Source organism: Budorcas taxicolor, chromosome 10, assembly GCF_023091745.1.
Source record: "Budorcas taxicolor isolate Tak-1 chromosome 10, Takin1.1, whole genome shotgun sequence".
Taxonomy (NCBI): domain Eukaryota; kingdom Metazoa; phylum Chordata; class Mammalia; order Artiodactyla; family Bovidae; genus Budorcas; species Budorcas taxicolor.
In genome coordinates, this window is record NC_068919.1 from 48,925,877 (window position 1) to 48,997,965 (window position 72,089).

The 72,089-nt window shown below is 40.3% G+C and overlaps 3 protein-coding genes across 4 annotated transcripts in view; 2 read left to right on the forward strand and 1 right to left on the reverse strand.

The window, feature by feature from the left end:
* Positions 1-5,993, forward strand: part of BNIP2 (BCL2 interacting protein 2) — a 20,112-nt gene extending 14,119 nt beyond the window's left edge. For both annotated transcript variants that reach the window (XM_052646761.1, XM_052646760.1), the window contains exons 6-11: positions 11-113; positions 717-848; positions 2,241-2,327; positions 2,440-2,538; positions 3,272-3,307; positions 5,812-5,993. In XM_052646761.1, the coding sequence (XP_052502721.1) occupies positions 11-113; positions 717-848; positions 2,241-2,327; positions 2,440-2,538; positions 3,272-3,307; positions 5,812-5,863 (509 nt within the window). In that variant the 3' untranslated portion in view covers positions 5,864-5,993. The remainder of the gene's footprint in view (positions 1-10; positions 114-716; positions 849-2,240; positions 2,328-2,439; positions 2,539-3,271; positions 3,308-5,811) is intronic.
* A 5,809-nt stretch (positions 5,994-11,802) lies between these two features.
* On the forward strand, positions 11,803-43,994 carry GTF2A2 (general transcription factor IIA subunit 2). Its single transcript, XM_052646494.1, has 5 exons — positions 11,803-11,922; positions 37,057-37,177; positions 37,783-37,887; positions 41,187-41,313; positions 43,703-43,994. The coding sequence occupies exons 2-5, from the start codon at positions 37,106-37,108 to the stop codon at positions 43,726-43,728; spliced, it is 330 nt and encodes a 109-aa protein (XP_052502454.1). The 5' UTR covers positions 11,803-11,922; positions 37,057-37,105; the 3' UTR covers positions 43,729-43,994.
* A 19,542-nt stretch (positions 43,995-63,536) lies between these two features.
* GCNT3 (glucosaminyl (N-acetyl) transferase 3, mucin type) lies at positions 63,537-64,859 on the reverse strand. Its single transcript, XM_052646492.1, has one exon. It carries the CDS (start codon positions 64,857-64,859, stop codon positions 63,537-63,539), a length of 1,323 nt encoding a protein of 440 aa, XP_052502452.1.
* Between the last annotated feature and the right edge of the window lie 7,230 nt (positions 64,860-72,089).

Below are 72,089 nucleotides of genomic sequence, written 5' to 3' on the forward strand. Positions count from 1 at the left end.
TCTTTTTCAGGGTATTATGGAGATGGATTAAATGCCATTGTTGTGTTTGCTGTCTGTTTTATGCCTGAAAGTGGTCAACCTAATTATAGATACCTGATGGACAATCTCTTTAAGTAAGTAGATCATCACAATATTTGGAAAGAATTGAGTAAATCTTATCTCTAGTTTAAGAAAGTGCACTTTATTTAGCTAGGTAAAAATTGTAAATATCCTTAAGTCTTGTTATTTGGTTATTCTGGTTCCTTAAGTCTTGTTATTTGGCATTCTGAAACTATTCCAACTCAACAGAAGAATTGTCATGTTAAAACTGGAAGGTATATTACAGATTATTTGTTCCAACTTCTTTATTTTACATTTGAGGACACATTAAGTGCTTTTGTGGGAGATTTCAAACATATACATAGGTAGAGAGAAGTATATATTAAATCTTTGTCTAACTATCACCCACTTCCACAATTATCAGTTTATACATTATTCCCATAAATACTTCCCTCATGATATAATTTTGAAGCAAATCGCTGCAAGTATTTATCACCTATAAACATTTCAGTGTGTATTTCTAAAAGAAAGAAGTTTTTTTTTTTTTCTTTAAATGACAATAATACTAATAGAGTTTTGAATTTTTGCTTTCAGTGAAGGAGAGGGAAGGGAATTGTGTTATTTGGATAAACCTGGTTTGGTTCTGCATAGCAGTGTTTAAGACTTTATTTTTATAGGTATGTTATTGGCACTTTGGAGCTGTTAGTAGCAGAAAACTACATGATAGTTTATTTAAATGGTGCAACAACTCGAAGGAAAATGCCCAGTCTGGGATGGCTCAGGAAATGCTATCAACAAATTGACAGAAGGTATTGTAAATACAAGTTAAAAGCTAGTCTGAATAAATTTTATAATGTCCTTATTAGTTTAACATTTATTTTCTGTTACCACTTACAGGTACCATGTATCTACTTCACAAATTACATTTACTAATTTCATAGCAAGTTTCTATTTTCAGACTTATAAAATTGCTCTGTATTTCTCTTTTTTACCACATCAGACACTCTCCTATAATTTATATTTTGGGAAAGGATGGGGAATTCAGTACATTTCCTATTTTATTACATTCTGCATTTTGCTTCATTTATAGTGCTTAGTTGAAGAAGGAAATGGCAACCCACTCCAGTTTCTTGCCTGGAAAATTCCATGGACAGAGGAGCCTGGTGGGCTACAGTCCATGGGGTCGCAAAGAATCGACCATGACTGAGCATATATATAGTGCTTACTGTATTTTGTTAATTTTGTTATTTATGACGCTTATTTATCTGTAATCTTTCTTTGGAGTGAGCTCTAGAATTGTATTCTTCTGAGAGTCATCCATGCTAATAGAAGGAATTTTGATTCTCTCTTTGGTTTGATTTGACCACAGCTAATTCAGAGTAGTTTAATCAACTCAGGTTTATGAATAGGTTTCTCTTCATACATGAACATGACATTGGCTGGTTCGTGTAATTTTTTAATGTTTAGTGATTATGATAAGTGTAAACTATAACAATAAAACAGCAGTTTTTATTTCATCATTTTAAGTTGTCTAGGATAATGCATTTAACTTTTAATCCGAATTTTAGACTTGGTGTTGGTGGTGGTGGTTTAGTCACTAAGTCGTGTCAGACTCTTGTGATCCCATGGGCTATAGCCCACACCAGGCTCCTTTGTCCATGAGATTCTCCAGGCAAGAATACTGGGGTGGGTTGCCATTTCCTTCTCCATTTAGACTCCATAAGAATACATTAGATCTGATTCATGTTGCCTGTTCCCTAGGTGATTTCCCCTCTTATCTTTCTGCCTGCCCAGTGCCTTTCATGTTGTTGAAGAAATCAGTAACAGTTTCCCCTCCATTCCTGAGAAATGAAGAGCTTATTTTGTATTCATCATTGACCTCTACCCCTGATTGGCAGAGTCCTGAAGACAAGTTGTATACTAGGAGACATTTAATAACAGGCTACACTGTGAAAATAAATACAAATGAAGTAGAATTCATTTCATGGCAGTGGGAAGGGCCATTTCAATTTAAGAGTGCTTTTTGTTTTATTTATCTTTTGTTGTCTTTAGTAATATATCTTAATGACAGCTCTTGAATGAGGGTTTTTTTTTTTTCAGTTTTTTGTATAGACTTGTACAAACTTATTGATGACTTAGCTTTTCTTCTAGCATTAGAATTTGTAGAGCTTTTTCAATTTTTTTTTTTTTTTTAACTCCAGGTTACGGAAAAACCTAAAATCTCTAATCATTGTACATCCCTCTTGGTTTATAAGAACACTTCTGGCTATTACAAGACCATTTATTAGGTAATTTTCTGAGAGCCATTAACTAAAAAAATCTACAAACTCTTTGTATGAATGTTTTGTCAATTCTGTTGGTCAAAAATATTAAGGTATTTATCTTTATTTTTTTCTATAGCTCAAAATTCAGCCAAAAAATTAGATACGTCTTTAATTTGGCAGAACTAGCAGAGCTTGTCCCCATGGAATATGTTGGAATACCAGAATGCATAAAACAGTATGTTGTGTTTTATTTATTTCATTGTATTTGGATCTTTATATTTTGATATACAAGAGGTAAATATTTTGGTACCTATTCTTTCTCCCTTCATAGATTATAAATATTTTGTAACTGCTCTTTTTTTTTATAATGAAGAAAAGGGGGAAGAAGACACTTTTGAACACCTTCCTTTTAAGTCACCATTTTCTTTAGGCTATCAGCTGAAGTAGGAGAAATTGTTTCTGGTTTGGTTCATTTATAATTTTAAAGACTAGTGGCAGTCTAAGAGATGATTCTTGATTGGTCAGTACTAAAGCACATTCTCCACACCTGAACATGCTGCTCTTCAAGTTTAAGTAAGCTCCTTATGGCATCAAATAATCATATTACTAGGGAAATAAAATATATCAGCCTAATCTTGATACTTTTCAGTGGCTGTAATTTGTTCTGTTTACCAAATTTACTTACGTAACTTCTAGAAGGGCTTAGCAGAAGGCTGTTAACATAAATACTTGGGTATCACAGTGCTATAATATAGAAAAATGTTTCTTTGTTCTAATAATCTGAGGTTTTAGTTTGTTGAATATATCAACGCCATGTTTCTTACGTCAGTTCTGACTTTCTATATAGTGTATTAAATATTTTTGCGTTTGCCTACAAACTTGAGTTTGTTGTTAGAGCCTTTATTTTTTTTAGTTTTTGTTCATCTTCATAACATGTATATTTACTAAAATAACTCTTCCCCACCAAGGTATGAAGAAGAAAAGTTAAAAAAGAAAAAGAAAAGGTATATGCACACCTTGACTGGGTTGCATCTAGACTAGTCCATTTGCATTGCACAGACTAACTCTTCCTTATGGGTTGGTTAGCTTGTAGACAAAGATAACAGCATTTGTAAATATGAATATACCCCAGGGCCCAGATATGCCGTGAATCCAAAGTTCCTGCTGCTGAGTGTGGCTTGGATTCTCTACTACGTAGGAAATAAAGACCAGTTAGAAAATAAAGGCCACTTAATAATGCCAGTTAGAAAATGAAGACCACGTCTCCTTCCTCCTCTTGGTATAAATAACAGATCCTGAGAATGCTCTTTGAAAAGCCAATTACTTATAATACCTTACCAATTTGTGCTTTTGAAATATTTATGTTCTTTTTTAATATATCAGATTTCCCCCCTGGGGTTGATAATTATATTTACAATGCAGATATTCTTTGGCTAACCAACATTGATTTCCTTGTATGCTTAAACAATGGCCTGCTAACTAGTCAAATTCTCCATGTGATAAAATACCTAAAAGTTCAGTGTACCATTTGATAGTTAAACACTCTGCTTTCCATCTTTAATTTTGAATACTTCCGCTTTGAGCATAACAGACTGTCATCTGTTAATATGTTAGCATAGAAGATGAAAGGCAAGGGTATAAATTAGTATTGTTTTACATAGTAATTTAGAAAAGTACAGGATTTAGATCTGACTTGTTAATGGATTTTTAAAATATTGACAATTAAATCAGCAAAACAGATTCATACAATCTTTCATAAGAGTTAAGGCGGGAGATTTATTTATTGTTTGGACCACTGTGAGGAATTAAAGCTGAAATATTCATAACTTCATATTTAACTTCAAACACATTTTGGCTCTGTTGATGAGCAAGAATTCAGTTGACCACATGATCGAATCATAGCTTTACATTTCTATATGACACTTTTCAGCTAAACATTTTAAGATAGAGATAAGAACAATGATATTAGATCTTGCTCATTTCTCACTCCTCTCAAGGCATTGGTGTGCACTTGCCAGACAACTGGCTGAAATATAGTCTGTAATTATAAAATATTTTGAAGCCAGCTGCTTTGTAGATTTCAAAATGAATTGCCTTTGTGGATGAAATCTGCTGTGTTGTATCTTTTTACAAAATTCTTAGTTAAGTAACTTAGGCACCAGAAAAAAAGTGGAATTGTACTTTTTATTTAAATGTATTGTTTAAAACTTACAAATATTATTTTTATCTTGATTTTTTTTAAACTTTTGTTTTATTTAACCTTAAATAGAATCATTACACATATCTTTCAGGCACTTCTTAGTTTTTGTAGAAAGTTTCTTTAGCCTTGAAAAATAATCCTTGTCAGCTTGAAAATGACATTCAAGTTAAAAATAGAAGGGCATGTTTTTAATATCAAATTAACAGAAGCTACCTGTGGGGAACTTACTCAAGGTAAAATCTCTATCATGAGTACTAGTGATAGGAAGATTCAGAGCTGAGTGTGCTTACATATAGCAGTTTTAGATGTTGGTTTCAAACAACTCAGTGTAGACAGATAGATGTTGACTGTTAAAATGTTTGAACAGAGTTTTAAAATAAAGCAATTATGAAATTAGTTCATACTGATATTTCAGATGTTGAAAAGATTTATGTATATATTGCATGCCTTATCAAGAATATGTACCTTTCAAATTTTTGATACCAGTATAACTAATATTTTTAAATGTTGTTAATCTGGCTTTACCACAGGCCAAGGCTTTGATCATAGTAATGGAAACAAGTGTGAAAAGTATCTTCATATATCATACCAAGATGTTTTAAACTCCATCAGTGATTCAAAGTACTACAAATAAAAATATACAAATATTATATTATAAATTGTTGTACATTATCTGTGAAGGGTTGTCTGTAAGTTTCTTGTGATTAATTACATAACTCTCCTAATTTTTAATCTATATCTAGATATTTCTGATGATTAAATTCTGTGACTTCTTATTATCAAGATAAATGAAAAGCATTCAAATTCTTAGTGTACCAGTAAAATTCTGGAGAATAATTATGGCATCCATAAATATGTACTTTCATCACTGAAATTACAAATTGATCAGTTGGTGGCAGTTGTAGCATTTAAATATATCAGTTAACAAAATAGTTTTTGACAAATTATTTTTCCTGCCACTCAGATCACTTAGCTCCCTGCCCCCACCATGTTACAGTTCAGCATCTTAATATGCCTGCTGTAACTTGAACTTCTAATAAAATTTATGTGCATTTGTATATGAAGTATCTTATACTCTTTAGAAAAAAAAACAGCAGCAGCAGTCACATTCTTGCCAGTCCTCTTGCCTTTAGAAGTTATCTTTTCCTGGTTGGGAGAATGTTTGGTAACCTTTTTACTATGTCTGCTTCTTTGCAAAGCTTTGTTTTTAACAGAATAATAATCTATGGTAAAATCAGTCATTATTTTTAAAAAGAAAATTGATCATTTACTGATAACTTATTATCTGTATTATTTTTCATTAAACAGAGTTGATCAAGAGCTTAATGGAAAACAAGATGAACCGAAAAATGAACAGTAAGTTTGGCATCTAGTCCAAACACAACTGAAGAATGTGCTGATGAAGCAGTGCTTTTTTGCATTTATAATGCATTTATTGGTCCTGATTTTTATGTAACCTGTTACAGAATTGACTTGACTTTTTCTTAATGGACTTTTGTATAAGGGACTGTTCACTGCTGTATTGGTTTGTAGATCTCTTGAATTTAGTTCTTTACTAGCTAATTATATTGTAATCATTTTATATTTTATATTGCTTATTATAGCAGAGAACCACACTTTATATAAAGCAGTTTTTGCATTTGTTTGTTAAATGATGCATTTTCTTCAGTAAAATATTTATATGTCTAAATGGAAAAAGGAAAGAGATAATATATATTTTTATGTTTTTGAGCAATATTTTTTAATGTATACCTTTCTTGTGGACAAATATGCAGGTAAATAAGACCATGATTTTTTAAAGTGCATGTTAGAAGTTTTGTTTTTGTAAATGGTTAAATATACTTCCTGGGTCACTTAGAAAATATGCTCATAAGGTGAGGGACAGTTAAAATGGTTTTCATGAATATTCAAAGGTCATGTACATAATCTAAGTAGATTAGTACAATTCTGAACATTTTTCTCACTTAACATTTATTGTTTCTTAATTCAGACACAAATACAAGTATATTGCACACTTTTTTTTTTAAGACAAATCAAAAAGCCATTTCTAGAATTGGAGAATTTAAAGAGGTTAAGAATTGGGGTTTGTGTGTATATATGTATATTTTGGACATTTTATCTTCTGGCCAAAAGTCAAAACTTCATAAAAAGGTTTGTTCACTAATGTGAAATAAGCTGTGTTTCCAGGATATCACTCTTATGAATTTGTGTGAGTGCAGTGTAGTAGAGAATGTGATGAGTTACTCATTGTCACTTCTCTTTAGAAAACAGGGCTGCTTTTTTAACTGCTTTCAATGTGGGCACTTTACCAAAATACTTTCCTTTCAGGTGTTTGACCTAGTTAGATGTAGTGTGTTTTCACATTTTCTGTTAAATTGTGTTGACAGTACTGTAAACTAAGTTATTTTGTAAGTCTTAGAGCATCATCATACTGTGGTGTTATGGATGACTCATTTGGTGTAAGCATATAAACTCCTTGTTTAATTTGGTAAGTACCTTGACTCTACATTGAAATTGTGCTTATGCCCCCAGGTAGAACTTAATTACTCACAGAATCATCCAAAAGCAATAGATTGCTCTAATATACTTGTGGGACTCATATATTTGGTGAACTCAGTACTTTTCCTAATTTAAGGGTCGTACCATGCTCCAGCCCTTCATAAGGTAATTTATATGAAAAGAGTAGTGAAATTGAGATGAATGAGAGCTAAACCTTCAAGCTCTAGTCTATCCTAGATTGGCTTTTATCATTACTGTTTTCACTATAAACTTTTCTATTACAGAAGAGAATTTCCTTTACTCTTTGTCCTTCCCACTCATAAACTTGACATGCTAACCCAAGTCCTATTTTGGGAGAGGCTGGAGGATTCCCAGGATGAGACTCTTCCCTCAGCAGCGTTCTGACTTGACTTGGATCCAGCAGCTGTAGGCAGATCCTGAACTATTGTCATTACAGTGACTAAAACCAAAACCATATTGCTTGCTCAGATCTTAGAAATACTTTGTGTTGCAAATGCAAACTAACAATTTAGGCATTCCTTCTGAATTTATTACATGAGAATTATGAATAAAAGATCATACTGAATTTATTTGTGATTAGAGTGTATATTTGTAGAGTGCTTTAAGTGATTTTTTTTCATCTGAAAAGTAGTTTCAAACTGAGCTGAGCTTTTTAATATGTGACTTTCCTCCCCACTTAGTACCCAGTTCTTCAGTTTCAACCTGTTACTGTTTATTGACTTTTGCTTTCACAAGCATTGTTCCTGACTATAGATACAACTTGTTGCAAAAGTGGTGCATATTCCTAAGTTGTTGTTGTTTTTGAAGTAGAGGTAGCCTATCTTTTATTAGAACATTAAAATTCAGAGGGAATGTGATATAAGCAAAGGGGTGTGCTATCAATCACTAGATTTAAAAGAATACCTGTTCTAACATATACCTTAATGGAATCTGGTCCAGGGACATGCCCCATAATGTTTCATAACTATGAAACTGAAGATCATAACAAGTAGGCTAGAGGAAAAGTATTTATTAAATTTGTTATTTATAAATAGTAATGTGACTGGGTGACATTAGTAGCTATGTGACATTTTCCCTGTATCATTCAATTTTAATTTTCCCTTACTGATTAAATAGATAGAATTGTGTTATTTTATCTTTCTGCTGGGATCATGGATTTAACTTGTTTAATTTGATGCTTCTGTCACTATTTCTTGTTGTGTTTGAGTTCGGAGTGTCTCTTTTTGTAGTCAGAAGTTTCTCATCAAGTAATTTGTGTTTCTTCTTGGACATATTCCTTATTAGCACCAAGAGTAGTCAATATATTGATCCCACAATTTAAGCTTAATAGTCTTTTTAACTGGGTTTGGGGAGATATGTAAAGAAATATGATTCTAAGTAGGGCCTAGGGATAAAATCAGTTGTTATCTAAGATGCCACTGAATGTGTCCTTGTTAAGGGAAGTACTATATATGGCAGCTGTTGGTACCATTTTTCGTATCAAGCAGGAATTTACAGAATATTGCAGGCTACATACAGAATACATGAATAAGGAGACTGGAGTGAAAGGTGCAAAGGCTAGTAATACCTCCAATGAGAATACATATTTCCTTCTGCTTTCTTTGTCTCTTCATACAGAAGCAAGTTCAAATAGGGAATGTTGGCAATTACAATGCTCAGGTTAAAATGTAGGGTTATGGGATATGTTACTTTTGACATTTCATGGCTGGTAAACAGTTAATGTATTGTTCCAAAATGGACATCGTTATTTAGTAACTATACTGAATATTGAAATTTGCTGATTGACAGGTTTATATAGGTAGCTAGACTGTCTTTCAGCTGCAATTCCAGAACTTAAAAAGGTAAGGAATCCGCTTTTTTGATAAGCCTTCTTGTAAATGACTCTGTTACTCTGGCTGTTGTCATGTGAGTGCTCAGGGAATTTGAAAGTGTTTGAATTAATACAGAAGTGGCTTTTTAGATTTCTTCAGTTGACAGATAAATTAGCATTAGGATTATCAAGTAGAACAGTCCAGTTTCCTAATGAGATTGGAAAGGTTGTATATAAGGTGACAGTAGTTTCATCCTTTGCCCCATGTTATATGTGGAGAATTGCTAACAGTGCTCAATCAGGAGGAGGAGGAGGAGATAGACTGAAAATAGATAGATATGGCTACCCCATTCTGTTTTTTCATGCCTTATGTTTTTTCTTATCCTGTATAGACATTGGAGAAATGGATCACAGATCTCAGAAGGGTGGGATACCTAGAAGAACTAAAGCACTTAAAAGTTAGACCAAGTACTCTGTTGGGAATAGGGATTGTGAAATTTGAGTTGCTGGCAGAAAGTTAAGGACTTAGACTTGCATGCTTGCATGAGGTCAGCTGGGTAAGAGAAGTGGGAGATGGTTAGTGTTGTAATAGTAAAGAATTACGTAGGGAGCCTTTCACCCTTCTCTTCCTACCCCAAGAATGAGTAAATTAGACTCAGATCAGTGGTGAGTCCTAGTAGTGTAACTTTCCTTGGAAGTTGTAAATGGCAATTGAAACTAATGTGTTGACCGGCAAGGAGTGACACTAAAATTTGAAGAGAACTGTTACTTTGCTGCAGCTATATATGGTAGATCTACCTAATTTCTTATGATTTGAGAACTACTTTAAAAATGCTATGGAAAGTCTACATAAAGCACTTAATACATCATACAACAGAAGAAAATCAAAGGTTTAGTGCTTTCATGTTACTAAAGAATTATTATCTCTTTGAGATAGCTAGTTCTGTTTTATAAGACATTCTGCAAGAGGTTAAAACATTGGCATTTTGAAATTTTGATACATTTTCACATTGAGTTTAGGGAGGGAGGAGCCTGGTAGGCTGCAGTCCATGGGGTTGCTAAGTCAGACATGACTGAGCTATTTAACTTTCACTTTTCACTTTCATGCATTGGAGAAGGAAATGGCAACCCACTCCAGTGTTCTTGCCTGGAGGATCCCAGGGATCGGGGAGCCTGATGTGCCGCCATCTATGGGGTCGCACAGAATCAAACACGACTGAAGTGATTTAGCAGCAGCAGCAGCAAGGAGGAACTTGGAAAGTAATGTTAATTAGCTACTCCACTGCACTTTTTATATTTGAATTTTCTAAAATTATGCCCCTTAAACAGTTTTATTTACGTAAACTAGCTAGTAAATATTTGTGATGTTCAGGGCACTGACTTGCACAGACCTTGGGGCACATGGAACACAATTCAGAATTCGTTAGACACTAACGCACTTTGATATGTGTATTTCAAGAATTCAAACTTTTTTTTTACTATAAGTTCACATGCTGTCATTTAGACACAGTTAACGTACTGTGATCATTTTACCACTATTCACATAATGTTGTGTATCCTGGTGCTCTCCTTTTACAGTGAGAGAGATTTCACTTCTAAAAACTGTGTGTGCAAGATGTTGATGTGGTTGGTCCCTGTAAGAAATACTAGGGTTGGTCTTGATTTATTGATACTAAGATGTAATATTTTCTTTGACTTGTTAGGAATAACTTGTGTCCTGATTTGTTGCACATCATATTTTTGCAACATTAATGAATTTAAATAAATTAATTGTAAAGTTTGTTTTTGACTCATTTTATCACATTTTTCTGTCTCCCATTTCACTACAGAATTTTTACAAAGTTTAAGCTTTTCAAATAGTTTTAGATCTTTACTCTTGTTTCTGTAGTTTGGGTGCTGCTTCCTATTCAGAGGGGTAAAGAATTCATCCTACTTTAATTTTAAACATTATCTTAACGATAATCACACTTTGTATTTCATGGTTTGGAATTAGTTCAGTCATGGGGAATCCACCAATGAAATCAGTTCACTAAGTGGCTGAAAACATAGCATAAATAATAACCTGTTTACTCTGTGAACCTGCTCAGAGGTTCCAGATGGTAGCACTTGTTTTGCATTTACTCTAATCACTGTTCAGCTGCTTAACGGCAAACAGCTGTGCACGTTCCAGCTTCCTTTGTTCCACAGTTACGATACCACTTGAGATAACACAATGCGAATACATATTTAAGTATTTGTCTTGTATTAGGCACTGGCACCCCACTCCAGTACTCTTGCCTGGAAAATCCCATGGACGGAAGAGCCTGGTAGGCTGCAGTCCATGGGGTCGCTAAGAGTCGGACATGACTGAGCAACTTCATTTTCACTTTTCACTTTCGTGCATTGGAGAAGGAAATGGCAACCCACTCCAGTGTTCTTGCCTGGAGAATCCCAGGGACGGGGGAGCCTGGTGGGCTGCCGTCTCTGGGGTCGCACAGAATCGGATACGACTGAAGCGACTTACCAGCAGCAGCAGCAAGCACAAGTTTTAAATACACATTCTTCCAAATCAAAATACTATATGGTTCACAAACCAAGCGCTTGCTGGGTTAAGTTAATTGCCGCACTGTTCTGAATCAAATTCTTGCTATAAACTTAAGAGTTTGTCTTCAGTTTACAGGGTCTTCAACAGTATTACGCTAAACACGCTGCAGGCATAAAATGTGACTGCCTTAGATTTTCTAATAGTGTGTCTAATAGTGAAGAACAACCTATAAAGTTATAATTCTTATTCATTATGTAGTGAACCTGGTGAGTTACTCGGAATCTAAGTAGGTTGAGCGGTGTAAGCTTGAAAATTGCGGCTCCACGCTCCTCTCTCCGCACCCCCGCCTTCTCAGGCGTGAGTGGGTGGCGGGAGCGGGAAGGGGCGGGGCTTCTCGGCCCACCCCTGTGTTGTCACTTCCAGGTTCTGCGAGCGCTTCCGGGTCGCCGGCCGACTGCGATCTCTGCTGCGGCGGGAGAGGTGGTCGGGAAAGTAGGTACCTTTGGCTGACCTACTGGCTGCGCCACTTCTATCCGCTCCGAGGCGGGAAGCGCCTATTCCCCAGGTACTGGGTGAACCGGCCCGCACTCCCTGCCACTCTCCAGACCAGGCGTTACGTCGATTGGGTTTCTGGGAGGGCATTTTCGGCTTGGCCCGTTACCAATTTCGATGCCTAAATGGTCCCGCGGCGCTCCCGGGATGGGAAGGAAAGGGAGGCGGCCAAGAGACTTGTTGTCCACCGGGTGTCAAGTAAACAGTCCAGGGAACACGGGGGTTTGGGAGAAAGGTCCTCAGCCTAGCACCGTATTTTTAGCCAGGTGAATGTCTTAAAGCCTACAAGGGTGAGTTCCCCACCCCACCCCCACCCGCAATATCGAGGGGTCGCTTTCTTTAAATGTCTCATTCTTGTGTCTTCGGTCACTTGAAGCCTGCTTTCAAACCTCTTGTGAATTCGTACTAGAACGAATTTAAACCGGATGGTTTGCTCAAGAAAAACTAGGACTGTCCGGTTACTTCCGAACGTGGCGCCTTCTACTTTTCTACACTGCAAAACGGAGTAGTACTAAAATTCTATGGCTCAAACTACATCTAGAAAAATTTAATATCTCACAAGCAATTTGGGGGAATCTAAGACTGTTAAAGCAAGTAATTTTAACAAATATTTAAATAACTTTGTAAAAGTATTTTTTGAGGCATAATAGGCATATAAATACATGAGTTTCAGGTGTGCAACATGATTCGATGCTTGTACATATTGCAAAAGGATCAACCCAGTAAGTCTAGTTAGCATCCGTCACCATGGTTGCAAAAAAAGTTTTTTTATGAAGAATTAAGGTCTGTCTTAGTAACTTTCAAATATGCAATACAATATTATTAACTCTAGTCATCATGCTGTACCTTATATCCCTGCGATGTATTTTATAATTTATAATTAAATTTTATTAATTTATAATTTTATGATTTATGGTTTATAATTGGAAGTTTGTCGTTTCATCCATCCTTTTCCCTTACCCCTAATCTTCTGTGAGCTTAATTTTCTTTTGTTTCTTGGTTTCCACATGTAAGTGAGACCATGTGGTATTTGTCTTGCTTTAATTTCTTTGACTCGATGTAATTTATTTGACTTGGTGTAATGCCCTCAAAGCCCATTCACATTGTCTCAGATGGCAAGATTTCACTTTTCTAAGCGTCTGAATAATCATCTTATTATATAATATACCACACCTTTTTTTATTGATTTACCCATGAATGGACATTTTGGTTGTTTCTGTGTCTTGACTGTTGGAAATAATGCTGCAGTGGAAGACTGTATATATCTTTTTGTGTTTGGTTTTTTTAATTGAAATATAGTTGTGTTAGCTTCAAGTGTACAGTAAATAGGTTATACATAACCTATTTTAATCTTTTTTAAGATTTCTTTTCTCATGTAGGTCATTACTGAATACTGAATAGAGCTCCCTGTACTTTACAGCAGGTCGTTATTATCAGGTTTTTTTTTTACTTTTTTATTTTTTAATTTAAAAAGTTATATTTTCTATACAACAAATACTAAAACACCTGCAATGCTTCTTCATTTTTATTAAAAGGCAAAACCATCACAATGCAAAGAAATACAAAATGTAAGATGAAGCTATTGACTGTTGTCTGACAATGACAGACAGCAATGGCTAAATTAGTTAAGCTGCTCATTTATCTCCAGAGGTTTATTTAACTCATCAGAAATATCTTTTCTCTTAACATGAAAAAAGACAGTGAAATGTGCTACCTACAATAGTGTGTATATGTTAGTCCTCATCTCCCAATATATCACTCTCCCTCATCCCCCTGGTAACTGTAGTTTGTTTTCTACATCTGTGACTCTATTTCTGTTTTGAAAATAAGTTCATTTGTACCATTTTTGTAGATTCCACATAGAAGTGATACCATGTGTTGTTCGTCTTTGTCTCGTTTACTTCACATAGGATGACAGTCTCTGGGTCCATCCATGTTGCTGCAGATGGCATTGTTTTGCTCTTTTATGGCTGTGTAATATTCCATTGTATATACGTACCACATCTATATTTAGGGCTGCTTCCATATCTTGGCTTTGGTCTGGAAAATCTCCTGGAGAAGGAATGGCTACCCACTCTGGTATTCTTGCCTGGAGAATTGCATGGACAGAGAAGCCTGGCAGGGGGTCACAAAGAGTCAGACATGACTGAGTGACTAACAGTCTTGGCTATTGTAACTAAATAACGCTGCAGTGAACACTGTGTGTGTGCCTGCTCAGTTGTGTGAGCCCATGGACTGTAACCAGCCAGGCTCCTTTGGCCATGAGATTATCCAGGCAAGAATATTGGAGTCCATTGCCACTTCCTACTCCAGGGGATCTTCCCAATCCAGGGATCAAACGCACTTCTCTTGGGTCTCCTGCATTTGGCAGGCAGATTGTTTACCATCGTACCATCTGGGAAGCTCCAGTGAACATTGGGGTGCATGTATAGGAGTGGGAGTGCCGGATCATACAGTAGTTCTATATTTAGTTGTTGTTTTTTGGTTTGTTTGTTTTTAAAAAGAAGCTCCAACTGTTGTCCATAATGGGTACACTAATTTACTTTCCCATCATCAGTGCAGGAGCGTCTCCTTTTCTCCACACCTTCTGTAGCATTTATTGTTTCCAGATTATTTTGCTCATAGCCATTCTGACTGGTATGAAATGATACCTCATTTCAGCTTTGATCTGCATTTTTCCAATTTTAAGCATCTTTTCGTGCACTTCTTGGCCATCTGTCTGTCCAGTTTGGTGCCGATGGTTTAGTTGCTAACTCATGTCAGACTCTTGTAACCCCATGGATTGCAGCCTGCCAGGCTCCTTTGTCTAGGGGATTTCCCAGGCAAGAATACTAGAGTGGGTTGCCATTTTCTTCTCCGGGGCATCTTCCCAACCCAGGGATTGAACCCACATCTCTTATGTATTGCAGGCAGTCTCCTGCATTGCACGTGGACTCTTTACCAACTGAGCTACCAGGGAAGTCCTATTTGGAGAAACATCCATTTAGATCTGCCCATTTTTTGATTGGGTTGATGGGGTTTTTTGATGTTGAGCTGCATGAGCTATTTGTGTATTTTGGAGAGTAATCTCTCATTGGTTGTTTTGTTTGCAAATAGTTTCTTCCATTCTGTGGGTTGTCTTTTAGTTTTGTTTATGGTTTTGTTGTATAAAAGCTTTTGAGTTTAATTAGGTCTCATTTGTTTGTTTTTGTTTTCATTGCTGTAGGGTGTCAATCCCAAAAGATACTGCTGTGATTTATGTCAGTGTTCTGCCTGTGTTTTCCTCTAAGAGTTTTATAGTATGCAGTCTTACATTTAGGTCTTTATGCTGCGTTTTTAGTGTGTGTGTATGGTGTTTGAGAATATTCTGATTCCATTCTTTTACATGTAGCTGTCCAGTTTTCCTGGCACCACCCCTCCCACCCCCCGCTCCCTTTTGTTTTGATTCAGTTCAGTCAGTCGTGTCTGACTCTTTGTGACCCCATGAATCGCAACATGGCCAGGCCTCCCTGTCCATCACCAACTCCTGGAGTTCACTCAAACCCATGTCCATTGAGTCGGTGATGCCATCCAGCCATCTCATCCTCTGTCATCCCCTTCTCCTCCTACCTCCCAGCATCAGTCTTTTCCAATGAGTCAACTCTTCACATGAGGTGGCCAAAGTATTGGAGTTTCAGCTTTAGCGTCATTCTTTCCAAAGAACACCCAGGACTGATCTCCTTTAGGATGGACTGGTTGGATCTTCTTGCAGTCCAAGGGACTTTCAAGAGTCTTCTCCAACACCACAGTTCAAAAGCATCAATTCTTCTGTGCTCAGCTTTCTTCACAGTCCACCTCTCATATCCATACATGACTACTGGAAAAACCATAGCCTTGACTAGACAGACCTTTGTTGGCACAGTAATGTCTCTGCTTTTGAATATGCTATCTAGGTTGGCCATAACCTTCCTTCCAAGGAGTAAGCATCTTTTAATTTCATGGCTGCAATCACCATCTGCAGTGATTTTGGAGCCCCAAAAAACAAAGTCTGACACTGTTTCCACTGTTTCTCCATCTATTTGCCATGAAATGATGGGACCAGATGCCATGATCTTAGTTTTCTGAATGTTGAGCTTTAAGCCAACTTTTTCACTCTCCTCTTTCACTTTCATCAAGCGGCTCTTTAGTTCCTCTTCACTTTCTGCCATAAGGGTGGTGTCATCTACATATGTGAGGTGATTGATATTTCTCCCGGCAATCTTGATTCCAGCTTGTGCTTCTTCCAGCCCCGCGTTTCTCATGATGTACTCTGCATAGAAGTTAAATAAGTAGGGTGACAATATACAGCCTTGACGTACTCCTTTTCCTATTTGGAACCAGTCTGTTGTTCCATGTCCAGTTCTAACTGCTGCTTCCTGACCTGCATATTCTGTCATTTGTATAGTTATTGATTTTTGGTTGCATTGTCTTGATTGCGCTGGACCTTTGTTGCTGCACAGACTCTGTCTAGTTGCAGAGAGTGGGGGCTACACTCTAGCTGTGGCGCACGGCCTCATTGCAGTGGCTTCTCTGGTTGGGGAGCACAGGCTGTAGGTGCACAGGCCTCAGTAGTTGCAGCACTTGGGCTCAGTAGTTGTACCTGAGCTTAGTTGCTCCCAAGCATGTGGAATCTTCCCTGACCAGGGGTCAAATGCGTGTCTCCTGCATTGGCAGGTAGATTCCTATCCATTGCACTGTCAAGGAAGTCCTCCTCCCCCGCCTTTTTTTTAAGATATTTGAGTATTTGAAATCTTTTGTGTGTGGCTGCACTGGGTCTCAGTTGTGGCACACAGGATATAGAGCATGCAGGCTCAGTAGTTTTGGTGCAGGGGCTCTCCAGCTGTGGATGCATGGGCTTAGTTACTCCACAGCATGTGGGATCTTAGTTCCCCCATTAGGAATCAAGCCTCAGTCCCCTACATTGGAAGGCAGATTCTTAACCACTGGACCACCAGGGAGGTACCCCCAGCACCGCTTGCTGAAGAGACCGTCTGTCCTCCATTGTCTGTTTTTGCCGCCTTTGTCATAGACTACTTGACTATGGATGCATGGTTTTATCTCTGGTCTTTATCCTGTTCCATTGATGTGTATTTCTGGTTTTGTGCCAGTACAGTCCATATTCAAGGAACCTGATTGCCCCAACTCTGTCTTTCTTTGTCAAGTTTGCTCTGGTTATTCAGGGTCTTTTGTGTTTCCATACAAACTGTAAACTTTTTTGTTGTGATTCTGTGAAAGATACCATTGGCGATTTGGTAGGGAATGCACTGAATCTGTTGATTACCCTGGGTAGTATAATAATTTTGATAATATTGAATCTGCTATTCCAGGAACATGGTATATCTCTTCATCTGTATCATCTTTGCTTACTTTCATCAGCGTCTTTTAAAGTTTTTAGAGTACAGGTCTTTTGCCTTCCTAGTTAGCTTTGGGGGAGTGATGGTAAATGGGATTTTTATTATTGTTATTATTTATTTATTTATTTTTGGCTGCGCTGGATCTTCATTGCTGCTCACAGGCTTTCTCTGGTTGTGGAAAGTAGGGACTACTCTTTGTTGTGGGGCGGGGGCTTCTCATTGCGATGGCTTTTCCTGTTGCACAGCACAGGCTCTGGGGCACACAGGCTTCCGTAGTTGTGGCACATAGGCTTAGTTGCGCTGTGGCACTTGGGATCTTAGTTCCCATACCAGGGATTGAACTCATGTCCCCTGCATTGGCAGGAGGATTCTTAACCACTGGACCACCAGCAAAGTCCTGGGGTTTTTTTCCCTTAATTTCTCTCTATTTTCTTTCGTTGTTAGTGTATAGGAATGTAAGAGTTGTCTTTGTGTCTCAAACTCACCGATGAGTCCTAGTAGTTTTCTGATAGCATTTTAGGATTTTCTGTGTGTAGTATCGTGTCATCTGCAGCGGTGGTTACACTTCTTTTCCAGTTTGAATTTGTCTTCTTTCTTCTCTGATTGCCATGGCTAGAGCTTCCAAGACTGTTGAATGAAAGTAGCAAGAGTGGACATTCTTGTTTTGTTCCTGATCTTAGAGGAGATACTTTCGGTGTTTCACTGTTGAGAATGATGTTAGCTGTGGTTTTCCCATGTATTGCCTTTATTATGTTGAGGTAGGTTTCTACTCTGCCTACTTTCTGGAGAGTTTTTACTATAAATGTGTGTTGAGTTTTGTCAAAAGAGTTTTCTGCATCCAGTGAGATGATCATATGGTTTTTATTCTTCAATTTGTTAATGTGGTGTATCACATTGATTTGCAAATTCTAAAAAAAACCCTTGAATCCCTGGGAAAATCCCATTTGATCATGGTGTATGACCCTTTTAACGTGTTGTTGGATTCAGTTTGCTAGTGTTGTCTTGAGGACCCTTGTGTCTATGTTCATCAGTGATATTGGCTCATGGTGTATGACCCTTTTAACGTGTTGTTGGATTCAGTTTGCTAGTGTTGTCTTGAGGACCCTTGTGTCTATGTTCATCAGTGATATTGGCCTGTAATTTCCTTTTGTTGTGGTATCTTTTGTTTGGTATCAGGGTGATGGTGGCCTTGTAAAATGAGCTTGGGAGTGTTCCTTTGCGATTTTTTTGCTTTTGGCTGCTCTGGGTCTTCGTTGCTACGGGCAGGCTTTCTCTAGTTGTGGCGAATGGGCTGCTCTCTAGTTGCGGTGCATGGCCTTCTTGCGTGGCTTCTCTTCTCATGGAGCATGGGCTGGAGACACAGACTCAGCAGTTGTGGCACGCTGGCTTAGTTGCCCAGGGATTGAACCTGGCCCTGCACTGGCAGGTGGATTCTTAACCACTGAACCACCAAGGAAGCCCCCCCTGCGGTTTTTTGGAAGAGTTTTAAAAGGGTGGAGAAGGATTGGAGGAGGCAATGGCAGCGCACTCCAGCCTCCTCGCCTGGAAATTCATGGACAGGAGCCTCGTAAGTTACAGTCCATGGGGTCACAAAGAGTCTGGCACGACTGAGCGACTGACTGTGTTCTTTCTCTCAGTAGAAGGGCAAGTGTTAACTCTTCTCTAAATGTTTGATAGAGACAAATTCACCTGTGAAGCCACCCGGTCCTGCACTTTGTTTCTTGGGAGTCTTTTCTTTTAATCAGTTTCAATTTCAGTACTTGTGATTGGTCTGCTCATAGTTTCTGTTTCTTTCTGGTTCAGTCTTGGAAGCTTGTACCTTGCCAAGAATTTATCTGTTTCTCCTAGGTTGTCTATTTTATTTGTGTATAGTTGCTTGCAGCAGTAGTCTCTTATGATCCTTTGTATTTCCATGATGTTGGTGGTAACTTTTGCTTTCTCATTTCTAATTTATTCGAGCTTTCTCCTTTTCTTTCCTGATGACTCTAGCTAATGATTTGTCAATTTTGTTTTTTCTTTTCAAAGGACCAGTTTTTTGTTTCATTGTTCTTCTCTGTTCTGTCTCGATTTCATTTACTTCTGCTTTGATCTTTATGATTTCTTTCCTGATAGTAACTTTGGGTTTTGTCTGTTCTTCTTTCTTTAGTAGCTTTAGGTGTAAGATTAGGTTGTTATTTGAGATTTTTCTTGTTTTCTGAGGTAAAATTATATTGGTATAAACTTCCTTCTTAGAACTACTCTTGCTGCTTCCCATGGAGGTTGGATCATCATGTTTTCTTTGTCATTTGTTTCTTGGTTTTTAAAAATTTGCCCTTGGATTTCTTCAGTGATCCATTGGTTGTTTAGTAACATATCTGGTAGCCTTCACATATTTGTGGGGTTTTTACAGGTATTTCCCCCCCCCCCCGTAATTATTTCTAATCGCTTACCATTATGATCAGAAAAGATGCTTGACATGATTTCATTTTTCTTAAATTTACCAAGGCTCAATTTGTGGCTCAGAATGTGATCTGTCCTGGAGAGTGTTCCATGTGCACTCGAGAAGGAAGTGTATTCTCCTTTTGGTTGGAATTTCCTGTATAGGTTAAGTCCAGTTGGTTTAATGTATCACTGAAGGCCTGTGTTTCTTTACTGATTTTCTGTCTGGGTGATCTGTCCATTGGTGAAAGTGTGGTGTTTACGTTCCACGCTATTATTGTGTACCTGTCAGTTTCCCCTTTTATGGCTGATAGCATTTGCCTTACGTATTTAGGCCCTCCTGTGTTGGGTGCATATGTATTTACAGTTCTCATGTCTTGTTGGATTGATCCTTTGATCATTACGTAGTGTCCTTCCTGCTCCAGCTTTCTTTTGGTTTCCATTTACATGGAGTATCTTTTACCATCCCCTCACTTTGTATATGTGTCCCTAGTCTGAAGTAGATCGCTTATAGGCAGCATATATACTGATCTTATTTTTGTATCCATTCAGCCAGTCTGTGTCTTTTGGTTGGAGCATTAATCCATTTACATTTAAGGTATTTTGATGTGTATGTTCTTCTTGCCATTTTCTTAATTGATTTGGATTTGTTTCTGACAGTCTTCTGTTTTTCCTTCCTTTTTGGTTTGATGACTGTCTTTAGTGTCGTGTTTGTGTTATTTGTGTGTGTGTGTGCATCTGTTGTGGTTTGCATATATCATTTTGAATTAGTGTTTCCTTTTCCTTCAAATAAATACACAAAAGTGGAATTGTTGAGTTATAAGATGATTCTGTCTTTAATATTTTGAGGAGCCTATATACTGTTTTCCATATTTGTTGTACCAGTTTGCATTCCCACCAGCATTACACAGTGATTTTTCCTATTTCTCTGCATCATCACCAAATACTTGTTACTTCTTGTCTTTCTGATTATAGCCATGCTGATGAGTGTGAGGTGATGTGTCATTGTGGGTTTGATTTGCAGTTCCCTGATAATTAATCATGAGTAGTTTTTGGCCATCTGTATGTGATCTTTGGGAAAATGTCTGTTCTGATCCTCTGTCCATTTTTTAATCAGATTACTCTGCTTTTTTGCTGTTGAGGTGTGTGAACTCCTAATATATTGGGGATAGTAACTCCTTATCAGATACATGATGTGCAAATATTTTCTCCCAGTCTGTATGTTGAAAGTTCCCTGGTGGTCCAGTGGTTAAGACTCCACATTTCACTGCCTGGGTTTGATCCCTGGTCAGGAAAACAAGATCCCTCATGCATCCCTCAGTGTGGCCAAAAAAAAGAAAACATCTATACGTTGCCTTTCTATTTAGTTTTTTGGCATAACTCTAAATGTTATATCACTTTGAAAACTCTAGACTGTATTTTGATAAATTCATAGTTTTCAGAATACCAATTCACATGTCCTCTGAACAGCTCAATTTGAATTAACATTTAACTCATTAGGTATTTTTCAATTCAGTTCAGTTGCTCAGTTGTGTCCGACTGTTTGCAACTTCATGGACTGCAGCACACCAGGCCTCCCTGTCCGTCACCAACTCCCGGAGCCTCCTCAAACTCATGTCCATTGAGTCAGTGATGCCATCCAACATCTCATCCTCTGTCATCCCTTTCTCCTTCTACTTTCAAACTTTCCCAGCATCAGGGTCTTTCCCAGTGAGTCATTTCTTCCCATCAGGTGGCCAAAGTATTGGAGTTTCAGCTTCAACATCAGTCCTTCCAATGAATATTCAGGACTGATTTCCTTTAGGATGGACAGGTTGGATCTCCTTGCAGTCCAAGGGACTCTGAAGAGTCTTCTCCATCACCACAGTTCAAAAGCATCAATTCTTCGGTGCTCAACTTTCTTTATAGTCCAACTCTCATCCATACATGACTACTGGAAAAGCCATAGCTTTGGCCAGATGGCCCTTTGTTGGCAAAGTAACGTCTCTGCTTTTTAATATGCTGTCTAGGTTGGTCATAACTTTTCTTCCAAGGAGTAAGCGTCTTTTAATTTCATGACTGCAGTCACCATCTGCAGTTTTTTCAGTTCAGTTCAGTTCAATCGCTCAGTTGTGTCCAACTCTTTGCGACCCCAGGAATCGCAGCACGCCAGGCCTCCCTGTCCATCACCAACTCCTGGAGTTCACTCAGACTCACGTCCATTTTAGAGCCCCCCAAAGTAAAATCTGCCTCTGTTTCCACTGTTTCCCCATCTATTTGCCATGAACTGATGGCACCAGATGCCATGATCTTAGTTTTCTGAATGTTGAGCTTTAAGCCAACATTTTCACTCTCCTCTTTCACTTTCATCAAGAGGCTCTTTAGTTCTTCTTTGCTTTCTGCTGTAAGGATGGTGTCATTTGCATATCTGAGGTTATTGATATTACTCCCAGCAATCTTGGTTCCAGTTTATGCTTCATCCAGCCCATCGTTACTCATGATGTACTCTGCATATAAGTTAAATAGGCACGGTGACAATATACAGCCTTGGCATACTCCTCTCCCTGTTTGGAACCAGTCTGTTATTCCATGTCAGGTTCTAACTGTTGTTTCCTGACCTGCATACGGATTTGTCAAGAGGCAGGTCAGGTGCTCTGGTATGCCCATCTCTTTCAGAATTTTCCACAGTTCATGGTGATCCACACAGTCAAAGGCTTTGGCATAGTCAATAAAGCAGAAGCAGATGTTTTTCTGAAACTCTCTTGCTTTTTCAATGATCCAGCGGATGTTGGCAGTTTGATCTCTGGTTCCTCTGCCTTTTCTAAATTCAGCTTGAACATCTGGAAGTTCATGGTTTATGTACTTTTGAAGCCTGGCTTGAAGAATTTTGAGCATTACTTTCCTAGCGTGTGAGATGAGTGCAATTGTGCAGTACTTTGAGCATTCTTTGGCATTGCCTTTCTTTGGGATTGGATTGAAAACTGACCTTTTCCAGTCCTGTGGCCACCTCTGTCATTTCCAAAGTTGCTGGCATATTGAGTGCAGCACTTTCACAGCATCATCTTTTAGGATTTGAAATAGCTCAACTGAAATTCCATCACCTCCACTAGCTTTGTTCATAGTGATGCTTCCAAAGGCCCACTTGACTTTGCATTCCAAGATGTCTGGCTCTAGGTGAGTGATAATACCATCTTGATTATCTGGGTCATGAAGATCTTTTTTATATAGTTCTTCTGTTTCTTGCCACCTCTTAATATCTTCTGCTTCTGTTAGGTCCATACCATTTCTGTCGTTTATTGTGCTCATCTTTGCATGAAATGTTCCCTTGGTATCTCTAAAGACTATAGAGAAGTCTTTCCCATTCTGTTGTTTTCCTCTGTGTCTTTGCATTGGTGACTGAGGAAGGCTTTCTTATCTCTCCTTGCTATTCTTTGGACTGCATTCAAATGGGTATATCCTTCCATTTCTCCTTTGCTTTTTACTTCTCTTCTTTTCTCAGCTATTTGTAAGGCCTCCTCTGACAGCCATTTTGCCTTTTGGCATTTCTCTTTCTTGGGGATGGTCTTGATCCCTGTCTCCTGTACAGTGTCACGAACCTCTGTCCATAGTTCTTCAGGCGCTCTATCACATCTAATCCCTTGAATCTATTTTTCACTTCCACTGTATAATCGTAAGGGATTTGATTTAGGTCATACCTGAATGGTCTAGTGGTTTTCCCTACTTTCTTCAATTTATAAATCTGAATTTGGCAATAAGGAGTCCATGATCTGAGCCACAGTCTGCTCCCAGTCTTGTTTTTGCTGACTGTATAGAGCTTCTCCATCTTTGGCTACAAAGAATATAATCAGTCTGATTTCATTATTGACTGTGGTGATGTCCATGTGTAGAGTTGTCTCTTGTGTTGTTGGAAGAGGGTGTTTGCTGTGACCGGTGCGTTCTCTTGGCAAAACTCTATTAGCCTTTGCCCTGCTTCATTCTATACTCCAAAGCCAAATTTGCCTGTTACTCCAGGCAACTGTTACGTGACTTCCAACTTGTGCATTCCAGTCCCCTATAAGGAAAAGAACATCTTTTTTAGGTGTTAGTTTTAGAAGGTCTTGTAGGTCTTCATACGTATTTTTAGCATATATATACACATGTGCGGGCTTCCCAGGTGGCGCTAATGATAAAGAACCTGCCTGCCAGTGCAGGAGACGTGAAAGACGCTGGTTTGATCTCTGAGTCAGGAAGATCCCCTGGAGGAAGACATGGCAACCCACTCCAGTATTCTTGCCTGGCACATCCCATGGACAGAGGAGCCTGGTGGGTTAGAGTACATAGTCCAAAGAGTTGGACACAACTGAGGCGACTTGGCACGCACACATGCGTAAGCATACACATGTGTGTATTATAAGGTCTGCCTTTTGAATATGAGTCAGAATTTCCGTATTTGTTTTGCAGCTGCATTTTTTTGACTCCCTTCACCTCTGGCAACTGTCAGTCTGTCTGTATCTGTGCACTTGGGGTTGTTTGGTTGTTTTATAGATTGTACATACAAGACAGTATTTGGTATTTGTGTTTTTTTCCTCTCTGACTTTCAATTCACTTAGTATCATGCCAGGTTCCATCCCTGCCATAATAAGTGACAAGATTTCATTCTCTTTTTCTGACAGAATGATCCTTGTGTATAGATACCATAATTTCTTTATTTCTTTAAGTGTATATTTTTTATTATAGTTGAGCTACAATGTGTTAGTTTCAGGTATATAGGAAAGTGATTCAGTTATAAACTCTTAATTTATCCCTTCCTTCCATCATTCCCTTTTGATAATCGTGTGTCTTTTAAGTCTGTGAGCTTTTTTCTGTTTTGTAAACAAGTTCATTTGTATTACGTCACATGTAAGTGATATCATATATTTGTCTTTCTCTGTCTGAGTTAGCTTAGTGTGATAATCTCAGGGTTCATTTATGCCGCTGCAAATGGATTATTTCACTTTTTTAATGGCTAAGTGATATTCCATTTATATATCTCTCTCTCTCTCTCTCTCTCATATCTTAATTCATCTGTCCATGGACATTTAGGTTGGTACCATGTCTTAACTCTTATAAACAGCTCTCTGATGAGCATTGCGTTACATCCATCCTTTTGAACAATGGCTTTCTCTGAATATATGTCCAGGAGTGGGATTGGTGGATCCTATGATAGCTCTGTTTTTAGTTTTTGTGTTAACACCCACTTTTATTTATGTTTTTGAACTTACTGGCTATGCAGCATGTGAGATCTTCGTTCCTCACCAGAGATCGGACCCGTGCCCCCTGTATTGAAAGAATGGAGTCCCACCCATTGAACCAGCAGGGAAGTTCCTGTTTTTAGTTTTTTAAGGAGCCTCTGTACTGTTCTCCACAGCGCCTACCAGTTTACATCCCCACCAAGAGTGCAGGCGCATTCCCTTTTCTCCATGTACTCTCCAATGTTTGTTGTTTGTAGACAGCTTGATGATAGTCATTCTGACCAGCCTGAGGTGGTATCTCACTGAAGTTTTGATTTGCATTTCTCTAACAGTTAGTGGTGGTGAGCATCTTAGTATGTGTCTTGCCTATCTGTGTGTCTTCTTTGGAGAAATGTCTATTTTGGTCTTCCAGCCATTTTTCGATTGGGTTGTTTAGTTGTTTGATATTGCCTCCTTGAGCTGTTTATAAATTTTGCAGACTAATCCCCTGTTGGTTGCATCCTTAGCAAATATTTTCTCCCATTCTGTGGATTGTCTTTTTGCTTTGTTTATGGTTTCTTTTACTGTGCAAAAACTTTTGAGTTTAATTCGTTCCCATTTGAGGGCTTCCTGTGGCCCAAACAATAAAGAATCTGCCTGCAGTGCAGGAGACCCAGGTTCAGTCCCTCAGTCGGGAAGATCCTCTGGAGAAGGAAATGGCAACCCGCACAGGTACTCTTGCCTAGAGAATTCCATGAACAGCGGAGCCTGGTGGGCTACAGTCCGTGGGATCACAAAGAGTCAGACACGACTGAGCTACTAACTTTCACTATTTTTGTTTTTATTTTCATTACTCTAAGAGGTTTACCCCAAAAGATACTGCTGTGATTTATGTCAGAGAGTACGCTGCCTATGTTTTCTTCACTTTTAGTCTATATGTGTCCCTACATATGAAGTGGGTCTCTTGTAGATGGCAAACATACAGGTCTTGTTTTTGTATCCATTTAGCCAGTCTGTGTCTTTTGGTTAGAGCATTTATCCATTTAATTTAAAGTCTGTCAATGTGCATGTTCTTATTGCCGTCTTAACTGTTTTGGATTTGTGTTTGACAGTCTTATTTTTTCTTCTTCTTCTGTTTTCTTGTGATTTGATCATCAGAGTTGTGTTTGGATTCCTTTTTCTTTTGTGTGTATGTATCTATCTGTAGATTTTCAGTTTGCAGTTACCATGAATTACTGGTCTTTTAATTTCAAATGTGTTTCCATTATCCCGCATTTGTACTCTACTCATGATTGCTGGATTTGGTGTCACATTTGTGTTGAATGATTTCCTACTTTTACTGTATGTTTACCTTTACCTGTGAACTTCCCAATCATAATTTTCTTGTTTCTAGTTGCAGTCTTTTCTTTTCCACCAGGAGAAGTTCCTTTATCAACTGGTCTGGTGGCACTGAATTCTCTTGGCTGTTGCTTATCTGTAAAGCTTTTGATTTTGCTTCAGATTTTGTCAAATCTGAACAAGAGCTTTGCTGGGTGAAGTTTTCTTGGTTGTTGGCTCTTCCCTTTCATCGCTTTAAATGTATTGTGCCACTCCCTACTGCAGAGTTTCTGCTGAGAAATTAGCTGATAGCCCTGTAGGATTTCTCTTGTATTTCATTTGTTTTTCCTTTGTTGTTTTTAATATTTATTCTTCATCTTAAATTTTGTCAGTTTGATTACTGTGTGTCGTGGTGTATTCCTCTTTGGGTTTATACTGTATGGGACTCTGCTTCCTGGACTTGGGGATGTCTTTTTTTTCTTGCCCATATTAGGGATGTCTTCAGCTACTCAGGCCCTTTCTCTCTTTTCTCCTTCTGGAACCCCTATAATGCGAGTGCTGGTGCATCTGTTTTTGTCCCAGAAGTCTCTTAAACTGTCCTCACTTTTTGTTTTCATTCTTTTTTGTCTATCCTGCTCCGTGGCAGAGATTCCCACCATTCTGCCTTCCAGCTCCCTCCTCTGTTCTTCTGCGTCATTTATTCTGCTCTCGATTCCTCCTGGAGTATTTCTCATTTCATTTTATCGTATCGTTCATTTTAGTTTGCTTCTTCTTTAGATCTTCTAGGTCTTTGTTAAGCATTTCTTGCATCTTCTTGGCCTGTGCCTCCATTCTTTTTCCAAGATCTTGACTCATCTTTGCTGTCATTACTCTGAATTATTGTTTGAGTCCATTGCCTATCTCCCCTTCTGGGGCTTTACCTTGTTCCTTCATCTGGGACATATTTCTCTCTTTCTCATTGTATCTGACTTCTTGTGATTGCAGTTTCTCTTCCACAGGCTGCACAGTTGTAGTTCTTAGTTCTGCTGTCTGCTTCCTTTTGGATGAGGCTTATCTAAGAGACTTTTACAAGCCTTCTGATGGGAAGGACTGGTTCCTGGCCATTGGTGGGTAGAGCTGCATCTTGTCCCTCTGGTGGACAGGGCCGTGTCAAGGGGTATGTGTAGTAGGCAACTGTAGGCTCAGGAAGATTTTACACAACCTGTCTGCCAGTGGGTGGGGATGTGTTCCTGCCCTATTGATTGTTTGACCTGAGGCATCCCCATACTGGGGCCTACAGGCTATTTAGTAAGAAAATGTCAGCCTCCAGAAGGGCTCACACCAGTGAGTACTCTACAACTCCTGCCACCCTTGTCTTTGTCCTCAAAATGAGCTGCCGTCACTACTTAGCTCTCGGAGGTGAGCGCCAGCATGCAGGTCTGACCTAGTATGCTATGAGTATCGCAGTATCCTGGCTTCTTTGTGTGTGGATATAGAAAATTTGTTTTGGTATGTTGCAGTCGTTTAGCTGTGATTTTGGTGTTTTTGAGAGAGGAAGTGAGCTCATGTCCTTCTGCACCCCACAGTTTCTTTGTTCGTTCCATGTTTGATGGACACTTAGGTTGCTTTCACATCTTGGCTGTTGGGAGTACCTGTGAACATGGGGGTGCGTGTATCTTTCCCAGTTAGGGTTTTCTTTTTCTTTTGGTAAGCACCCTAAAGTGGAATTGTTGGGTCATATGGGAGTTCTGTTTTACTTTTTTGAGAAACATCCATACTGTTTTCCATAGTGGCTGTACCAGTTTACATTCCTATCAGCAAGTCGCAAAGGTTCCCTTTACTACGTCCTTGCCAATACTTGCTATCAATTGTCTTTTTTATAATAGCTAATAGTATACATTGGAATATATGAAATAGACTACTACACATTACATGTGTAATTTATAATTTTTTTACTGGGATTGTTTGGGTTTTTGCTATTGAGTTTTGTGTTTTTATATAGTCTGGATATCAGCCTCATGTGAGAAATAATGATTTGAAAATGTTCTCCCTCATTCAGTAGGTAGCCTATTCATTTTTTCATGGTTTCCTTTGTTGTGCATAAACTCTTTAGTATGATCCTAGCGCACTTCTTTATTTTTGCTTTTATTGCTTTTGCTTCTGATGTCAGATTTGGAAAACCATCACCAAGATCTGTATCAAGGAGCTTACCATCTCTGTTTTTCTCTAGGAGCTTTAGGGTTTTATGGTATTAGGTCTTATATTTCAAGCTTTTAAATCATTTTGAGTTTAGTTTTGTGTATGGTGTAATATAGTGGTCCATTGCCTTTCTTTTGTCATGAGGATGCCCAGTTTTCCCAGCACCCTTTAGTGAACAGACTGTCATTTGCCCATGTACAAAATTCTTGTCTTCTTTATCATAAGTTAATCAGCCATACACACCCAGGTTTACTTCTGGGCCCTTTATTCGCTTCCATTCATCTGTACATCTGTTTTTATTGGCAGTGACATCCTGTTTTCATTACGGTAGCTTCATTATAGAGTTAGATGTCAGCAGACATGATGCCTCCAGCTTTGTCCTTCTTTCTCAAGATGGCTTTGGCATTTTGGGGTCTTTGTGGTTTCATATAAATTTTAGGATTATTTGGTCTATGTCTTTGAAAAATGCCATTGGAATTTTGATAGGAATTGTGTTGAATCTGTAAATTGCTTTAGGTAGTATGGACATTTTAATAATATTGATTCTTCCAATCCACATGCATGGAATTTCTGTTTATTTGTATCATATTCAGTTTCTTTCATCATTGTCTTGCAGTTTTCAATATCCATATCTTTTATTTCTATATAGTTTGTTCTTTTTGAGGCAGTTGCAAACAGGATTGTTTATTTCTCCTTCTGATAATTCATTAGTTCAGTTCAGTTCAGTCGCTCAGTCATGTCCGACCCTTTGCGACCCCATGAATCACAGCACGCCAGGCCTCCCTCTCCATCACCAACTCCCGGAGGTCACTCAAACTCATGTCCATCGAGTCAGTGATGCCATCTAGCCATCTCATCCTCTGTCGTCCCCTTCTCCTCCTGCCCCCAATCCCTCCCAGCATCAGAGTCTTTTCCAGTGAGTCAGCTCTACGCATGAGATGGCCAGAGTATTGGAGTTTCAGCTATAGCATCAGTCCTTCCAGTGAACACCCAGGATTGATTTCCTTTTGAATGGACTGGTTGGATCTCCTTGCAGTCCAAGGGACTCTCAAGAGTCTTCTCCAACACCACAGTTCAAAAGCATCAGTTCTTCGGCGCTCAGCTTTCTTCATTTCTAGGTACCTCTTGGACTTCTCCTAAATGGGAAATGGAGAGGACACAAGAATCTATGCTCTACTTTAGTCAAGTTTGTATCTTCCTACTGGTACTCCTTCTTGCCCTCTTTATCCCCCTAACCTACCCCACACATTATGCTTACTGGTTTTTTGCCTTCGTTTATTTTTTGAACAGATATTTAATTTCCTTCCATCATGTGCCAGGTAGTGTTTGTTCTCGATGCCTGGTTTACTCTTCAGTAAACAAAAGCAGATAAAAGCCCTTGCTCTGGTAGGAGGTTACATTCTGCTGAAGGATGCAGAAAAGTAAACATAAAATAAGAAAACTGTATAATGTATTAGAAGGTCATGGTGCCATCAAAGAAACAGAGCAGAGTGAGGGAGATTGAGAGCTGCAGGGTGGAGGCGGGGGTGGGATTTTAAATATGTGGTCTGTTTAGGCCCCATTAAGTTCTTAAAGGTATTAAGAAAACCAAGTGAAGATCCAGGGGAAGATAATTCCAGGTAGAAAAGACAGCTGTCACAAAGGCTTACATAGGCAGGAACCACGTATGTCATGTTCTAAGAAAAATAAGGAAGCCATTGTGTCTGGAGAAGGGCAAGAACAAGCGGGAGATGGTGGATGAGGTCATCGAGGTAATAGGTGGTGGTGTTCAGTCACCAGGTTGTGTCTCACTTTTTCGTGACCCCATGGACTGCAGCACACCAGGCTTCCCTGTCCCTCACCATCTCCTGGAGTTTGCCCAAGTTCATGTCCATTGAATCAGTGATACCATCTGGCCATCTCATCCTCCATTACCCTGTTCTTCTACTTTCAATCTTTCCCAGTGACAAAGTCTTTTCCAATGAGTCAGCTGTTCATATCAGGTGGACAAAGTATTGGAGTTTCAGCTTCAGCATCAATCCTTCCAGTAAATATTCAGGGTTGATTTCCTTCAGGATTGATTGATTTGATCTCCTTGCAGTCCAAGGGACCCTCAAGAGTCTTCTCCAGCACCACATTTTGAAAGCATCATTTCTTCGGCGCTCAGCCTTCTTCACAGTCCAACTCTCACATCCATACATGACTACTGGAAAGACCATAGCCTTGACAATACGTCAGTTGGCAAAGTAGTGTCTTGGCTTTTGAACACACTCTCTAGGTTTGTCATAGCTTTCCTGCCAAGATGCAGTCATCTTCTAATTTCATGGCGGCAGTCACCATCCACGGTGATTTTAGAGCTCAAGAAGAGGAAATCTGTCAGTGCTTCCACCTTTTCCCCTTCTAATTGCCATGAAGTGATGGGACCTGATGCTATGACTTTAATTTTTCCATGATCTTAATTTTTTAGCATTGAGTTTTAAGCCAGCATTTTCTTTCTCCTCCACCCTCATCAAGAGGGTCTTGAGTTCCTTTTCGCTTTCTGCCAAGTGTGTGTGTAGAGTGGTGTCATCTGCATATCTGAGGTTGTTGATATTTCTCCCGGCTGTCGTGATTCCAGCTTGTAACTCATCCAGCCCGACATTTTGCATGATGTGCTTTGCATATGAGTTAAATAAACAGGGTGACAGTAAACAGCCTTGTCGTACTCCTTTCTTAATTCTGAAGCAGTCCGTTGTTCCAGACAAGGTTCTAACTTTTGTTTCTTGACCCACATACAGGTTTCTCAGGAAACAGGTAAAATGGTCTGGTGTTCCCATCTCTTTAAGAATTTTGCCGTTTGTTATGATCCACACAGTCAAAGGCTTTAGCATAGTCAGTGAAACAGAGGTAGATGTTTTTCTGAAATTCCCTTGCTTTCTCTAAGATCCAGCAAATGTTGGCAATTTGATCTTTGGTTCCTCTGCCTTTACTGAACCCAGCTTGAAGATCTGAATGTTCTCAGTTCAGAAACTGCTAAACCCTAGCTTGGAGGATTTTGAGCATAACCTTACTAGCATGGGAGTTTAGAACATTGCCTGGTGGTTTGAACATTCGTTAGTACTGCCGTTCTTGGGAATGGGATGAGGATTGACCTTTTCCAGTCCTGTGGCCACTGTGGGGTTTTCCAAATGTGCTGACAAAATGAGTGCAGCACGATAGTAGCATCATCTTTTAAGATTTTAAATAGCTCAGCTGGAATTCCATCAGCTCCACCAGCTTTATTGGCAGCAGTGCTTCCTAAGGCCCGCTTGACTTCACACTCCAGGATGTCTGGCTCTGAGTGAAAGACTACACCATCATGGTTATCCAGATCATTAACACCTTTTTTGTACGGTTCTTCTGTGTATTCTTTTCATCGCCTCTTGATTACTTCTGCTTCTATTAGGTCTTTACTATTTCTGTCCTTTATTGTGCCCATCTTTGGATGAAATGTTCCTTCAGTATTTCCAATTTTCTTGAAGAGATCTCGTCTTACCCTTTCTGTTGTTACCTTCTGTTTTTATGAAGGTAGTTTTTATGAACAGTTTTTTATGCACTATTGATTGAAGAAGGCCTTCTTGTCTCTTCATGCTATTCTCTGGAACTCTGCATTTAGTTGGGGGTACTTTTCCCTTTCTCCCTTGATTTTCACTTCTCTTCTGTTTGTAAAGCCTCCTCAGACAACCACCTTGCCTTCTTGCATTTCTTTTTCTTTGGGATGGTTTTGATCAGTATTACAGTTATGTTCTGTATTATGGTTTATCCTATTTATGTTTTCTTCAGTATTATGGTTTATTATCCTGTATAGTGTTATGGACCTCTGTCCGAAGTTCTTCAGGCACTCTGTTTACTAGATCTAATCCCTTGAATCTATTCATTACCTCCACTGTATATTCATAGGAGATTTAAGTCATACCGTACTGGACTGTGGTTTTCCCTGCTCTCTTTAGCTTAAGCCTGAATTTTGCTGTGAGGAGCTGATGGTCTGAACCACAGGCAGCTCCAAGTCTTGTTTTTGCTGGCTGACTGCTTTTCCATCTTCAGCTACGAGGAATGTTATCAGTCTGATTTTGGTATTGACCATTTGGTGATACCCATGTGGAGAGTCATCTCTTGTGTTGCTGAAAAAGGGTGTTTGCTATGACCAGTGAATTCTCTTGGCAGAATTCTGTTAGCCTTTGCCTTGCTTCATTTTTTTATTCCAAGACCAAACTCGCCTGTTACCCCGAGTATCTCTTGACTTCCTACTTTTGCATTCCAGTCCCCTATGACGAACAGGACGTCTTATTTTTGGTGTTAATTCTAGGAGTTCTGTATAGAACTGATCAGCTTCAGCTTCTTCAGCATCAGTGGTGGGGGCAGAGATTTGGATTACTGTGATATTGAATGGTTTGGCTTGAAACAAACCAAGATCATTCTGTCATTTTTACGGTTGCACCAAAGTACTGCATTTCAGACTCTTTTGTTGACTGTGAGGGCTACTCCATTTCTTCTATGGGATTCTTGCCCACAGTAGTAGATATAATGGTTATCTGAATTAAATTCACACATTCCCATCCATTTTAGTTCACTGATTCCTAAAATGTCGATGTTTCCTCTTGCCATCTCCTGCTTGACCATGTCCAGTTTACCTTGGTTCATGGACCTAACATTCCAGGTTCCTGTGCAATACTTGTTCTTCGCAGCATTGGATATTACTTTCATCACCAGACACATCCACAACTGAGTGTCATTTCCACTTGGGCCTAGCCGCTTCATTCTCCCTGGAGCTGTTAGTAGATGTCCTCTGCTCTTCCCCAGTGGTATATTGGACATCTTCTGACCTCGGGGGCTCATCTTTTCGTGTCATATCTTTTTGCCTTTTTATACAGTTCGTGAGGTTCTCACAGCAAGTATACTGGAGTGGTTTGCCATTCCCTCCAGTGGATTACGTTTTGTTAGAACCCTCCACTATCACCTGTCCAACTTGGGTGGCGCTACATGAGAGTTATGCTCAAAGAAATACTGTGTTCTAAAAGAGCACCTGACCGCTGAATTGGGATTAGAATGTAGAAGGCAGGCGTGGAAACCAGGAAACCAGTTAGGAAGCTATTTCAGTAATCCCAGTGACCGTTGATAGTGGCAGACATCGGGGTGATAACAGTACATATGGTGAAAAACGGCTGGATTCCGAATCCATATTGAAAGTAGAGTTAACAGGTTATGCTAGAGATTGGATGTGAAGGTAAGATGGCCAGACCAGGGGAAGGAAAAGGTGGTCAGGAATATCTTCACAGGTTTTTGCCTAAGCCCATAGAGGTATGGAGTTTTATCAACTGAGATGGGAAAGACAACAAACAGAGATGCTGAGTAGGCAGTTGGATCCAGCAGTGAGTCCAGGGCAAGGTCTGTGCTAGTGTACGAATTTGGGGGTCATCAGCGATGGTGTGTAAAGCCATGAGGCAGAGTGATAGCAGCAAGGAACAAGTGTAGACAGAGTCAGAGGACCGAGGGGCGCCTTGCGAATTACGAGTTAAGGGAGAAGAGCATCAACTAGCAAACGATATTGAGGAGGGACCAGTAAATGTAAGAGATGACCCTAAAAGTGTACTGTCCCAGTAGCTAAGACAAGATCCTCTATCAGAGGAGGGAACAGTCAGCTTTGCCAGATGCTTAGGTCTGATGAGAACTAAGAGTTGAGGACTGTTAGTTGTAGCATTGCCAGCGATAACCTTTGCAGTCTGTTTCATTTAATGCTTGAGGCAAAACTTTAAGGAGTTAAGTTTAAGAGAAAATGTGAGAAAAGGAATGAGAGACTGTGAATACAAACAACTATTTGGCGTTTTTGCTACATAGAGGAATAGAGAAATAAAGTGAGGCTGGCGGGAAACGCAAGTTGAGACTTTTTAAGATGAGAGAAATAGCTCCTGTTTGTTCATGGGAAAGATCCATAGACAGGGGAATTTGATAGAGCAGGAATAATTGAATTTGTGGAACAATATCCTGTCCTAGAGAGGTTAGGACCTGGTACACAGGTAGAAGGATTATATTTAGGTAACAACATGGATAGTTTGACTTTAGTGACAAGCGATACTGATAGGTGCTTAGATGTAGTTTTGAGAGTTAAAGTGCTTACCGCTTCACTTCCTTCAGTAAAGTAGAAAACCTATTATAAATGCACCTAATGGCAATACAATTTGATATTGGCATTTTGACATATCACCAAGTTATTTATTCACAAACAGATACTTACTGAATTCATACTGTGTACTAGGCATTGCTCCAGATGATAAATATATAAGTGAATGAAAGTCGTATCTTTAGGAAACATCTGTTTTAGTGGGGGTGAAAACAGGATAAGCATATTTATGTCAGCTTCAGTTAGTGGTATGAATGAAAATGAAGCAGTGCAAAGGGCAAGGGGGGAAGTTCTTTTTTCTAGGTTGGTCACAGAAGTCATTTCTAATGAGGTAATAACCGAGCAGAGATCTGAATCAAATGAGAGAGTAAACCATGCAGGCATCTGCGCGGAACACTTGAACCAAAACAAACAGCCAGTGCCGAGGCCCTAAACAAGAACGTCTTGCCGTATTGAAGCAGGGCGCTGGTAGCTGAAGCAGTCAGTGAGAGAGGGGGTGGAAGTCAAGTTCCAGAGCCATAGTGGAGGGCCCAGATCATTCAGGCCTTGAAAACCATTAGGAGGACTCTGGTGTTTACTTTGAAATAGGATGCTGCCATGAGAGGTTTCGATAGATGAGTGATGTGATTTTATTTCTGTTTTAAAAGGTTCACTGTAACAGCTCAAGGGGCATAGACAAGGGTGGAAGGAGGGTGACCCCTTACTTCTCTGTCACTGTAAATCTTAGTGACAGATGATGGTGATCTAGTACTAGCAGTGGAGATGGTCAGTGTTGTCCGATTCTGGTTCCATTCAGAAGGAACAGCTGAAAGGATTTGCTGATAGCTTGCATGCAGGATGCGAGAGAAGTTGACTGTAAGGTTTTGGGGCCATCTTTCTGGAAGACTGGATTTACTGTTAATTGAGGTAGGCAAACCAGGGGCAGAAAAGTTTCGAAGAATATCAAGAAATTTGGTTTTTGACAAATTTAATTTGATCTACTATTTGATATTTCCGTCCAGTGTCAAGGACGCCATTTTGTGTGCGGCAACGTGGGCATATGAAAAGTCAGGACTGGCGAAAAGTTTGCGGGTCATCAGCAGATAAATACAATGTATTTAAAGTTGTGGCCTAGATAGGGTTATTAAGGGAGTAAACAAATAGAGAGAAGACAGAAGCCTTGGGGTACTCAAGGCTTAGCAGTCAGGTTGCTGAGGAGCAGCCCGCCAAAGGAAACAAGAAGCTAGTACCCAGTGTGGCGGGAGGAGAAGGCTGACTGGGGGCCACAGAAGCCAGAGAAAAGATTTGGAGAGGCAGGAGGGACCAGGCGTATCAGATGCCCACCAAGTATGTAACGTGAAGGCAGCTGTTATTTTTTGCCAAGTTTTACTTGATGGTTACTCTGTGTACAACTGTCTCCCTCCGTCCAAACGGAAAGTGTCACGGGGTCAGGGATCTTACACGCAACATGTGGTAGAAGCTCAGTATTTGCTGAATCTGGACTCCTCTTCAAGCCCTTATCCCTCATCTCTTTCTAAACTTGTATTCAAGTACATCCTTTACATTGCTGCCCATTTGCCTGACCTTTCCTACCTAGAAAGCTTCAGGGGCTCCCCTTACCTTCACTGTAAAACTCTGGCACCTTTCCTGACAAATCCATCCATGTCATCTTTTTCAGCCTCACATCCTACTGCTTCCTATTCATATACCAATACCCTAATATGGATCAATTTGCAGTTCTGTCTATAGACTGGATGATTTCATCCTTCCGTGGCTTTATTCATTCTGTTTTTTCAGCCTCAGGTGACTTTCCTTCTTTGCTTGGCTAAAGTCTAGCTTGAAGAATCAGGAAGTTTTTGTGAGCCAGCTCATTCAGTCAGCTTCTGTATAATCTCTGTCACAGTTCTTATTCTCTATTAAATTTCTTTTGTATGTCTTTTTTATGTTTACCTTCCCCAAAGTATCAATTATTTAAAATCAGAGTGTATCTTTATCTTCCTCTCCGATGATACCTATCACTGTGTTATATTCTTGGTAGGCACTCTATAAATACTGCATTTTAAGAGAACAGGAAAATGAAGGGGAAGGCACTCAAATGTGAGCTGGAGATTGAATCACTGCCTTGGCAGTAAGTGGAAATAAATGGTACATGGTAAAGTCCAGAGTAGGTCAAAAGGTAGATGTTTGAAAGAAACGATAAAGGTGTACATTTACACACACACACACACACACACACACACTTTGTATAAAGGAATGTAAATGCCTATGTTGAAATAATAGAAAAACAGAAAAAGCATTTTTAACCATTCCTTGTAATTCCTAAGTTACTATATAGTATGTGCTGAGTCACTCAGGCACGTCCAATTCTTTGTGATCCTGTGGACTGTAATCCACCAGGTTCTTCTGTCAGTGGGATTTTTCAGGCAAGAGTACTAGACTAGGTTGCGATTTTCCTCCTCCAGGGGATCTTCCTGACCCAGGGCTCAGACCCATGTCGCCTGTGTCTCCTCCACTGCAGGCGGACCCTTTACCCACTCATAGTGTAAATTTGAACATATGAAGTAGACTGTATTACATGTGTGATCTATAATTTTTTTAATACTTTCATATTAAATTTTTAGGACATCAATGCAAGCCTGAATAAGAAAAAGAATTTCTCCCTCCTAAGCCATGGCATATCAGTTGTACAGAAATACCACATTGGGAAACAGTCTTCAGGAGAGCCTGGATGAGCTTATACAGGTGAGAGACTAAAAATCAACATTTTTATTTAGATGGATGTATAGTAATTCTTGTTCTCATAATTATGAAAATAGCATATTGTGTGTAGCTTTAACTTTAGACAAGTTAATGCAAGTCTTGAGATGTAAATTAGAATTTTGAATTCATATTTTTAATTTTAGGAAAATTAACATTTTTACATAAACGTCTCATCCAAGAACATATTGTGTATTTCCATTTATTTTCATATGTCTTGAACTTTGATGAATTTTATTAGATTTTTTTTTAATGTATTACTGATCCCAAGTTTTTTCTCAAGACTTGATTCCTTCAATTTATCAGTGAAAACTTTCCAGATACTGTGAAGGAGTGATAGACAAAGTTTTGTCCTGATGTTGTAACATCACTGTATGTTTTCTTTTCAAAATTAGGTTTGTTTCAAGATAGTGTAAGAAAATACTGTCAGGTTTTGCTTATTAATTGCCTGTTATCTCAAAACAGAACAAAGGGATTCAAGTTTAGAGGCTCTGATTAACCTTAGTTAAATTTTAGATGATAACTCATGTATTTTTATTTTTGTCTTTAATGTTCTTCCCAAAGAGGATTCATGACCTTTATTTTTTCAGTCTCAACAGATTACCCCCCAACTTGCCCTTCAAGTTCTACTTCAGTTTGATAAGGCTATAAACGCAGCACTGGCACAGAGGGTCAGGAACCGCGTCAACTTCAGGGTAAGGATATATTCTTAAATCTAGCTGCACCGTGCTTGTTACAATAGTGATTTTTATAATACCTCCGTATTTATTAATCATAAAAAGAGATGACTTAATGAAACTTTAAAACTTGTTTTAGAACAACTGAATCCTGTTTTATATTTAAATGATATATCTACCAGTTCACTTAATGTGAGGCACAGTTGTTTTTGGATTTTTATTCCATTATTTCACAAATCAGCCTATGTATGTTTGGCTACCTTCCTTGAAGAGTTAAAGATTTCAGACGTCTGAAACAATATCTTCAGGGTTGAAGGTAAGTGAGAGTAATCTCTAAGGATCAGTTATGATTTTTAAACTCTGGCCAGGGAAGAATACTGTAATTTCTAGAAACGTCATGTTGCGCCCCACCTGCTCTTAGATAGCATGGCTTATTGGCAGGCCTTTTGGCAGACGATGGTCTCTTCTGGGAGCTAGGTCTCATAGGAATCATTTGTACTTTGAACGGTAAGACCAAACCAAACAAGATCTTAATTTGATAGTAAATCCAGATTAAAAGAGATGAAAATCGTCATATAAAAAGACCATAGATGTTATTTTGCATTTAAGAGAACATCAGTGTTTGGGGTTTTTTGTTTTAGCTGGTGGTGAAAATCACAAAAGACAAAATGCCATTTATTCAGCAAACATTTCAATGCCAGTTGGTACAAGGCATTGTTCTGGATATTGGGTATAGAAGGCAGAAGAAGACAAACAGGGCCACATTTGACTTTTTTACGTGAAGGGATAAAATCTGCATGTATTTTATATTTGTAAACCAGTTTCACATATATGTCTTTATAAAATTTTATCAGATTCTTGAATAGTAGTAATTCTGGCAAAGTTAGCTTCTTTTTGTGCAGTCATACATACACATCTGCCTAGTTTGTTATTCAAAACTTGATCCTTTAAATTGAGCCATGATGGTACATAAACTTTAGCCCATGTAGAGAATTTGTTTAGAGTCATAGGGTTCACAAGGTCTGAGTGATCGCCAGTTATTGTAGATTTCTAGTCTGGATCTGTTTAAAGGATTTAAAAAGTGTTACTCAGTTATAGATAAATATAAAAAAAAAAAAGTGGGAGAAATGTATATTAAAGTGTAACCGCATATTATCGTATACAAGGAATATTTTGAATATATTGAATTTCAGCATATTTGAATGTTCACACGCTAATCGTAAATCATAGTGACCTACCTAGTTCACTTTATTGACACAGCTACCACCAACTGGCTATGACAGTAACCTACACGTTCATAGGATCATGGATTATACACACAGGGATGCCAGAAATGAACACTGAAGTTGGCATTTGGTTTTTCAGCCTTCCAAAAGCCTCAAACTATAGTCAAAAGAATAGATCTAATTAAAAAAAAATTTTTTTACACTTACAACTCTGTGTCTTTTTACTTAACAGTATGTTCTGAGTGATTTTCAATGCATTAATCCCACTCCTCTACTGAAACTTCTCTTGCCAAGTTATTTATTGATAAATCCAATGTATAATCAGTAATACTGTTGATTAATCTCTTAAAACTCATACTTCCCTTGAAACCATACTGTTCTAGCTCTCCTTCTATTCTCTGACCCCTCTCTCAGGCTCCTTTGTAGTTTTCCTACTGTCTGTGTCACTTAATTGTTGGTTTTCCTAAGGGGTTCTCTAGGGCTCCACATATGCTCCTTTCATGATCTCATCCTTTAAAGCTGATATTCTCCCATGCTTGCTTTTACAGTCCAGCTGTGCACTGGATACAGTAAGTTGTAGCTCAAACTCAACTTTAACTTTCCTCTCGAACCAGCTTTTTCTATGACTGCGCTGGTACACGAGCCAGAAACTTGGGAATGACACAGACTTCTGTCTGCACTATCCAGCCACATGCAGTTGGTTGTCAGGTTTGACAGATCTACCTTTTAAAACTTCTCCACTTCTCAGGACCCTTTGCTCCTGCTATTGCCCAGCCTCTTTCACCTGTTTGACACAGCCAGCTAAAGTATCAGCTTCTTAGGGCTCCTTCCTCCAGTCAGACTCCCCTCTAGTCTGGTCTTCATGCCATCACCAAAAATGCAGTTTTAGTACATTACTCCTCTGCTTGAAATCCTTCCCTGACCTCCTGGTACCCTCAGGATATCTGTTCTTTCCCAAGGTTCCTGATCTCTTCTACCTTAGGACCGCCTGTCACACTCTGGTTTCTGGAACTTCTTATCCCACACCAAGTGTCTGTCTGCACTTCTGCTGCCCCACCTTTCTTTCCCTGACTCCTTAGTCTTCGGCACTCAAGCACGCTCTGTCCTGTCTTCTGCTATGCTCTGAGTAACCCAGGCTTACATAGCACTTCACACTATGTATTTACTTGTTTTAATGATCTTCCCTGCTCAGCTAAACCTCTTGGGTGGCAGGGATCATATGTCTATTGCTTACCATTGTATCTTTAGCACCTAGGATGGTAATTATTCCTATTGTTTAATGAATTTGGTAACTTAAGTCATAACCATTATAGTTACCCTAGTCACCCTAACTTTGTAAGACATTAGGAGAACTCACATTTTGGTATTACAGGTAACACAGCAGGGAACAGTTTTGTGCTGAATTTTTTTTTCTGGTTTGAAGGTTTTAGGCATATACATGTTTTATCGAATACTAAATTTCAGTGTTTCGTGAATCCATGTGTATGTCTCTTGGGTTTTGATTATATTCTGCTAGCATTCATTCTTGCACCTTCATCACACTCTTCAAAAAGACCTTTTTTAATGTCCAGACACACATTTTTCCTAAAAGAAAATAAATTAGAAGAATGTCAGTTGCGCAGGACAATAATGTTATCATCTTAGTGGGTAATATATGTTTCTAGGAATTCCATGCATTTGTACAAATTTGGAGAATTAACATACACAATAAAATAGGTTGCTTTCTTAAAGTAGTTTCATAAAAATTCAAATACATTTTCATAATTTCACCACATGAGGGCAGTATAAATACAAATTCAAATTTCCCTTCAGCTTTTCTTCAGAGTTCAGGTGAGTAATTTGCAGGCTCTTCCAGTGCTGGAAATAGTCTGCTTACTAAAATAAACTCTTACCTTGGCATATTTCTCTAGGATTTTTTTTTTTTAAGTAATAGTATGGTATTTTAACACTTAGCTTGCTTGCTTTATTTTCCTTAATTTTCATCCTATTTTGAGAATTATGTACTTGTAGCTAGGATTTCATAAGTTGTCTGGAGAAAAATATGAGGGGAAAAAATGACTTCATGGTTTGCCTCAATGTTTTGTTTTAAAGGGCTCTCTAAATACATACAGATTCTGCGATAACGTGTGGACTTTTGTATTGAATGATGTTGAATTCAGAGAGGTGACAGAACTTATTAAAGTGGATAAAGTGAAAATTGTAGCCTGTGATGGTAAAAGTAAGTGTCTACCCTAATTACTGTGAAAGCAAAGCTACTTGAAATCTTTTTCATGCATCTTTAGAGAATCATCTGAAAGTAAGGGGGGAAGCTGGCTAATGATCTACTCCCAACTAGAGACCTGGCTCCTTTCTCAGATTCTAAAATCCAGATCTCAAATAGTCCTCTTACTAACTTTAGGTATAAACGTTTCGTATGACACATAGACTACTTGCACAGGTTGAATTTGTGTTGGGGGAAAGGGGAACAAATTAGTAAGCCTTTCTTCCCTATTTCTGTTACAGGTTTGAAGTATTTATCAAGCTTTTTCTTTTTCCTTACGTGTTTAATTTCAACAATTTATCCTATGGCTTCTGTGTTACTGAATAGCTATACATTTTAAAGTGATTATTTAAAATCTTTCAAATAATGATAAGAGCCCCATCACTCATAAGGGTAAACATCTAGTCTTCTCGTCTGGTACTCGCAGATATTTTCACAGCAGACCTAGGAATTTGTTCACGCCTTTAATGTTTCAGAAACTGTATGTCTCTGCTTTCTGTCCCATGATTAAATTCAGTTAGCAAAAATAAATATATAAAGTGTATTTTAAATATACTTACTTTTACTTTGTATTCTGAACAGTTTGCATTTAAAGCAATTATTCCTGAATAGAGAAGACTGTCAAGAGAAAGACAAATGTGGAAAACAAAACCCTACATTTCTTGGGTTATAGGTTAGGTTTTTATTGTTATAATTTGGGTTTCAAAGAAACGCTCTGATCACTGAAAAGATATAAAGACAGAAAACCATAGAGAAGAAAAGACATCATTTGTAACATCATCTGGAGATAACATATCACTTGAGTATAGAATCTTCTAGCCTTCAGTTATATATATCTTTATAGTAATACTCATTTGTGAACAGATCGTTTTTCACACAACTCATTAACTGTTGTTCTCTTAAGCCTGGTTTTTGATAGCTGCCTGAAATTGTACCTTTCTCCCTTTTTTAAAGAAATTGTGTTTTCCAGATGTCAGAGTCTCTAAAATGAGCAATGTTACAGTGGCTTGTACGTTTCAGAAGGTTAACTAGAAATAATCATTCTAAGAAATTTAGGATGACTTTATATAGTTATCATATACTTGGGTCCTTATTATAACAACAACAACAAAAGTCTGTTTAAAAATAGCTCCTGGATCACAAGTGATAACATTTCTCTGTATGTCAGATAATGTATTTTTTTCCCCAAGTCTTTCTTATAATTTAGGCTAATAGCATCCTTATAACCCTTAGGTTTTCAAACTTTTACTATAGAATTTTAGCATTACTGTGTAATTTCTAGACCTCTACCAAAATGAGTTAATTATATGGATCAGCATCCGGATGGAAATTTTCTGTCTGTACTCTCCTGTAGCCACATCTGATATTAAGCACTTAAAATGGGTTAGGGTAGCTGAGATAGTTAATGGTCTCATATTTATTAGTTAACTTTAAGCACATGTGCCTAGCCAGTGGCTACCATATTGGACAGCACAGATACAGACTAGCAGAGAGTCAGTTTCAATTATTTGAAACATATTTAATTACCAAAAAGTCAGTGAAGGCCCCTGAGCAAACTTAATATCAAAGAGTCCATGTAAACATATGTGTTTTACTTATAAGTGGTCCTTAAAGTATATTTCTCTTGCTTCTTAAAGATAAAAGATGTATCTTATTTTTTCAAACTTCAGTGGATGTAAAGTACAAATCAGCCTTACCTCCTTCGGTGGCTTCTGAGGAGCTTGCTTCACTTACAGCACAGTATAAGTGATTGCTCTTCAAAGAAAAAATTGTTGAGTATTCAAGAAAAGTTTATATTGTGTTCCATGTTCCTCTATGTCAGCAGAAAAAAACAGTCATTAAAATATAAATGGCTGTGGCAGTTAGAGGTAGGAGATTAAGTAATAATACCATTCCTCACCCGATAAATGCAGTGCTACTGTGAAATAAAACCATTTTTTCTACTGGTCAGCTTTCTGAAATACAGTTCAGTTCCTAATAGAGAAGCAGAGAAAAAGTGATAGTGACTAGAATTTGGGTTTTTTGTCTCGCCAGGAATTAAATACAAATTTCTTCTGATTATACATTATTATCCTTTGTGGTTTTAAATTTTGGGAAAGTAGAGGACCTGAAAAAAAGTATGTAAACCAAATGTAGTATAGCTTGATTTTTCTTAACATAAACATGGAGGCTAAAGGTTGACCTTCCCATTAAGGTAAAACGACATTTAAGTGCAGAAGATACTACTGTGGTCGGCTTTTTGTCTCCCCTTCTTCATCACCGTTAGTTCCTGTTTTACTTTTGAAAGATTTTCTTGAAATATTTAAGTTGCTTCTTGAATTTACTCTTTCTCTCCTCTGTTTCCTAGATACTGGCTCCAATACTACAGAATGAATAGAAAAAAGAAATGGCTTTTTAATGCCATCCTGTTACTGTTCATCGCTTTTTGGAGAGAAGCATAGAAGAGACTTTTTTTTTATTTATTCTAACATTGCAGAAATGACTACTCTGTGCTATACTATCAGAGAATTCCAATAGAAAGAAGCTCATAAGTCTGTATCCTCTTTATTATACAGCATGAAGAAACAGAACTTTTTTTTTAATGACAAATCAAACATTGTTGCCTTCCTAGGACTATTCTTTAATAAATTCATTTTAAAACTCAATGTGAGTAATAACTCCTAGCGCTACTAAGCTTACAATGTGCAGATACTAGATAAGCATTTTGAAAGAGTACCGTGTTCCTTACAAAGGAAATTAGAACATGCATTCATTTGAGTAGAGTCAAGTTAGTTATTAGTTGCAAGTTTAGCTGATGAAAGCATTAGCAGGGGCAAAACCAGAATTCCAGACTGGAACTTTCCTTATAAAAATCTTTTTCAAAGTGCAAAAACAAGGGTAATCATTGGTGTGAAAAACTCAACTAGGAAAAAATTAGACCATCTTCAGACAGCTTATATAGCTAAAATAAGGGCTTCCCTTGTAGTTTAGCTGGTGAAGAATCTGCCTGCAATGCAGGAGACTTGGGTTCAACCGCTGGGTTGGAAGATCCCCTGGAGAAGGGAAAGGCTACCCACTCCAGTATTCTGGCCTGGAGAATTCCTGGGTTGCAAAGAGTAGGACACCACTGAGTGACTTTCATAGCTAAAATAATAAAACCAAAAAACCTATTTGCAACAACATAAAATAGTCTTCACATGACATGTAATTAAATTGGCCGTAACAGTCAAGTTTCATTTCTAGAGTGCTCTACATCTTACCAGTTATTAGACTCTCAGTAAAAAGTCCTGTTAACCGTCTGCCATATCTTTGTGTACTTGAAGGAAAAGTTTTGTCAGTCTAGGAATACATGATGAAGAATGTGGCATTTCTAAAATATCTCGCAGAATGTTTATCATTTAGTAGGAGCTTTTAAAGCCGCAGCCCGTAGTCCCCCACAGTTCAACCCTTTTCAGTGTGACACTGTCTTTTCACTCTCGCTCCATCATAAACCTATTAAAATATTAAAAAGATCTTTATATTGCACACAATCCCTCAGCTTTTCTTTTGTTGTTGAGAAAGCATGTTACTCTATGGATGTCATCATTTTTAAGTAAGTCTGATCTGTGTAAGAGAGGGGCCAGCATCACTAACTTCATTATGGTAAATGTAACAAAAACAGGTGCCGTGTTTGTCTTCTAGATAATCCTCACAGTGACCCTGGAAGAACTTTGTTCCCCTTTTACAGATTTAGAAACTTGATTACCAAAGGCTTTACGTAATTAGGATTTGTCTTAACTGCAGTTAGTCAAGAACAATACCTTTTTATTTTGAAGGTTCAAGATAATGGTTACAAGACAAGTAATGTTGGTAGTAAACTTACTATGGTGGTAGAAATTTCTGGTTCCTAAGGAATAATGGTTTAGACTTTCATGTTATGAACAGTCATAGAGATTTTAAAGAAGTCTATGACTGGAGGTGTATACTTTTGGGAATGTTAAATCCTATAAATGATGTCACTAGATGATTGTGTTTGCAAAAGGTAGAGAAGCACTTTGGCCTAGATCTTGAGTTTCTTGTAGGAAATTGTTGACTACTGTAACCTAGTAATGGTAGGAAGGACTGGGTGCCCCTAGTGTTACCTTAATATGTCAGTGTAGTCCTTGATTCTTAACATTAAAACTTAACTTTCATTCTTGCAGCCCATTCTGCATAATCAATTCCAGTGTTCTCTTCCTAATCTTTCATACCAACGATTGCATAGTCTGCTCAGTTAATTTGAGAAAGACACAAAGATTTCTGTCTTTGGCTATGCAGTTTCCTTCATTTCTCATGACTGACTTTTCAGAATCAAAATCCTACCCATCCTTCAGAACTTAAACCCACTTGTATTGAGTGTAACCCATATTGATCTCTTTCCTTATGAGTTCTTAACAAAGAAGTCATGAGGAAACACAGCAAAGAACAGGAAGGACTTGCATGGGTTTCAGTACTCACTCATATTCACCCAGGTAACTGGTACGGAGTGCCAGGTGTTTAAGGTATATCTGTAATGACCCAAGTGTATTCCCTAGGAATTATACCACATTCCACAGGTTGAAACCAGTTCTTGTATTCAGCGCAGCCACCATACGCACACCTGTTTTTCCCTAGGCATGAGTGCAGAAGTCACAGCCTAACATTCCCTCTCAGTGTTAATTACTTGCATACACATCACATGGCTAACATTTGCATAGTGATATAGCTGGTCTAATCTTCCCACCATGGTAGTACTCAGACTTTACTAGAGATTACAGGAGAGACACGGCCAGAGTGTATACCAGTCTGTGCCCTCCCACAGGCTCTAGTGATAATAAGCTTCAGTTCAGTTCAGTCACTCAGTCGTGTCTGATTCTGTGACCCCATGAATCGCAGCACACCAGGCCTCCCTGTCCATCACCAACTCCCGGAGTTCACTCAGACTCACATCCATCAAGTCAGTGATGCCATCCAGCCATCTCATCCTCTGTCATCCCCTTCTCCTCCTGCCCCCAATCCTTCCCAGCATCAGAGTCTTTTCCAACGAGTCAACTCTTCTCATGAGGTGGCCAAAGTACTGGAGTTTCAGCTTTAGCATCATTCCTTCCAAAGAACACCCAGGGCTGATCTCCTTTAGAATGGACTGGTTGGATCTCCTTGCAGTCCAGGGGACTCTCAAGAGTCTTCTCCAACACCACACTTCAAAAGCATCAATTCTTTGGCGCTCAGCTTTCTTCACAGTCCAACTCTCACATCCATACATGACCACTAGAAAAACCATAGCCTTGACTAGACAGACCTTTGTTGACAAAGTAATATCTCTGCTTTTGAATATGCTATCTAGGTTGGTCATAACTTTCCTTCCAAGGAGCAAGCGTCTTTTAATTACATGGCTGCAGTCACCATCTGCAGTGATCAGCCTCTTAATGTGCAAGAAAAAAAAAGTCTATTCCTCTATTAGCAGAACTAAAATAAGAATTTGCGACCTTAGTTTTGTCAATCCGTTCTAAAAAGGCCCTGTAAATTGGTGAAAATTCAACTGTTTTTTATATGCTGTAGTAATGATAGAATCTTATTTTTCTAGTATATAGGTAGATAAAGTGTGCACATGGTTTGAGGCAAGGCATTTACCTTGTCTTCAGGTAAATGCCTCAAGGTGTTAGGAAGCATGCAGCAAAGGATTTAGCAGGATTAGTTCAAGAGAGTATTATGCCAGAAAACTGTCAACAGTATTCTCTTTTGAATATTCCAACTGTCTTATTTTCTAATCCTTTCTTCCTCTGGTTTTACTCATTCTGTTCCCCAGAGTGAACCACAGAACACCTTCAATAGCTGAAGCAAGAACGACTCTGAAATCGTCACACTTTCTGCTTTCTGACTATGTTATGAATCTATAGTAATCAAAACACTACCCCCCCCCCAAAAAAAAACACTGTAGTACATTGGCATAAAAAAAAAACACTTAGATCAATGGAACAGAATAGAGCCCAGAAATAAACCCACACAGAAATGATCAATTTATGACAAAGGAGGCAAGAATATGCAATGGGACAAGGACAGTCTAGTCCATAAATGGCATTGAGAAAATGGCATCCACATACAAAAGAACAAAACTGGCCCACTATATTACACTACACCAAAACATTAATTCAGAGTGCTCTAAAGAACCTAAGACCAAAAGTCATTAGACTGAAAGAAGATGTGTAAATCTCCCTGACATCAGTCTCAGCAGTGTTTTTTTTTGGTTTTTTTTTTGATACCAAAAGCAAAGGCAGCAAAACTAAGTGGGACTAATCAAACTAAAAAGCTTCTCTGCACAGCAAGGGAGATCATCAATAAAATGAACAGGCAGCCTGAAGAATGGAAGACAACATTTGCAAATTACATATCTGATGGATTTATATCCAAAAAACAACAAAGAATTCAGACAACTCAGTAGGTAAAAGTAGAAGATCTGAATAGGCATTTTCCTGAAGAGGACATAAGTAACATCAACAGGTACACAAAAAGATGTCCGTCATTAACCAGGGAATTGCAGCACAGAACCACAGTAAGATCATCACCTCATACCTGTTAGAATACTACTATCAAAAAGACAGACAAACATTAGCAAAGATGAGAGAAAAGGGCAACCATCATGCCTTATTGGCAGGAACATAAATTGGTGCAACTACTTATAGAAGACTTTGAAGATTCCTCAGAAATTTAAAACCTTAGAATATGATGCAGCAATTCTACTGAGTATTTATGTGAAGTAAATGAAATCTTTTATCTTAAAAACATAACCTGCACCCATGTTTAAAGCAGCACTATTTACAATAGTCAAGATGTGAAAATAAGCGACCATGGATGGATGGAAAATGCATACAGTATTATGTGTGGCCCACAAGGACCTGAATATTATTCAGCCATTTTTAAAACAAGGAAATTTGTTATTTGCCACAACATAGATCCTGAGGGCATTATCCTAAGTGAAAGAAGTTAGAGAAAGATAGACTATATAAACTCACTTATATGTAGAATCTAAAACAAACTGAATTCATAGGTACAGAGAACAGATACTGCCAGAGGCAGGTGGTGACCTGAGTGAGCAAAATAAGTGAAGGTGTCACAGGATACAAACCTGCAGCTATATAAACAAGTCCAGAGAATATACAGCACAATGACTATAGGTAACAAGTGAAGGAGAAAGTGGAACGAATTGAGAGTGGCACTGAAATGTATACACATCATGTGTTAAGATAGCTAATGGGAGGTTGCTATATAACACACAGAGCCTCAGCCTAGTGCTTTGTGATGACTTAGAGGGGTGAGATGGGGAGAGTGACAGGGAGCTCAAGAGGGAAGAGAGATGTGTAAACTTACAGCTGACTCACATTGTTGTACAGCAGAAACCAATGCAACATTGTAGAGAAATTCTCCAATTAAAAAAAAATGTTCTTTAAGTACTATCATTCACACCAGTTTGAACTGTGCAAGTCCACTTATACAGGGATTTTTTTTTTAATAGTAAGTATCACAATGCTGGAGAAGCAAATGTCAACCCACTCCATTATTCTTGCCTGGCAAATCCCATGAACAGAAGAGCCTGGTGGGCTATAGTCCATGAGTTTGCAAAGAGTCAGACACGACCGAGCACACACTCACACGTGACAGTGCTACATGACCCACAGTAGGTTGAATCCACAGATGTGGAACCAGGAATTCAGAAAAACCACATATAGAAGGCCAGCTGTAAGTTATAGTTGGCCTGTGTAGAAGGCCAGGTATAAGTTATACAGGCCAACTGCAAAGGGTCAGCAACCCTAGGCCTCATTGTTCAGTGGTCAACTGGGTGTTTAACAGTTGCTGAAAGTAGATCTCCAAGCCAGGCTTCAACGGTACGTGAACCATGAACTTCCAGATGTTCAAGTTGGATTTAGAAAAGCCAGAGGAACCAGAGATCAAATTGCCAACATCTGCTGGATCATCAAAAAAGCAAGAGTTCCAGAAAAACATCTGCTTTCTTGACTATGCCAAAGCCTTTGACTTTGTGGACCACAACAAACTGGAAAATTCTGAAAGAGATGGGAATACCAGACCACCTGACCTGCCTCTTGAGAAATCTGTATGCAGGTCAGGAAGCAACAGTTAGAACTGGACATGGAACAACAGACTGGTTCCAAATCGGAAAAGGAGAACGTCAAGGCTGTATACTGTCACCCTGCTTATTTCACTTCTATGTAGAGTACATCATGAGAACCCTGGGCTGAAAGAAGCACAAGCTGCAATCAAGATTGCTGGGAGAAATATCAATAACCTCAGATATGCAGATGACACCACCCTTATGGCAGAAAGCAAAGAGGAACTAAAGAGCCTCTTGATGAAAGTGAAAGAGGAGAGTGAAAAAGTTGACTTAAAACTCACCATTCAGAAAACTAAGAGCATGGCATCTGGTCCCATCACCTCATGGCAAATATATGGGGAAACAATGGAAATAGTGACAGCCTTGATTTTTTTGGCCTGCAAAATCACTGCAGATGGTGACTGCAGCCTTTTAATTAAAAGACGCTCACTCCTTGGAAGAAAAGCTCTGACCATCCTAGACAGCATATTAAAAAGCAGAGACATTACTTTGCCACAAAAGGTCCATTTAGTCAAAGCTATGGTTTTTCCAGTAGTCATGTAGGGATGTGCGAGTTGGACTATAAAGAAGGCTGAGCGCCAAAGAATTGATGCTTTTGAACTGTGGTGTTGGAGAAGACTCTTGAGAGTCCCTTGGACTGAAAGAAGATCCAACCAGTCCTTCCTAAAGGAATCAGTCCTGAATATTCATTGGAAGGACTGATGCTGAAGCTGAAACTGCAATACCTTGGCCACCTGATGCGAAGAACTGACTCATTGGAAAAGACCCTGAGGCTGGGAAAGATTGAAGGCAGGAGGAGAAAGGGACAACACAGGATGGATGGCATCACCAACTCAATGGACATGAGTTTGAGTAAACTCCAGGAGTTGGTGATGGACAGGGAGGCCTGGGGTGCTGTAGTCCATGGCGTCGCAAACAGTCGGACACAGCAACTGAACTGAACTGAAAGTAGATCTAACTTTTAACAGTCTCATCACAAGAAAAAAAATTGTCTGTGTCTTGATGGATATTAACATCATGGTAATCATTTTGGAGTATACACATATATAAAATCACTGTGCATCTAAGATTAATAAAATGTTACCTGTCAATTTTAATCTCAAGTTTGTTTTTTAAGCCATCTTCAGAGACTTCAAGGCATGCCAGAATAACAAGGACAGGACTTAACTTCCTTCTGTAAACAACTAGAAAAGTACACAAAATGTATGAAACCGTGTTCTTCATACAGTAGGCAACAGGCAGGACACAAGGCTGTAATCCCTGAGAATCAGGGGACAGGGGGGTAAGGATGAGCTCTGTAGTCCTCCCGCTGTCTGCATGGAGCAATACCCAGATTAAAGATCCAACCAGTCCATTCTAAAGGAGATCAGCCCCGGGTGTTCTTTGGAAGGAATGATGCTAAAGCTGAAACTCCAGTACTTTGGCCACCTCATGCGAAGAGTTGACTCATTGGAAAAGACTGATGCTGGGAGGGATTGGGGGCAGGAGGAGAAGGGGACGACAGAGGATGAGATGGCTGGATGGCATCACTGACTCGATGGATGTGAGTCTGAGTGAACCCCGGGAGCTGGTGATGGACAGGGAGGCCTGGCATGCTGCGATTCATGGGGTCACAAGGAGTCAGACATGACTGAGTGACTGAACTGAACTGAACTGAAAGACACAGGGAGAGGGGAACCCAAACAGAGCTTGGCAACCCTGCTGAGCTGAGAAGATACTGAGAGTTAGGAAAGCTGAGGTGAGTGAAAAGTGCAGCATTTTTAAAAGGAATCAAACGTAGTTTATATGCACACCATAGAACAAGCAAACATGAATGGCACAGTCCTCATTTTTATAAATTAGCCATCAGGCTATCTTTTTGATACAGCCCATACCATTTTCCAGTTGCCTTCAGTCAGCACCTTAGCTGACTGGGGTTCTTTAGGAGACCCTAAACTTCATTCCTGAAGTATATAAGTTCTTAGTGAATTTACATTTAGTGGATTGCTACAGTCTTCCTTTAACTTTTACAATAAAATATATAGGGGCACTAAGGCACTCCAGTGAGTTACAGTATTTCAGTTCAGTTCAATTCAGTTGCCCAGTCAGGTCTGACTCTCTGCGACCTCATGGACTGCAGCATGCCAGGCTTCCCTGTCCATCACCAACTCCCACAGCCTACTCAAACTCCTGTCCGTCGTGTTGGTGATGGCATCCAACCATCTCATCCTGTGTCATCCTCTTCTCCTCCTGCCTTCACTCTTTCCCAGCATCAGGGTCTTTTCCAATGAATTGGTTCTTTGCATCAGGTGGCTAAAGTATTGGAGTTTCAGCTTCAGCACCAGTCCTTCCAATGTTCAGGACTGATTTCCTTTAGGATGGACTGGTTGAGTCTCCTTGCAGTCCAAGGGACTCTCAGGAGTCTTCTCCAACACCACAGAGTTTAGCAGCAGCTGTATGTCCCTTGATAATTGGGATCAACCACCCCAGACAATGGGCTTCCTGGTGGCTCAGACAGTAAAGAGTCCACCTGCAGTGCAGGAGACCCAGATTTGATCCTTGGAGTTGGGAAGATTGCCTGGAGAAGGAATGGCTATCCACTCCAGTATTCTTGCTTGGAGAATTCCATGGACAGAGGAACCTGGCAGACTACAATCCACAGAGTTGCAAAAAATCAGACACAGCCAAGTGACTCACTTTCCACCCCAGTCAATATAATCCCCTCATTTTCCCATTGGTCCAGGGGCACAAAAACCCTAAATACTCAAGGGGGAATCTCAATTTCCAGTTCAGTGGGAACATTGTTGGTTTCCTGGTGGAAGAATTCCTCCCGTGGGGCCCAAAAAGCCGAGCCCAAAGTTGCAGGTAGAGGAAGCAAAAATTATTTTCAATGAGTTATTGAATGTAACTTTACTGAGAGCCACACTCACTCTCTTGATTCCTGGATCCTTTGTTTCAGTGACAACCCATTTACAAAGAGCATCTCTAATGCCAAAATTGTGGTTTAAAAATACCATTCACATTTAAAAGCCAGAAAAATTTTATGAGACTAGCTAACTAAAGGTAAAGGATAGAAATACAATCTTAGAAAGGCTTTTTATAATAGAAAATGAGGAAGTTATCCAAAATTACTGGAATCATATCCCAAGGAAACAGCCAACTTAAAAAGTTCTCACTCTGCTGAATAATGACTCCCAGAGATACCAAGTCCTGATCCCTGGAATGTGTAAATGTTTCCTTATGTAGCAAAAGTTTTGCAAATGTTGTTAAGGATCTTGGAATGGGGGAAAGTGTAAGATAATCAGGATGGGTCCTAAGTGCAATCACATGTATCTATAAAGAGGGATGCAGAAGGAGACTCGGCATACGGGGGAAAGAAAGCAATATGATCATGGAGGGAGAGACCGGAGCAACGCCGCTACAAGCCAAGGAGTGCTGGCAGCCACAGAAGCTGGAAGACACCAGGGGCAGGTTCTCCCCGAAGCCTCCAGAGGGAGCATGGCCATGCCTACACCCTGTCCTGACCCAGTGAAGCTGGTTTTAGACTTCTGTCATCCAGACCTGTGAAACTGAGTTTCTGTTGTTTTAAGCCACCGTGTTTGTGATACTTTGGTCCTGTAGCCATAGGAAAATACACTAGCCAAAGATGGAACATCATTAAAATAAGTGCAGTGAGTCACAGCATATAAATTGTTTTTTAACATTTCTGGAGTTCTAAAATACACGTAGATTCATTTTCATTAGGTAGCCAATTCATTATTCTGCATTAAACTGGTAAAGGGAAATATTACTCTTCAGACTAGCAATACAGTTGATGAGAAAGTTTTGTTTCACATTAAATTTTAAATGAAGGATTTATAGAATTAGGACACCACCATTTTGTAATTTGTTATAAAATAATAGGACTAAACAATGATCTTCAATGGCATCTTTTAATTACATGATTAGGTGAAAAGGTTATAGGAAATGTATAATCCACCTGACAAATTCAAAACCCCATAGTTCAATCCCAACACTTAAAAAAAGGCCAAACAGACATATATACCTCCTGCTGTGATGGAATCGGAAATACAAGATACCAAAATGAAATTTTCTTGACAAAACTTCAAACTTGAATCCTTTTAAGCTTCTAAATCTAAGTACCAGTTTATAAGAAATATTGGGAACAGGAAAATATTAAATATTTTAAATAGCATTGCTGGCATCCTATCAGCAGAATCCAAAGCATGGTAACCATTCAGGGAAAAAAAACAAAAAACTTGTTTAACAAACTGCCAAAACAAAAAAGACGGAGGAAGGAAATCCAAATAAGCCACTATACAGCATAATTAAGAAATTGGGCAAAATTTTAAAACATTTGGTATCAAAGAATTACTGTTACTATGTTCAGTTCAGTTGCTCAGTCGTGTCTAACTCTGCGACCCCATGAATCACAGCACGCCAGGCCTCCCTGTCCATCACCAGCTCCCTGAGTTCACTCAGACTCAGGTCCATTGAGTCGGTGATGCCATCCAGCCATCTCATCCTCGGTCGTCCCCTTCTCCTGCCCCCAACCCCTCCCAGCATCAGAGTCTTTTCCAATGAGTCAACTCTTCACATGAGGTGGCCAAAGTACTGGAGTTTCAGCTTTAGCATCATTCCTTCCAAAAAACACCCAGGACTGATCTCCTTTAGAATGGACTGGTTGGATCTCCTTGCAGTCCAAGGGACTTTCAAGAGTCTTCTCCAGCATCACAGTTCAAAAGCATCAATTCTTCGGCACTCAACTTTCTTTACAGTCCAACTCTCACATCCATATATGACTACTGGAAAAACCATAGCCTTGACTAGACGGACCTTTGTTGGTAAAGTAATGATGTCTCTGCTTTTGAATATGCTATCTAGGTTGGTCATAACTTTCCTTCCAAGGAGTAAGTGTCTTTTAATTACATGGCTGCAGTCACCATCTGCAGTGATTTTGGAGCCCAGAAAAATAAAGTCTGACACTGTTTCCATTGTTTCTCCGTCTATTTCCGTGAAGTGACGGGACCAGATGCCATGATCTTTGTTTTCTGAATGGTGAGCTTTAAGCCAAATTGTTCACTCTCCTCTTTCACTTTCATCAAGAGGCTTTTTAGCTCCTCTTCACTTTCTGCCATAAGGGTGGTGTCATCTGCATATCTGAGGTTATTGATATTTCTCCCAGCAATCTTGATTCCAGCTTGTGCTTCTTCCAGCCCAGCGTTCTCATGATGTACTCTACATAGAAGTTAAATAACCAGGGTAACAGTATACAGCCTTGACATACTCCTTTTCCTATTTGGAACCAGTCTCGTCTCTTGTTCCATGTCCAGTTCTAACTGTTGCTTCCTAACCTGCACATAGGTTTCTGACCTGCATATAGGTTTCTCAAAAGGCAGGTCAGGTGGTCTGGAATTCCCATCTCTTTCAGAATTTTCCACAGTTTATTGTGATCCACACAGTCAAAGGCTTTGGCATACTCAATAAAGCAGAAATGATGTTTTTCTGGAACTCTCTTGCTTTTTCCATGATCCAGCAGATGTTGGCAATTTGATCTCTGGTTCCCTCTGCCTTTCCTAAAACCAGCTTGAACATCTGGAAGTTCACGGTTCACGTACTGCTGAAGCCTGGCTTGGAGAATTTTGAGCATTACTTTCCTAGCGTGTGAGATGAGTGCAACTGTGCGGTAGTTTGAGCATTCTTTGGCATTGCCTTTCTTTGGGATTGGAATGATAACTGACCTTTTCCAGTCCTGTGGGCACTGCTGAGTTTTCCAAATTTGCTGGCATTTTGAGTGCAGCACTTTCACAGCATCATCTTTCAGGATTTGAAATAGCTCAACTGGAATTCCATCACCTCCACTGGCTTTGTTCGTAGTGATGCTTTCTAAGGCCCACTTGACTTCACATTCCAGGATGTCTGGCTCTAGATGAGTGATCATACCATCGTGATTATCTTGGTCGTTAAGATCTTTTTTGTACAGTTCTTCCGTGTATTCTTGCCACCTCTTCTTAATATCTTCTGCTTCTGTTACGTCCATATCATTTCTGTCCTTGATCGAGCCCATCTTTGCATGAAATGTTCCCCTGGTATCTCTAATTATCTTGAAGAGATCTCTAGTCTTTCCCATTCTGTTGTTTTCCTCTATTTCTTTGCCTTGATTGCTCAAGAAGGCTTTCTTATCTCTCCTTTCTATTCTTTGGAACTCTCCATTCAGATGCTTATATCTTTCCTTTTCTCCTTTGCTTCTCACTTCTCTTCTTTTCACAGCTATTTGTAGCCCTCTCCGGACAGCCATTTTGCTTTTTTCATTTCTTTTCCATGGGGATGATCTTGATCCCTGTCTCCTGTACAATGTCACGAACCTCATTCCATAGTTCATCAGGCACTCTATCTATCAGATCTAGGCCCTTAAATCTATTTCTCACTTCCACTGTATAATCATAAGGGATTTGATTTAGGTCATACCTGAATGGTCATAGTGGTTACTATGTTAGGTATGATTTAATATGTTGAGTTTTTTTAAATGTTTATTACTTATCTCAGTTGAGATTTACATACTGCAGAATAAGTTAATTTAAAAATATACTTAGGGGCTTCACTAGTGGCTCAGTGGTAAAGAATCTGCCTGCCAATGCAGGAGACATGGGTTCAGTCCCTGGTCCGGGAAGATCCCATGTGCCTCAGCTATTAAGTCCATGTGCCACAGCCACTAATGCCTGCAAGCCCTAGAGCATGTGCTCTACAAGAAGCCACTGCAATGAGAAGCCCACTCACTGCAAGCAGAGAGCAGCCCCTGCTCGTCACAACTAGAGAAAAGCCCTCACAGGAATGAAGACACAGCACGGTCATAAGTAAATACACAAAATTATTTTTAAAAATCAATTAAAAATAAAAATATATTTGGGCTTTACTTCAAAATAGCCCAGTTGGGGTTAGAAACTTAGCTTGCATGTAGATTAGGCAAGGTTGTTCAGGAGTTGATAATTTTTCTCATATTTGCTAGGATAAATCACGAACCTGAGTAAAGCCTATTCTCTTCCTACTATAGGCCTGTACCCTTGCAGCTGAATGTGAATGAGTGGCTGATTTCTTTTTATATGCACTTTCCCTAACGTCAATGGGTTCTTAATGCTGCCAGGCATCTTTTTTTTTCCTGGTTTCTTTTCCAGTTCCCAATCTGAAACATTTAATACATTTTTCTCTTTCTAAACCTCCACTATCTCTTCCCCATTTCCTCATAAAATCATCTTGCTGTTTCAGCCCACCAGGCTCCTCTGTCCATGGGATTCTCCAGGCAAGAATATTGGAGTGGGTTGTCATTTCCTTCTCCAGGAGATCTTCCCAACCCAGGAATTGAACCTGGGTCTCCTGCATTCCCCAGTGGCTCAGAGGGTAAAGCATCTGCCTGCAGTGTGGGAGATCTGAGTTCAATCCCTGGGTCGGGAAGATCTCCTGGAGAAGGAAATGGCCACCCACTCCAGTATTCTTGCCTGGAAAATCCCATGGACAGAGGAACCTGGTAGGCTACAGCCCATGGGGTTGCAAAGAGTCGGACAGAACTAAGCAACTTCACTCACTCACTCCCGCATAGAAAGTAGACTCTTTACCAACTGAGCTACAAGAGAAGCCTGAACAAAATAAAAGTAATTGAAAGAGAACTTCAGAATATCCAAATGGCAAGCATTTGAAAAGCTACTGAACAGTAGGGAAATGCAAATTAAAACCACCATCTGATATCACCAGCACCCACCAGAATGATTAAAATGACAAAGATTAGTAATATTAAGAAATGAAGCAAATGCAACTTTCACACCTTGCTGGTGGGAGTTATTTTGGTAGATCATGTTGTAAAAACGATGACAGTACTTATTAAAGGTAAACGTGTATAACTTATGGCCCAGCAATTTCACTCCTACATACCTACTAAACTGAAATGTATACATATATTCCCTATAAAACATTTCAAGAAGTTCATAGAGCACAATTCATAAAAGTTAACCCAAATATTCAGCAGCAGTTGAATGGGTAAAACTATGGTATATTCACATAGGCAATATCACACAGCAGTGAAAAATCATTGAGCTTCGACTACATGCAACATAGATGAAACTCAAAATGTTGAGTTTAAGGAGTCATAAACAGAAGAGAACATACTACTTACAAAAAATTCAAAACCAGGTCACAGAGTAGTGGTGTTAGAGAACTTGGATCCACTTACCTGAATGTTGCAGAGCCAGTGCACTAACACAGGATGCTGATAAAGGAAAGTACTATTATTTGTGGGCTTCCCTGGTGGTTCAGACGGTAAAGAATCTGCCTGCAATGCATGGGACCCAGGTTCAATCTCTGGACCAGAAAGACCTCTTGGAGAAGGAAATGGCAACCCACTCCAGTATTCTTGCCTGGAAATCCCATGGACAGAGGAGCCATGAACATGTAGGCCTTAGGGTCACAAAAAAGTCAGTCATGACTGAGCAACTAAACAAAAGCAAGCAGACTGGGCAGCTAAATATGCAAAAGACCTGAAGTTCCCAATGGGTTTTGGTTTTTAAAGGCAAATTTGGAGGTGAGGGTTGCAGGATGTGTGATCAGGTTGGATGAGGTTTCAGGAATGTTAGTGGTCAATCTTCTGGTTCTACCAGTCTGGGGTCTATGATCTTGTGATCCTCCACCAGATGTGAGTCTTAGTTTCTGCAGGACAATTCAAAGATAAGCATCAGACTGTTACCTCCCTTCAGGAGGAACTAGAAGTCCTCTGACTCCAATGTTCAAGCTCTTTCTTTGCACATTTACTTTCTCTAGTCATTAATTCGAGTCTGCTCTTTGAAATTTTAGGAATACCTAGGGAGGGAAAGCTTTTCCTACAAACAAGAACTGGAGACACAGAAGGGCTTGTACCCAGAAGGGCCCTGCAGGGTCCTGCTGGGATTCAATGTCTGGTTATCTTTGCTGAAGCCTAGGTGGTAACTGGAAAAGGGACACAGGAGCCCTCTGGGTTGCTGGTAATGTTCTGGTTTTTGATCAGGGTTCGAGTTACACAGATTTGTTCACTTTGTAAAAATTATAATCTATATCTTTGGGATTTTTGTACTTTTCCGTGTGTGTATGTGTACGTGTGTGTGCATATGTGTACGTGCACACACAGTTTCTCAGTCGTGTCTGACTCAGTCCCAGGGACTGTAGGCCACCAGGCTCCTCTCTCCATGGGATTTTCTAGGCAAAAATCCTGGAGTGGGTCGCCATTTCCTACTCCAGGGAATCTTCCCAACCCAGAGATGGGACCCACATCTCCCGCCTTGGCAGACAGATTCTTGTGCCACAGGAAGCCCCCTTTCTGTGTGTATATTATACCTAAAATAACTCCACAAACTCTACAGACCACCACATTGACCCTCTATGTACATCTGAGCCCATCTATCCTGCCTTCAGCCCTGCTACTGTGGGTGAACTGTCGTCCGTGCTTCCAACAGAGACAGGCCCTTTCTCCTGTGCGCTACATAATGACCCTGTCTTCTTCACTAGGCTGTCACTCTGGCAAATAACCCATCTCATTCCTGCATCTTTTCCTCTAAACTAGATCTTTCTCATCAACCGACAAACATGCTATCACTTTTCTAATTTTTAGGACAAACTGCTCTTAACCTGCCATCATTTTACTTTTATTCTCCTTCTCTTGCCTTAAAGCAAAACTCAAAACATTTATCTATACTGGCCAAAGCCAGATTTGCTCTAACATTCTCTCTGAACCACCTCCAATCATATTCTCACCTCCAAACACCACAAAAAAATTGATCTTATCAAGGCCAGCTCTACGTTGTTAAATCCAATAGTCATGTCTTCGTTCTCATCTTAAGCGATTTTCAGTGGCTTGGGGCACAGTCGTCAACTTCCTCATTCCCGAGTCGCTTTCTCCTTTACACTTCCAGAACACTGCACAGCCAGTGGCTTTCCTTCTACTACACCAGCTGCTCCCCTCCAACTCTTCTTTTGTTGGTTCTTCCTTATCTCCGTAACTTCTGCATTTTAGAAGGCCCTCAGAACTCATCTGGGAGGCTCTTTTCTATTTCTCTTCACTCCTTGGGGGCTCTCATCCCATTCCATGGCTTTGTATGATAAATAAACTGAGGAGCCCCAGGTTAAGTGCCTCCAGTCCAGACCTCTCCTGAACCCAGACTCCTGTCACAGTCATCCCCTTGGCATCTGTTCTCAGATGTCTAATAGGCATCGTCAATTTTATATCTTCAAAGTCAAACCCCTAGTCTTCCCCTAAACAGCCACTCTTTCACAGTGTGCCTGTCTTGGTCAATGGTAGCCCTGTCCTCCTAAACTTAACACCTGAACAAAACCACTGGAGTCATCCCTGACGGCTCCACTGATCTCATAAGCAAACTCCATCTGTCCGCAAACTCTCATATTGAACCTTCAAAACATTCCCAGGATCTGACCCCTTTGGCCATTTCTCCTGCTGCTAGCCGGGTCCTCGCCGCTGCTGCTAGTGCTCGGATCAGCACGCTGGCCTCTACACTAGCCTCCTGGCCCCACCCCCGCCTCCCAGCCAACCAGCCCGTCCTCAGCATTCAAGTGTTAGATCCTGTCAGCCTCTGCTCGAAACCTTCCAGCAGCCTATAATCTCTCTCAGAGAAGACAAGTCCACCCTATGGGTCACAGAGGCCGTCAGGATACACCCTCTTCCCCTGTATTCTTAAGTCTTCACCCCTCCCTTTCCTCTGCTCCATTTACACCCGTTTCCTTGTTGTTCCTTAAACATGACAGGTGTGTTCCTGCAGTCTTTCCTCTTGGCCTAGAATGTTCTTCCCCCATTGATCCTCACCGGTCATTCCTTCATCTCCTTCAGATGTTTACTCAAATGTTACCTTTTTCATTAAAATGTAACCTCCCTGACCTGACCACACTATTTAAAATTTTCCTCCCCACTGGAAGGTCTCATTCACTTCCTTCAATTTCTCTCTAGTATTTGCCTCCTAATATACATATATGTTAACTGTTTATAGGTGTTTTCCCACTAGTATGTGAACAACATTAGCATGCGAATCTCTGTTTTATTGACTACCCTACCCCTGGTGTCAAGAACAATGCCTAGTAAATAGTAAGAGCTTAATTAACATTTGTGGAATGAATGAATGAGCTATTCCACTGCTTGTCATACACTCAAAGCTTCATAGAGATGGGAACTCTATCTCTGTAACGACTGGCCAACTAAGGGAAAGAAGTCACAGTAGGTAAATTCAGTTCAGCTGAAGTACTTAAGGCAGGCCATGGATTTAATCATTCTGTCCATTTTTAATTCAAATACTTGTTCTCCCCGCATAAATTATATCATCTCTTTCCAAACAAGATTTCCAAACTGCCTTTTCTTCCTTTCCTAAATTTTCACAAAATCAAGAAAAGAGGGCATATTACAATGGGCAGAGTGTGCAGCAAAAATATAGTGATTAAAACAACACTTATCAAAAGTCCACAAATCAAAAGAGGAAATTCAAGCTTTCTAAAGGAACACAAACACAGTTGCTCAATTCATCAATAGGATGTTTCCTTTCCAGAGATAAGGTATAGAAACAGATATGAGAGAAGGAAAAATCAACAGATGGGTTGGTTTAATTGTACAATTTCTAAAATACACTAACTAACCCAAGGAGGGCAAAATTTGACCCTTCTGATATGAAGACCTTGTGTTTGTTATTAAATAAAGAGCATTTCCTGTTCACCTGAATGTGTAATATTTATAGAGGAAATGTCAATGCTTGGAGAATTTCAGCAACTTGTTCCCCCAAAACGATAAGTTCACATTTTAATCTTTTTAATGTATTTATATAAAGACATATTTTTTCCCCACATGAAAATTTAAAGAGGAAGTTGACTATGAAGCCAAAGACCCAAGTTCTTTTTTCAGGACATGTGTACTTGGAAACTTTTCTGCCCCCTGGCAGCCCCCTCAGAGGGGGACCAAGGACATTTGAAAGGCTAATAGGTGGAGAGGTCTACAGTCATTGGTGCTAAGGACAGACCTTACAGGGCTCACTGCAGAGCAACTGACTACTCACCAGTCATCTCCATGATGAGAGCAAGGTGACGAGGACCCTGCGACAGTGCAGGTAAGCTGGTGGTGGCACTGCCCATTTTCAAAGGAATACAGCCTTACAGAAGCAGTCACTAACCTAGAAAAGTCGCTGTGCCAGACACAGTCATAGCTATGTCAGAGTACATGGAATGCTGGGAAAGCTGATTGTGAGAACACTCGATGAACTGACTCAAAATCAGAAATGAAGAAAACAGGCTCATTGCACGATCCAATTATACAAGTGAGTGAGTGAGTGAAAGTTGCTCAGTTGTGTTCCAACTCTTTGTGACCCCGTGGACTATACAGTCCATGGAATTCTCTAGGCCAGAATACTGGAGTGGGCGGCCTTTCCCTTCTCCAGGAGATCTTCCCAACCCAGGGATCAAACCCAGATCTCCCACATTGCAGGCAGATGCTTTACCAGCTGAGCCACAAGGGAAGCCCAAGAGTACTGGAGTGGGTGGCCTTTCTCTTCTCTAGCAGATCTTCCCAACCTAGGGATCTAACCGGGGTCTCCCTCATTGCAGGCGGATTCTTTACCAACTGAGCCATCAGGGAAGCCCCAGATTATACAAACTGGTGTGTAAATCACTTTTCCAGAATGTACTGTATGCAGAAAACCAGTTCTACCATATACAGGATACGCTTATCTGTTTACAAAGGATCACTTCCTCATCACAGAAGAATATAACTTGCAGCTAATTGCCTTCTGATAAAGTGAGATCTCCCTATAGCTCAAACAGTAAAGAATCTGCCTGTGATGCCGGAGACCAGGGTTCGATCCCTGGGTTGGGAAGATCCTCTGGAGAAGGGATTGGCAATCCACTCCAGTATCCTTGCCTGGAGAATCCCATGGACAGGGGAGCCTGGCGGGTTACCGTCCGTGGGGTCGCAAAGAGTCCAACGTGACTAAGCAACTAATAACAACCTGATAATTATCTCTGGAGCTTTAGAAAAGAAACTGTTTCACTGGGTAACATTTGTTGGGCAGGTGACCAGAAGGCTGGGGCAGAGAAGGCATGTACAACATACACACACACAACTGTCTCCCACCCAAGGAAATGTATAAACCACAAAATCAGTGACCATTCCATTCACATACCTAAATAAGAGTTTTGACTCCAGAGGCATAAAGATGGAGTAACCAGACCTAGTTTATTCTTGTTATCTAAACAATCCTTAATACTACAGGCCACCCACCCCCTGCCAACTAAAATGAGTTCCAGTTTTGACAGTAAATTATATGATGACCTTACCTAATGGCTGCTACAATCGTTGTTATGAAACATTAAGCTTTGGCTGTGAAGCTTGCAAAATCAGTGCTGTAATTTTCCTGTAAGGATATGGATGGTCACCTTGGTTAAATCACCCTGGCTTTTTTACTGGCAATGTTAACAAAACAAGGGGAGCTTTACATTCTTGCGCATCGGCCATTTATACAGCCTGCCATGATCACTAGGGAATAATGGTGATTCTCTTGCTGGCTACTGGGGATTTCAAATGTCACCAAGAGTTATGAGAAAAAGTCTCATGGTTTTATTTCTGGCTTACTAGACCAAAAAAAAAAAAAAAAAAAGAGGTAGAGATTTTAATCAGAAGCTATTTATTAAGTTAATAGTATAAAACAGAAGGCCTTCTGTCCATCAAAATGTCCCCTCCCCACTACCAAGCCTAGAATTATTAGGAATGGGCACCTCCAGAGAGTGGAAAACTCAATACCAATTCAACTGAAATCCAGGGTCGCTTCCCACACTTACCCAGACAGCTGGTTCTTATTATAAACACAGTGAGAAAGTGCATGAAGGAGCTATTGGAAGTGGGCTGAGTCAGTGTTCACACCCAGGGAAGTAGTCTGCAAGTCAGCATATCTACTCTCCACACTCCAAAAGCAGCCCTCTGACCCTGGGGGATGCCATGAATTCCACAGCCCCCGTCCCCCACCCTACACAGTACCAGCATGCCCTGGCCCTGTTGGCACATGTCCCTGGCCCTCGGGTATCGATCCGCCCACAGTACAGCTCAAAGTTCAGTCCCATAGATGGCCTTATGGCGTAAATACTCTTCTAAGCACTGCAGGACGTTATCATCCACCCTTGGGTCAAACTTGTTTGCCAAGAGGTGATGGTTCTGCAGAATCCAGTGCAGGTCCCCGGCCCCATAAATGCAGATGGCCCGCTGATGGATTCCAGAGCAGGGTGCATAAGGTGCCCCCATGCTGACATCTCCCTCGTGGCCCTGCCACTTGACCAGCCTGGCGATGGCAGTCATGTCTGAGATGTGATACTTGGGGTGGTAGGGAACAGAGCCAGGCATCCATGGAGCACGCTGAAGGGTGGCCCAGAGGTGTTCGTCGGGGCTATAGGTGTCTTTGACCCATTCAATCAGTCTTTGGGATTTGGGGTTCTCTAAGACATGTTGGACAAAGGCTCGAGAAGCCACAAAATAGGCATTCCCCGTGAACATAGGTAAATTATCAGGGGGAGGGTCCTTCATCTTGCTAGTTAGGGACAGTCTGTCTGTCACCTCGTAGTGGTATTTCCAGCGAGTTTTTTTGTACTCAGAAGGTATCTCAGACTCCATACTGTTCTTCCCATTCAACATCTTGAGGGCCAGGACCATCTCAGCATTGGTCTTTATGGGGAAGTCTGTCCCACATGTATTCAGTAAGTATTTCCATGGCACCGAGCTCTGGAGCAATTCTTCCATACAGTTCAGGTCGGCCTGCACTCTGGACCAGGAGGCATAAACCACGGGGACCAACTTACTGGCCATGAAGACATTGGGGAAGCAGGAAATAATGGCCTTGACTGCCTCTTTGAAAGTTTCTGGGGACTTCACATCCACATGGACACAGTATATGTTCTGAGGGGCATACACAGCTCGCAGCAGCCGTTCAAAGTTTTCAATCTTCTCATGGACCACCATCGAGTATGCAATGGGGAAGTCTAGCTCTTCTTTGCTCAGTGGGAACTGTAGGAACTTCCTTTGGGCCTTAAACTGCTCACAGTCCCTGGTTATGTTGAGGTAATAGGTGTCAGTGAAAGGCAACCGCTTCTTCTTGACTTCCAGGTTGTCGAGGAGAGCCTGGACCACCGCTTCCTGGTCCCCTCGTGTGATCCCGGAACAGTTGATGGATCTCTTTGCTGGCAGCTTCAGGTTCTTGTACAAAACATCCCTACAATGCTGACTTTGGAAGTCCCTGGACTCCAGATCCAAGGAATCTACATCACATTTCAACCTGAGAGAAAGCCTCAGAGCAACAACGGCCAGCAGCATATAGCAGCCCAGGGCCCACAGATGATGCCCCCGGCAGAGCTTCTTCTTCCACCCAGTCATCTTCATGGGATGGGAGGTCAGTAGAGTTTGGGTACAGGGAAGGTGGAGGAGGAGATCCTTGGACAGAACAAAATGCCTTTAGTTAACAAACTAATCCAGAATATCCTCAATGAACATCAAGTTCAACTCCAGAGTGATGGCAAAGATAGATTTCTTCTCTAGACAAATATCCTCAGTCAAGTCCTGCCTAGGACCCTTGTGGATGGAGATCTGTAACCTGATGCTGCAAACCAGCTGATCATGCTGGGAGTGGAGTTAGGACCTGGCTCCACCTCCACCCGGGAGAGAGAAAAGGAAGCAACCCTGGGTACGTGCTGCTGTGGAGGAGTACTGAGTAAGAGGAAATCCCCACCCTTTATTCCAAGGAAGAGAGGACTTCTGCCTACCCCTTACCACCCTGTGTCTAAAATAGCTTTTATCTGGAGAACAGAATTTGTGATTGGTCTAGACAGAAAAGACAGGAAGTTCACACTCTCACCTTCAGTTCTAGAAATCCAAAGTTCTTTTAAAAGATACAGTTCACTTCTTGGTCTTATTTGACAGTTCATATTTTAGATGCTTTCACCACACATAATTCACTGGTTATATATAGCATCTGCTGCTGCTGCTGCTAAGTCGCTTCAGTCGTGTCCGACTCTGTGCGACCCCATAGACGGCAGCCCACCAGGCTCCCCTGTCCCTGGGATTCTCCAGGCAAGAACACTGGAGTGGGTTGCCATTTCCTTCTCCAATGCATTAAAGTGAAAAGTGAAAGTAAAGTGGCTCAGTCGTGCCCGACTCTTAGCGACCCCATGGACTGCAGCCTACCAGGCTCCTTCATCCATGGGATTTTCCAGGCAAGAGTACTGGAGTGGGGTGCCATTGCCTTCTCCGGATATAGCATCTAGCCATGCTTTAAGAAAATGTTCTTAAACAAGTACAAAAAATTGAACATAATTCCAAAAATACATTATAGTCATTCATATAGATAACTCTCAGTTGACTCAGATTTATCATCTATCCAGGGACTTTCCTGGTGGTCCAGTAGTTAAGACTTCACGCTTCAAAGGCAGTGGGTGCAGGTTCAATCCCTGGTTGTAGAACTAATATCCCACATGCTGCATAGTGAGGCCAAAAATAAATGAATAAAATATATCCACACAAATGGAGAAGGGAATGGCAGCCCACTCCAGGATTCTTGCCTGGCGAATTCCACAGACAGAGGAGCCTGGCAGGCTACAGTCCATGGGGTCGCAAGAGTCAGACACGACTTTGAGACTAAACGATCCACACACAGAGACACACAGAGCTATGCCTATCAGTATTTAATGAGTGCTTTCTATGAGTCAGAAATATTTCTTTACGTCGTCCCCTTGGATCTTCACAACATGCTTAAAACACAGTATTATTAGACCTCTTTTATAGAGACGAAAACAGAAGCTAAATAACTTGCCAAATATCACATACTTATAAAAAGCAAATCTGGGACTCATCCATATTCCCTCGTCCCCGTGTGTCTGTGTCTGTGTGTCTGTGTCTGTGTGTGTGTATCTGTGTCTGTAAGCTTGATTCTTGTTCCTCCACCACAGTTACATTTTAAATACAATACAGGGTACTTAGAAACTGCTATGTAAAAAAATAAACAAGGTCCTACCATACAGTACAGGGAACTATATTCAATATCCTGTGACAAAACATAATGAAAAAGAATATGAAAAAGTATGTCTATTTAAATGTCTATTTGAATCACTAGGATACTTAGTACCAAAGAAAACCAGATACTATAGAGGGGAAAAAACTCCTAAAAGGTGAGAAAGAGAAACAAAATGTGACATACCCTTCCAGCAATAACTCTTTTCCCTTATCACAATCTCCTTAGATGCATGATTGTATCCACTTGAGGAATAACTTATGGAATTCTAAGAGGAAGGAAAAATGAACAATAAAGCAAACTCACCTTTAATCACTTCTGTCCTATTTAGGGAAGATCTATTGCCACAGTGTGTTTCTTTTTCCAAGGGTCGGGTTCTGTGGAAGTGAACCTGAGCATCATATCTCCTGGCCTCCTTTCAGCCTCTCCAGAATACGTTTTCTAACTTCCATAGGACATCCAAGAGACTGTGGCAGGTTCCTCCTTAATCTCTGTAAAGTAAAGAGCAGCAGGTGCCTCCGTCACTCGCCCAGCTTCCTGCTCTCAGATAAGAGAGCAAGCTCAGATATATCATTCAGGATCATATTTGCAAGAACAAGTCACCAAGGGAGGTGAGCAAGCAGGAAAAAATGCTGGCAATGTCTGAGAAGGCAAGCAGCTATTTGATCCAGAACAGTCCAGTTTGTACCCATGCTCTCCTGCTGTAAAATCATTTATAACAACCTGTCAATACTCATGCAAGAACCTGAAAGCTTTTTTCCCCCTAACAAGGAACCATGAAAACATACAGGTGCGCCCTTGCCTTCTTTTGACCTGGAGATCAGAGGTTACTCCTCTTATGTTCCCTGAAGACTCCCTGAATTTCACTGAAGACTGAAGCAATAAAAATGACCTTCAAAGTTGTTTCTTTTGTTGTTTTATTTGAAGGGGAAAAGTAAAGCAAAAACCAGAGTTTGTTCTTTCGTGGCAATTGCTCAAAAAAACAAACAAAAAATCCATTTGCCTTTCCATGACTGTTAATAATCTTTAGGCTGTAGGAATATCCTTGAGATTCCAAATTGTAGATCTCCCTCACTAATGTCTGAGACTCTAGGATTCTTGGCAGTCTGAACAAAGGATAACACCAAGAGAGTCCCATAGATGGTTTTGGCAATACAGTATGAAAAATGCCTCCTTCAAAACTGCTGGCAGGGACTTTGCTGACAGGTTCTTCCCTGGTGGTCCAGTGGTTAACACTATGACCTCCCAGAGTAGGGGGCACAGGTTCAATTTCTAGGTAGGGAACTAAGATCCTCATATGCCACACCCAAGAGAAAACAAAAAACTGCTCACATTGCTTGCCACTCTTTGTCTGTCTCTCTCACTCTCAAGTCACTCCTCCAAAAAAAATGCAGCATTCCTCACCAAATGTTTGAAATAGCAAATTTAATATTAATAATTTCATGGAAAGAATTTAACTAGGTATCAAGTAAGTAAGTGAAAGTCGGGGGAGGGATCGAAATGCTAAATTATTAGGGAAGAAGCAATTACCGGAGAAGGCAATAGCACCCCACTCCAATACTCTTGCCTGGAAAATCCCATGGACGGAGGAGCCTGGTAGGCTGCAGTCCGTGGGGTTGCTAAGAGTCGGGCACGACTAAGAGACTTCACCTTTACTTTTCACTTTCACACATTGGTGAAGGAAATGGCAACCGACTCCTGTGTTCTTGCCTGGAGAATCCCAGGGACAGGGGAGCCTGGTGGGCTGCCATCTATGGGGTCGCACAGAGTCGGACACGACTGAAGCGACTTAGCAGCAGCAGCAATTGCTGGAAGTAGGCTGGAAGGAGGGAGATACTTAGGAACTGTTTACTTGAGAATTTGGGAAGAGGGGTGCCAATAAGGAGCAACTCAGACCTCTGAGATGGGAACCCTAAGCAGATGGTGCCTGGGTCACTGAGCTCAGAGGAGATCCTCTTCGCCTGAGATCCAGACCTCTCCTGAAGAGCCTGGTGTCTCTGTCCTTCGTTACTGTTAACTGGATTCAGCGCAGGCACATAAAGGAATGGCCACAGCGAGGTTAAAGGGAGTTGCCATGGTGATGCTCACATAAGCAATGTACCGAGAAAAACAACAGGAAGTTCCGCCTCCAGCCTCCCTCCAGCGCCCCCTATTGGCAGAGTGTAACAGGGGGCGCTGATAAGCACTAACACGATTTGCAGACTCCCCCGTTCCACATAACAAAGGTGAGTCCAGAAGGGCAGGCTTCGTGTAAAGACAACAGTGTAATATCCGGGATGAGTTAGTGCTGCCTTCCTTCTACAAGAATTGTTTACGCAGCCCCCAGTAAAGCATCGGGATAGGTCTTTTCCTTTTGGGGAACCTCCTCTGCCTGTTTATGGAGACTTCCCTGGTGGGCTAGTGGTAAAGATGTAAGAGACGTGGGTTCGATCCTTGGGTCAGGAAGATCTTCTGAAGAAGGGAATGGCAACCCACTCTAGTATATCTTGCCTGGAGAATCCCATGGACAGAGGAGCCTGGCGGGCTATAGTCCATAGCGTTGCAGAGTCAGAGGTGACAAGCAACTTAGCATGCACTACCAGTTTCTGACTATAGATGAGGACGAACCATCGGCAGGCATCCATATGGAGCCATATTCGCCCCCTCTTATGCCCCCTCCCCCCATCAGCTCTTGTCTGCTGCCGGCTTTGGTCACTGTGAGGCAAAAACAATTAAAGGATAACACTTACTTCAGTATCTGGATATAGCAAAATCTTTCTAATTTGCTTTATATCTTTCTTTGCTTTGATGACCTCCTCAAAGTCCCACCATCTTGCCCATTTAAAAAAAAAAATCACAGAATCTCTCAATAGAGATATATCTTAAATATTTGATTTTTAAAGTAACCTACACAGGAATCCACTTTTATAATATATGCTAATAGAACATTAACAAATTGTGGATATATTTTGTTAAGATAGTCTACATATTAGCAACACGAAGTGGCTCGTAGTTATGGGCACACCTGGGTTTTGGCAGGAGAGATCTAGCTCTGAATCCTGGCTCTGTTACTTTCTAGCTGTGTGACCACTGGCAGATTCTTTAATCCCTCTGTGTGTCAACGACTTCCTTTATATAGATGGGGCTATATATACAATACCCATTTTATTGAATTGTTGTGAAGATTAAGCAAGATAACATACGAGAGACAGAGGAGCCTGGTGTTCTGCAGTCCATAGGGTTGCAAAGAGTTGGATACCACTTATCCACTGAACAATAACAACACTGAGCAGCTTGGCTTTAAAGCTGGCATATCAGCCCCTTGGTGAAGGTTACTGTTAGGTAGTCTCCAGTGGGGCCTAGTTTTATAGCTCAAGGAGGCTACAAATAGTGTTCTTTAACTGGATCGAGGGAAAATGCTGATGCTGGTGATGTGGCCAGACAGGGAGATCAGGGAAGAGACCTGGAATTCGCCCCTTCTCTGTGCTCTTCGTGTAAGTGGTCCATATTAGCACTGCAGGGAGGAGGGGTAGGTGTAGGCTGACCCCAGGGAAATGCAGGAGAGAAAACGGAAAGGCTGGAGAGAGACACAGGAAGATCAGGAGCCAGGCAACCCGCAGAGATCACAGTACAGCAGATTCCACACCTTACGTCCGTGCTGGCCTTGAAGAGGAAGTTCAGCAACTGGCAAGAGGGAGGAACAGGGGACTGCCCCGTGGTTAAGAATCTGCCTTGCAATGCAGGGGACACAGGTTCCATCCGTGACTGGGTAACTAAGATCCCACATGCCGTCAGGCAACTAAGGCTGTGTACCACAATTACTGAGGCCCTGTGCCACAACTAGAAAGTCTGAGCAACACAAGGAAGATCCCCAGTGCCACAACTGAGACCCAATACAGATAGTAAAATGAATAAATAAATATTAGAAAAAAAAAAAAAGAAAGGAGGAAGAGCCCAGTCTCATAGTGCCTGGCGACCAAACAAGTTTCAAGGCAGGAGCTCAGACCTAGGAAATTAATCCCTTCATGTGGGTTTCTTTTAGCCTTGTTGAGATACATTAAAGCCAGGTGAGCCTGGGGACAAAGATATTTTCAAGTCCCAAACAATGAAACTGATGAGGGCCCTGGTGGCTCAGTGGTAAAGAATTCACCTGTCAATGCAGGAGACACAGGTTCGACCCCTCTATCAGGAAGACCTCTTGGAGGAGGGAATGGCAACCCACCCCAGTATTCTTGCTGGGAAAATCCCAGTGGGGTCACAAAGGATCACACATGACTGAGCATACACGTACACACACACACTCACCTCCCTCAAGTACTGAAAATAAAAGCAACATTAAGCCCAATAATAAATATAAATCTGACACAGTCCTGAGTTATCACAATGACTATTGCTTTGGTTTCATTTCTGAAATAGCAGACTTTTCGCACTCAGACCCCTCAATCCTTTTCTCCTAATCATGAGTTTCATCTGATTATTGGCAAATAGTTTTACCTGCTTCCATGGTCTTTAATCACAAATCTCTGTTTGTCTGTGAAATGGTCTAGGAGTTTCAACAATGGGGAAACTAAGGCAGGCTCAACATGATGGATCTGGAAGAATGCAGTAGAGTTTGGTGTTAACCTTGATGGAGGTACAGGGAACCTTGGGCTTCCCAGAGGGCGCAGTAGTAAAGAATCTACCTGCCAGCCGATTATACAGAGTGAAGTAAGCCAGAAAGAAAAACACCAATACAGTATACTAACACATATATAGGGAATTTAGGAAGATGGCAATGATGACCCTGTATGCAAGACAGTAAAAAAGACACAGATGTGTATAGCGGACTTTTGGACTCAGAGGGAGAGGGAGAGGGTGGGATGATTTTGGAGAATGGCATTGAAACATGTATACTATCATGTAAGAATCGAATCACCAGTCTATGTCTGATGCAGGATACAGCATGCTTGGGGCTGGTGCACGGGGATGACCCAGAGGGATGTCGTGGGGAGGGAGGTGGGACGGGGGTTCATGTTTGGGATCGCATGTACACCCGTGGTGGATTCATGTCAATGTATGGCAAAACCAATACAGTACTGTAAAGTATAATAAAGTAAAAATAAAAAATTAAAAAAAAAAAAAGAATCTACCTGCCAATGCAGGAGGCTCAAGAGACACAGGTTCCATCCCTGGGTCAGGAAGATCCCCTGGAGTAGGAAATGACGACCCACTCCAGTATTCTTGCCTGGAGAATCCCATGGACAGAGGAGCCTGGCAGGCTACTCTGAGAAAGACTGCAAAGAGTCGGACACAGCCCAGTGTACACACACACCCAACAAGAGGGTCAGAGGAAGGTCCAGACAGCAGAGATCCAACCATTTGATGCTGAGTCTACAAACTAGCAAATGCATCCTTTTACTTATATCATTAGGGTGATATTCATCCCTAGTATCTGTCAGTTTTGTCCTCTCATTAACTGTAAGCTCCTGAAAACATATTCGTTCTCTCTCACTTCCTAGTGCAGTAGGTATTAGCAGAATTCTAAGGCTGCCCAGAAGAGAAAGTTTGCATGTGGTCAGAGAGAGCAAGGGGAGCCCCAGTGACTGACTAAGGAGAAGGGGCCATGACTCAGAGACAGAGGAAATAAA

Bases quoted from the DNA above. Each gene is read 5' to 3' on its own strand.
- GTF2A2 (XM_052646494.1), top strand. From the start codon at position 37,106: ATGGCATATCAGTTGTACAGAAATACCACATTGGGAAACAGTCTTCAG. The intron at 37,888-41,186 runs GTAAGGATATAT...TTTGTTTTAAAG, and splicing joins GGAACCGCGTCAACTTCAGG to GGCTCTCTAAATACATACAG. The intron at 41,314-43,702 runs GTAAGTGTCTAC...TCTGTTTCCTAG, and splicing joins TGTAGCCTGTGATGGTAAAA to ATACTGGCTCCAATACTACA.
- GCNT3 (XM_052646492.1), bottom strand. From the start codon at position 64,859: ATGAAGATGACTGGGTGGAAGAAGAAGCTCTGCCGGGGGCATCATCTG.